The sequence below is a fragment of the Papaver somniferum genome, chromosome 4, assembly GCF_003573695.1.
Source record: "Papaver somniferum cultivar HN1 chromosome 4, ASM357369v1, whole genome shotgun sequence".
Lineage (NCBI taxonomy): Eukaryota > Viridiplantae > Streptophyta > Magnoliopsida > Ranunculales > Papaveraceae > Papaver > Papaver somniferum.
The window spans coordinates 102,075,428-102,147,516 of NC_039361.1; the positions used below are offsets into that span (position 1 = coordinate 102,075,428).

The 72,089-nt window shown below is 38.6% G+C and overlaps 2 protein-coding genes across 4 annotated transcripts; one reads left to right on the forward strand and one right to left on the reverse strand.

Moving 5' to 3' along the window:
• The first annotated feature begins 25,308 nt into the window (after positions 1–25,308).
• Positions 25,309–33,058, forward strand: LOC113276208 (short-chain dehydrogenase TIC 32, chloroplastic-like). Of its 2 annotated transcripts, XM_026525780.1 has the most exons (10): positions 25,309–27,202; positions 28,806–29,541; positions 29,714–29,887; positions 30,277–30,508; positions 30,620–30,699; positions 31,142–31,295; positions 31,382–31,460; positions 31,592–31,679; positions 32,540–32,586; positions 32,695–32,859. In XM_026525780.1, exons 3-10 carry the CDS (start codon positions 29,755–29,757, stop codon positions 32,857–32,859), a joined length of 978 nt encoding a protein of 325 aa, XP_026381565.1. In that variant the 5' UTR covers positions 25,309–27,202; positions 28,806–29,541; positions 29,714–29,754. The 2 variants fall into 2 exon arrangements, with proteins under 2 accessions (XP_026381565.1, XP_026381566.1); XM_026525781.1 differs by lacking the exons at positions 25,309–27,202; positions 28,806–29,541 and having other exon boundaries at positions 29,755–29,887; positions 32,695–33,058.
• Positions 33,059–33,759: 701 nt separating this feature from the next.
• LOC113276209 (kinetochore protein SPC25 homolog) lies at positions 33,760–36,460 on the reverse strand. Of its 2 annotated transcripts, none has more exons than XM_026525783.1 (7): positions 36,217–36,460; positions 35,857–35,922; positions 35,507–35,653; positions 35,072–35,179; positions 34,897–34,986; positions 34,671–34,793; positions 33,760–34,420 (listed from the first exon to the last, which is right to left on the reverse strand). In XM_026525783.1, the coding sequence occupies exons 1-7, from the start codon at positions 36,368–36,370 to the stop codon at positions 34,167–34,169; spliced, it is 942 nt and encodes a 313-aa protein (XP_026381568.1). In that variant the 5' UTR covers positions 36,371–36,460; the 3' UTR covers positions 33,760–34,166. The 2 variants fall into 2 exon arrangements, with proteins under 2 accessions (XP_026381568.1, XP_026381567.1); XM_026525782.1 differs by having other exon boundaries at positions 35,072–35,185.
• Positions 36,461–72,089: the final 35,629 nt, after the last annotated feature.

Here is a 72,089-nt window from a genome sequence, read left to right on the forward strand (position 1 = left end):
GGAATGCACTCTTTGCAAAACGTAGCTATAATGCTCATGAATTGATTCGGGTGAATCAAACCAATTTTGCTTCAATTGTGTTCTTGTGCACTTCAATGAGAATATAGCAATTGAATAACTCTTTAACTGGTTTCATTTGAGTCATTTGAACTAGTTATGGTTAAGATGAATAAGGTTGATATGAGAGTGTTCATATAGCTAACCTTGGTTAACTACTGTTGATCCAACACGGTGTACACGTCTAAATGAAGGTACATTTTATTTGTTTATAAGAGGCTAAGTTTGATCTAACGGTTGAAAGATATTATCTTGAATCTAATCAGGTTTTCATCTAGCGATGGATATTGAATGCTTTGTTACCAAGGTAACTTAGATTGCAAACCCTGATTTGAAAACTATAGAAAGGAGAACTCTAGTAACTGGGAAACCTAATCCGCACACCTCCTGTGTGATACTAATTGTATAAGTTACAATCGATTCTCCTTTAACCTTAGGTTTTTCACAAAACCCTGTGGGTTAACGACTTAAAGACTTCACAACAGACCCAACTATTTTCTCTGTAGTTGCGTTTTCTGATCTTGCTATGTTCTATCATATTGAGTACTATCTTCTCTAAGATTTTCTCGAGATTGATTCTCCGATAGGCAAGATAAAAACTAGTCACAAACATCTTCGTCTCATCGTTTGTGATTCCACAATATCTTGTTTCGCTACCATATGATTAAGATTATTGTGAGGTGATTGATAATACTAGGATGTTCTTCGGGAATATAAGTTTGGTTTATCAATTGGTTCCTGTTCACCTTGATTTATCAAAAGACGGAACAAAACTCGTAGGTATTTCTATGGGAGACAAATTTATCTATTCCAGTAGACTTTTCTGTGTGAGACAGATTTGTTTATCAAGTCTTCGAATTTGGGTCGTAGCAACTCTTGGTTGTGGGTGACATCAGCTATGGGAATCAAGTGCGTAATATCCTGCTGGGATCAGAGTCGTAAGGAGAACGACTGTACCTTGAATCAGTGTGAGGTTAATTAGGGTTCAACTACATCTCAGTCCGAAGTTCATTTGTAGTAGGCTAGTGTCTGTAGCGGCTTAATACATTGGTATTCTAATATGGACTAGGTCCTAGTGTTTTTTTTGCATTTGCGGTTTTCCTCGTTAATAAAATTCTGGTGTCTGTGTTATTTATTTTCCGCAAAGTATTTTTTTATATAATTGAAATATCACAGATTGTGCATTGAATCGATCAATTGGTAAATCCAACCTTTGGTTGTTGATTGAAATTGATTGATCCTTGAATATTGGTCTTTGGTATCGTTCAAGTTACTTCTCTTATATTCAATCGGGCTAGTAAATTCCGATTTGCTGATTGCGGATTGAATTGAGAGAAAGAGATATAAAACTCTTTGATATATTTTTCTCTAGATTGAGTCTGACTGTCTACTTGATTCTCTTGAAAGTATATTGGAGTTTGTCTATTCAGATTGCCAAACAAAATATTGGGTGTGGTTGTTAGATCCCCCGCTTTTTCAATTGGTATCAGAGCAGGCAAACACATTTAAGACCTTATAAGTCTGTGTTTGTAGCGATCTGAATATGGACAAAAGTTCTATCTCCATAAATATACCACCAGTCTTTGATGGCTCAAATTACTTATGGTGGAAAATTTCTATGCGTGCCTTTCTTCAAGCGCGTGATTTTCAATCATGGGTTTATGTTGTTAATGGCTATAATTCTCCAGTTGTTGCAGAAGGCGATGCAACTGGGAAACCTAATCCCCACACCTCCTGTTTGATACTAGTTGTATAATCTAGAGTCGATTCTCCTTTAACCTTAGGTTTTTCACGAAACCCTGTAGGTTGAGGACTCAAAGACTTCATTGGGATTGTGAAGTCAGACCCAACTATTTTCTCTGTAGTTGTTTGTTCTAATCTTGCCATGTTCTATCGAATTGAGTACTATCTTCTCTAAGATTTTCTCGAGATTGATTCTCCGATAATAAAGATAAAAAGTAGTCACAAACATCTTCGCCTCATCGTTTGTGAATTCACAGTATCTTGTTTCGCTACCATACGATTAAGATTATTGTGAGGTGATTGATAATATTAGGATGTTCTTCGGGAATATAAGTTTGGTTTATCAATTGGTTCCTGTTCACCTTGATTTATCAAAAGACGGAACAAAACTCGTAGGTATTTCTGTGGGAGACAGATTTACCTATTTCAATAGACTTTTCTGTGTGAGACAGATTTGTTTATCAAGTCTTCGACCTTGGGTCGTAGCAACTCTTGGTTGTGAGTGAGATCAGCTAAGGGAATCAAGTGCGTAGTATCCTGCTGGGATCAGAGATGTAAGGAGCACGACTGTACCTTGAATCAGTGTGAGATTGATTAGGGTTAAACTAAATTCCAGTCCGAAGTTCATTGGTAGTAGGCTAGTGTTTGTAGAAGCTTAATACATTGTGGTGTTCAAATCTGGACTAGGTCTCGGGATTTTTCTGCATTTGCGGTTTTCCTCGTTAACAAAATTCTGGTGTCTGTGTTATTTCTTTTCCGCATTATATTTTTTTATACAACTGAAATATCACAGGTTGTGCGTTGAATCGATCAATTGGTAAATCCAACCTTTGGTTGTTGATTGAAATTGATTGATCCTTGAATATTGGTCTTTGGTACCGTTCAAGTTACTTCTCTTATATTCAATCGGGCTAGTAAATTCCTATTTGCTGATTGCGGATTGAATTGAGAGAAAGAGATATAAAACTCTTTGATATATTTTTCTCTAGATTGATTCTGACTGTCTACTTGATTCTCTTGAAAGTATATTGGAGTTTGTCTATTCAGATTTCCAAACAAAATATTGGGTGTGGTTGTTAGATCCCCCGCTTTTTCAATTGGTATCAGAGCAGGCAAACACATTTAAGACCTTATAAGTCTGTGTTTGTAGCGATCTGAATATGGACAAAAGTTCTATGTCCATAAACATACCACCAGTCTTTGATGGCTCAAATTACTTATGGTGGAAAATTGCTATGCGTACCTTTCTTCAAGCGCGTGATTTTTAATCATGGGTTTATGTTGTTAATGGCTATAATTCTCCGGTTGTTGCAGAAGGCGATGCAACTGTTCCAAAACATATTGGTGCATACGAATCTGTCGAGATTCTTGTAGCAAAGAAAAATTCTGACGGGTTAAATGTTGTCATCCATGCCATTCTTAATGGGAACAAAGGTCTAGCTGCAACTCTTGATGAAATGTCTGACAACTATGATTTTCTTTCAGAATAAATCTCAACCGGCCTTGAAGAAAAAATGAATCTACATGTTTCTACTTGAAACTCTTTTTCTGGTTTTTCAGGTTCCACTATATGTCTAGTTGCCTACACATATCGGGCGTCTGAATCATCCTCCATGTTGACATGCTCTTACTATTCTCTCAAAGGTCATGTACTTTCTGAAAATGCGGGGGTCTAACAACCACACCCAACAATTCGTTTGGTAATCTGAGAGGACTTACTCCATTACAATTTCTAGAGAATCAACTAGACAGTCAGACTCAATCTAGAGTAAAATATATCAAAGAGTTTAAAATCTCTGTTTCAGAATGTAATCAGCAAATCAAAAATATTGAAATCCGCGAGCTTGATTATTATGTGAAACAACTTGAACGGTACTAAAGACCAATGTTCAAGTGTCAATCAATGTAAATCAACAACCAAAGGTTGGATATTCTAATTGATTGATCTTAACGCACAACCTGTGATATTTCAATTATATAACAAAAGATAATGCAGAAAAGAAATAACACAAACACCAGAATTTTGTTAACGAGGAAACCGCAAATGTAGAAAAACCCCGGGACCTAGTACAGTTTGAACACCACATTGTATTAAGCCGCTACAAACTCTATCCTACTACAAATTAACTTCGGATTGGACTGTAGTTGAACCCTAATGAATATCACACTGATTCAAGGTACAGTTGCGCTCCTAACGTCTCTGATTGCAGCAGGATACTACGCACTTGATTCCCTTAGCTGATCTCAACCACAACCAAGAGTTTCTACGACCCAAATTCGAAAACTTGATAAACAAATCTGTCTCACACAGAAAAGTCTATAAGAATAGATACATCTGTCTCCCACGGAAATACCTACGGGTTTTGTTCCGTATTTTGATAAATCAAGGTAAACAGAAACCAATTGATAAACCGGACTTATATTCCCGAAGAATAGCCTAGTATTATCAATCACCTCGCAATAAATTTAATCGACTAGCGAAACAAGTTATTGTGGAATCACAAACGATGAGACTAAGGTGTTTGTGACTACTTTTCTATCTTGCCTATCGGAGATATAAATCTCAAGCCAATCTTACGATTGCACTCCATCACGATAGAAACAACTAGATAAGATCACACAACTAGAAAAAAATAGTTGGTCTGGCTTCACAATCCCAATAAAGTCTTCAAGTCGTTAACCTACAAGGTCTCGAGAAGAAACCTAAGGTTAAAGGAGAATCGACTCTAGTTATGCAACTAGTAACACACAGGAGGTATGAAAATTAGGTTTCCCAGTTGCTAGAGTTCTCCCTTATATAGTTTTCAAATCATGGTTTCCAATCCAAGTTACCTTGGTAACAAAGTATTCAATAATCACCGTTAGATGAAAAACCTGATTCAACGAAGCTAATTTATTTCAATCGTTAGATCGAACTTAGCTTGTTACACACAAATGAAATGTACCCTCATTTTAAGTTAATGTAACCGTACCCAAACGTGTACACCATGTTGGTTCACAAATAGTTAACCGAGGTTACATATATGATTACTCTCATATCAACCTTATTCATCTTAACCATAACTAGTTCAAATGACTCAAATGAAACTAGTTAACGAGTTGTTCAATTTCCATATTCTCATAGAATTATACAAGAACACAATTGAAGAAAAATCGGTTTGATTCACTCGAATCAATACATGAACATTATAGCCACGGTTTGCAAAGATTGCATTCCTTATTGATAAATTTTTAAGTTCACGTACACTACCGATTTTAGAAAGTAACCACTTACGTACGCGTACTTAAGTAACCGGTTTTAAGTTTGGTTTTCAAACTCATCAGAAATTCATGGACGTGAACTTCTTCCAGTATGCGTACGGGTATACATACTTATCCAGTCTCCTTCAACCATTTTGTATACACACAAGTATGCATACTTTAGGTTCCCGGTTTTGGACTTATACACAAATGTGCGAACACATAATATGCTTATATCCAAAAGAAGGTTACAATATTATAAACTCTTTATTTCAATCATTGAAATATTCTTGTATAATGATAATAGCCGTTTTCACACACTATTAACATCAAAGCAATTTTCAAGATATTGAAATAATAATTATCGAAACATTCCAAGCCTACATCAAATAATTGTATCACACAAACCATGTAAGATATTACTAGGAAATTTTCTCATGATATAAGATGAACTTGGTCGAAGCGAAAGCTTACCAACACATATTTCGACAAATATGTAAGCGAGATATACTCAGCTCGAAATCTCAAACGTGTATATAGTAAACTATATCGTAATACGACTTATGTGCCAATATAAGAGATAGAGTGGAAATAAACTTTCCAAGTGATAGATGAGTTTAAGTCTCCACATACCTTTTTTTCGATGAAGTTCCACAACTATCCTTAGTAGTTTTTTTTTTCGATGAAGTTCCACAGCTCTCCTTAGTAGTTCTTCGTCTTCAAGTGATAAACGCCGTGAAGTCTAAGCTCAACTATACAAACTATATCCTAGTACGAAACATCTATAAATAGGCTAAAAATCAAGACTTATAGTTTTGATCACTAACATTGACAAACATGCTTGAGATAGCAACACATGCGAGTTCGACCGAGAAATGCTCTAACAATCTCCCCCTTTTTCAATTTTAGTGGCAAAACTATCAATATATATGGGTTACAAAATAAATAAAAATTGTAGCTTCTCATCCACATGCTTGATGTCCTTGGCATCTTCTGTTAGAGCATTGATCGGTTGAACCAACCAAGCGTTGGTATGTCAAGTTTGGTTGTCATATTTTAGTGAATCAAAACTCATGTTAAGAGTCGCTTGATTATGTACTAGAGTCAACTTCGTATAGGTTAGCTTGAAAGTATTAGGATGTGAGACATTACAAGTATTGCGAAGTCTTGAAGATGTGAAGAAGCAAGGAGCTACAACGACAAAAATCATCCTTCCACTTGAGGTTTGTGATATTTGACTTGAATTGTTTCGTTCCCTAACTATCTTTCAACTCGTGCATATTGAAAACATAACTCCGAAGCATATTTGAACTCTAGATAGACATAGTATTCAGGAATACAATATGAGGTTTATTGCTTAACCATTAAACTTTGTAGATAAGACATCACCATAATTATTTAAATGCTATTGTGATTATGTATGGGTATGAGGTGAGGATTTCATCCTAGGGAAAAATGTTTACATGTGTTCTAAGGAAGTAAGTTCATAAACTTGTTTGTGGACCGAAAAGGAAATTGCCAGGTGTTATTGGTTTTGTTATTCATTGCATATCTTATGAACAACCAATATATGTGATAGAGTTTAACCGCTCAGAACTTGTTGTGTTCTTGGTAGAACTATTCACAAAGTCCTGACTTATGTATTGGTATAACTTTTATTAGTAAAACCGATCTTAAGTAATCACCTGTGATATGATCGGATTTTGTATGTCTGACCAATTAAAAGGAAAGGGGAACCGATCCTTGTAAGGGGTGTTGTACATCAAGGGGAACCGATCCTTGTATGGGGTGCAACAAGGTTTATAGCACAAAGGGGAACCGATACTATGGACATGTGCAACACGTTTTTAAGCAAAGGGGAACCGATCCTATGGACATGTGCAACACATATAAGTTAGATACCATATATATGTGGGGAACCGATCCTAGTACCTAATCAACCGAATTTTTGGAAAGCTAGTGTGACTAAGCACAATACTCACATGGAGGTAGAACCGAAACTTGTTTTGGTAGAACCGTTAAACCCATGATTGTGATTGAATGTTGGTTTGATCAATGACATAGTTCTTGAAAGTCATATGAACCAATTCTAAACTTGTTTGTAAGTGTAGCAAATCGGTTTCAAGGTTGTAAGTGTGAAAGAGAACTTACAAAGTTAAGATGTCGACAAACTTTGAACACGTGCTGTGAATGTTTATTTTTATAATTGTTCAAAGATATTCGTTAATGGCTAAGGGAAGAGAATCCCAGGATCGAAACATAAGTAAGCTAAGAATCTTTTAATTAAGGTTATTAATTTCATTTTGTAGGGAAATTCCAGAATTAGTAATGTGCATTTACTAATTAGATTTTCCGAGAGATTTCGATCGTTATTTTTGGAAAGAGCATTTCCAGGAATTATGAAAACCGAATATGTGTTTTTATGAATATCTTGAGAATATTTTTGGTTTTGGAAATTCCTTGGTGTCCAAACTTCCTTGTCTATAAATACCCGAAGTTTTCCTTTCTAGCAAACTAATCCTTCGTAACAACAGATATACTCTTTTGTTGTTGTTACTGGTGTAGCCGCCTATTCGGAGAGGAGAGTAACCTAATTAGGCGAAATCTCTTACGTTCGTTCAGTTTAAAGTCTTCTTTGGGGATTGAGAAGCTCTAGCGTGTACCGTTGGTGGGAAACTAGATAATTGCGGTTTATCTTTTGTTTTCGATTGATTTGATTGACTAACGGTGGTTGAAATCTGATTGCACCTAGTTTGTTCATTCTTGAGAATCTTCTCTTCTGATATAAGATTCACTGAAACTAGTTCAGAGTTTCGTCAGGGATCTTTAGACTGTTGTTAGTTCTAAAGACGATCTTGTGATAATCCATTGTTAACAGACTCCGTTCTGTGCGTGATTGATCACAAGAGATTCAAGTGATTGTGTGCAGGTTTTATTGAAGATTTAAGAAGATTTGACGTAGAACGTTCTATGTTTAGGCTTTGTTATTTTTGGTAGTGTTTTATTATTAGAATTACTTATCTTTAAAAGTTATAAAATTCTAGAACATTAATTATTTTAGGGATTTCTTATTTTTCAAGTTTGAGTCTTAGAATTATTTTAGGAATATGAGTTTTATTGTCTTCTCTATAAATAGGAACAAGTCCTTTGTATTAGAACACATTATTATAAACCAATATCGATATTTCTCAACTATTCTCCTACTTTTACTATCAAATTCTTTATTTACGCTTCCGTTTTGCATTAAGTGGCATTTAGAGCTTCGGCTTACGGTCCTCTTATTCTTTTCATCTAAACTCCCTTTACCCTTTCGTCACCTTTACTTATCGAGATCTTCGCATCTCTTCTTCTAAACCCTATTATCCTTTATTTTCGTTTTCTCAAAAAAAAAGAAAAAAAAACAACGCGTTCGTCTGTTTCCTGCCAAATCCCTGGTTTTCCACCACTACGTCTTCTTTCAGCTTCCGGTAAACTTCCGTTCTCGCCTTACATTACTTTTCGTCGACGTCTTTCATATTCCAGCACGTCATCCACAGACTTCACCACCTCTGTCCCACTTTCTCTTTTCTTTTCCATCTTTCTTTGGTACGTACAGTACTCCCACTTCTCTCGTCAATTAGTTAACTGCCATCTGTTCCCTTTTCCTCCTCTCAATCATTATTTAATTCTGTCAACACCTTTTCTTTCCACCACTTCTCAGTGAAGATTCTCCTTTGTTCTTTTCGTGCGTATCGGGTTGGGTGGTTTTTGGGGAGAGCTAATCTACACAGTTTAGACCGTGAGTGCTGCAGATATTTGATGTCTCGTCGGCGTGGCCAGAACACCTCAACATTCTTGTTGTCAAGGGGAACACTCTTCGCTCAACCAACTATACCGGCATTTCTGATTTCCATCTCGCTTCAGATATCTTCACTAATCTGCTTCCCAATGCATCCCCACCATGTACATCCCGCCCGACCGATGTTGTCCGATCCGGAACAGCTTCCCAGGCTAAATCCATCGAGCCGCTGTTCTGACCCGGCCATCATCAGTATCCGACCAGTCGTTTTCTTTTTTGGGGAATAAATGACCTTCCAAGAAGGGATTTACCGCTCCCTTGCTTGCATAGATTTATCCTCGTTTCCACCACTTCTCAATCTCTACTTATTCTCAAGAGACTCCACGTCCTGTTCCATTCTTATTCCTTAATTAAAATCTTTTTCTTCTGTTAGGAAAACCAACTCTATTTCATCATGACCGGCAAAGAGAAAGACGGGAAAGGTAATCGTTCTAGCCTTGATGATATTGTACGTGCTCTTGCAGAATCCCAACGCCAATTTATGGAATCTCAAGTCGAAACTCAACGTCAACTTCAACGACTAGCAACCAATTTAGCTGCTCTTACTGTGAATCATAATGGTGAAAATAATAACCAACAAAACGGTGAAAATAATAACCATCAACATCGCAATGACGACGAAAATAATAACCATCAACATCGCAATGGTGAAGACAATTTGAATGGTCGTATTATTCAACACCAAAGACAGCAAGATAATGATGATGAAGAAGTTTTTCAAGTCCCAAATAATAATCAGGTTAATTACTGAATGGCGAATGCTCTTCTTCAATTTAATGGAAACCGTGATATTGAAGGCTTTCTTGATTGGATAACTGAAGTTGAAAATCTTTTCAAGTTTTACAATATCCCTGAAGATCAACAAGTTATTTGTGTCGCTTCTAAACTCAAAAGTGTTGCTTCTGCATGGTGGGAACATGTGCAATTTACTCGCACTCGTGTTGGAAAGCAACCTATTCGATCTTGGCAAAAGATGCGTCGTTTGTTCAATGCTCACTTCCTTCATGTTGATTACGATCAAGTCTTATTCCGTGAATACCATAATTGCGTATAAGGTAATCGTACTGTCTCGGTTTATGCAACTGAATTTTATCGTTTATATGCTCGTAATGGTTTGCTTGAAAATGACTCCCAACAAGCTGCACGTTTTATCAATGGTTTGAGGAAAAATATCCAAGAACGCTTAGCCTTACAACCTATCCATATTTTGAATGATGTTGTGTGTTTGGAGATAAAAGTGGAGTCTGTTGTGGATAACCACTATGTTTCGATGTCGTCTTCACAAAACATGGAATACACCCCAACTTCCAACTATCAACCCCATACACCTATAAACACTAAATCTCTTCCACCCCTTCTACCTACACCTACATTTACTCCTTCTGTTATTGTGAATTCGTCTCAATCGAGTAATGCTCGTATGTCATCGACACCTATTACTAATCCTCCACTTCAAGTTGGCGCATCCAAGTCAAATCCATATGCTCGTCCGACTACCGGCCGATGTAACAAGTGCAGACAATCAGGTCATCAATCTCATGAATGTCGTGGAAATCAACCTCGTACCCCTGTAATTCAAGCAAGTGATAATTCTTTAACAGAAGACCCCCTGATGTTCCAGAAATCCACACTTATGCTGAACTCGGTGATTATCTTTCCGAATGATTTGATTTTGGTATTACACTCGTGGACGAGTTCTTTTCAAGCTGGCGGGCCTGATGTAGAACATTCTATGTTTAGGCTTTATTATTTTTGGTAGTGTTTTATTATTAGAATTCCTTATCTTTAAAAGTTATAAAATTCTAGAACATTAATTATTTTAGGGATTTCTTATTTTTCAAGTTTGAGTCGTAGAATTATTTTAGGAATATGAGTTTTATTGTCTTCTCTATAAATAGGGGACAAGTCCTTTGTATTAGAACACATTATTATAAACCAATATCGATATTTCTCAAATATTCTCCTACTTTTAATATCAAATTCTTTATTCACGCTCCCGTTTTGCATTAAGATTTGAAGACAAAGAAGATATTGAAGATCTGACTTGGGTTTTATAATCTTTGGTGTGCACAATACTTGTTTCGGTAAAAGAGGATCCAATTAATAATCGGTTTATCCTAGTGGTAGATTTGATTGATTAATTTAGTAGATCGGCATCAACATGATTCTTCGGATTAAAGGTGTTGTTGGCTTAATCTTAAACGATTACCTTTGGGTGATTGAACATAAGATAGATCGAAGGACCTGAAAAAGGAGTTTATGTTAAGATAAACAGAAGATCCTTTGTCTGACTCATATCACTTGGTTGAATAGAGTTGATACCAAACAGATTTGTTGTTCTTTTACTGTTTGGAATACGAACCAAAGGGATTGTTCCAAGTACATGACTTATTTATAAGTCGGAGGCGTGGGAATATAGACGGAACTAGGTGAACTATAGGGTTAGTTACTTGGTCTCAACTATACGAAGTTAGTGTAATTTTGTGTATCATCTTAATCCTGAGAGTATTCAATTCTGTACTAGGTCCCGGGGTTTTTCTTGCGGTTTCCTCGTTAACAAAATCTTGCTGTGTCATTTACTTTTATATTACGCATTATAATTTTTTTATTATAATTAAAGTAAATTACACAAACGTTAATTCATATTTACTTGATAAGCAATCCTATTGTGTTTGGTTAAGTACGAACCTTTGTATCAAGTAAACATACTTCGTTGTTGTATTGTCTCGATCTCGTATCCATAGACGATCATACGAAGTGTGAACCGATTAGTTGTATTGTCTCGACTTAGTCCATAGACAATCACTTTCGGAGAAAGGACTTATAGGTAGGAAAAGTTTTAGCTTGAGGTATATTTGGGTACCCTCTCCTTTTCATCTTCAACATGACTTGAAATCTTCTTCACTTCCAAGTACTCCAATGATTCCAAAGGTTGTAAGTTTTGCACCATCGTTAGTTGAAGATCCGTAGCGATAACAATGAGAAAACAAATTGTCTCAATCATTGTTATACGGTGTCATAGTATTATTACACAACATCAAAGTTCAATTATATCACAACTTTGACAATAACACTATGGTGATATGTATCACTCCCTCTTAGTCGATACTTCATCTCACATGAAAACCACTCCCCTTACATAATGATCCGTAAACCATATGTATTTGTAGTATCACATTATCAATATATATGGATTACAAAATAATAAAAATTGTACCTTCTCATCCACATGATTGATCTCCTTGGCATCTTCAACATGACTCGAAATCTTCGTCACTTCCAATTACTACACATTAATTCTCCTCCTTTTTGTCAATATAAATTGGCAAAGGTACGAAAACTAGTGGGATCCTAATGAAATTTCCATAGAGGTACTTCATGACCAAAAGAGAATACCATATCAACTTATTTAGATGCCATCATAAAGCCGAAGCTAAATGAATTCATCAAGGATTTTATAAAGATAGAAGATAAACCCTATAATATTCCACAGCCGCACTCCCCCCAAAGATTTGGAAATTAAGCACAAGTTCAAAAAGAACTCTCCCCTATAAAATGTCATTCCCGAAAGAACAACAAAGGCGACCTTGCTTTCACAAGAAAAGAAGGATTTCTTTGGACAAGCCAAATCACATGAAAACATGAATTTGTATCCAAAGTATTCAATTGAATTATCCACGAGAGAACCAATGAACAATTCAATCGAAATATACAACTAAATTAATCACAAGAAACCCATGATTAGTTTAATCGGATTACACAACTAAATTAACCACAAGAAAGTGATCAATTCAATTGGTCATGCTCGTCATAGGAGAACTTATAGAGCAACAACTAAATTAACCACATGAGTATGGTCAATTCAATTGGTCATGCTCAAACACAAGAAAACTTATGGAGCAACATAGTATATGCACAAAAATGTGGATCGGAGAAGACCAAATATTGCGAAATAGACAAGGATTCATTCTATTTCTCATCACTATTTGCACAGTGACATATAATAGACTTAATCCTTGTAAACAAAATTTCATCCTTTCTTCCATCAAAAACATGACATAAAAGGATTTAACTTTTCTATGTCAAAAGTTCATTCTATCTTTCATCAACACATTCACATCGACACATAATAGAGAGAACTAGGAAGTGATGAAGATTTCGAGTCATGTTGAAGATGCCAAGGAGATCAAGCATGTGGATGAGAAGCTATAATTTTTATTTATTTTGTAATCCATGCATATTGATAGTTTTGTCACTAAAATTGACAAAGGGGGAGATTATTAGAGCACTGCTCGGTCGAGCTCGCATGTGTTGCTACCTCAAGCATGTTTGTCAATGTTAGTGATCAAAACTATAAATCTTGATTTTTAGCCTACTTATAGATGTCTCGGACTAGGATATAGTTTGTGTAGTTGAGCTTAGACTTCACGGCTTTTATCACTTGAAGACGAAGAACTACTAAGGAGAGCTTGTGGAACTTCATCGACAAAAGGTATGTGGAGACTTGAACTCATCTATCACTTGGAAAGTCTATTTCTACTCTATCTTATATATTGAGACATAAGTCGTATTACGAGTTTTATATAAACACATTTGAGATTTCGAGCTGAGTATATCTCGCTTACATATTTCTCGAAATATGTGTTGGTAAGCTTTCGCTTCTACCAAGTTCATCTTATATCATGAGAAAATTGCTGAGTAACATCTTACATGGTTTGTGTAATACAATCATTTGGTGTAAGACTTGGAATGTTTCGATAATGATTATTTCAATATCTTGAAAATTGCTTTGATGCTATTAGTGTGTGAAAACGGCTATTTTCATTGTAGAAGAATGTTTCAATGATTGAAATAAAGAGTTTAGAATCTTGTAACCTTCTTTGGATATAAGCATATAGTTTGTTCGCACATTTGTGTATAAGTCCAAAACCGGGAACCTAAAGTATGCATACTTGTATGTATACAAAATGGTTGAAGGAGACTGGATAAGTATGCGTACCCATACGCATACATGCGGAAGTTCACGATCGTGAATTTCTGCTGATGTTGGATTTCAAAAACCAACTCATTCAGTTACCTAAGTACTCATACCCGTATGCGTACTGGCGGAAAGTTCACGTCCGTGAATTTCTGCTGAGTTTGAAAACCAAACTCAAAACCAGTTACTTAAGTACGTGTACTTAAGTGGTTACTTTCTAAAATCGGTAGTGTACATGAACTTAAAAAATTATTAATAAGGAATGCAATATTTGCAAACCGTGGCTATAATTTTCATGTATTGGTTCGAGTGAATCAAACCGATTTTTCTTCAATTGTGTTCTTGAGAATATAACAATTGAACAACTCTTTAACTAGTTTCATTTGAGTCATTTGAACTAGTTATGGTTAAGATGAATGGGGTTGATATGAGAGTAATCATATGTCTAATCTCGGTTAACTATTTGTGAACCAACATGGTGTACACGTTTGGGTACGGTTACATAAACCTAAATGAGGATACATTTCATTTGTGTGTAACAAGCTAAGCTCGATCTAACGGTTGAAAGATATTAGCTTGGTTGAATCAGGTTTTTCATCTAATGGTGATTATTGAATGCTTTGTTACCAAGGTAACTTGGATTGCAAACCCAGATTTGAAAACTATATAAGGGAGAACTCTAGCAACTGGGAAACCTAATTTCCATACCTCATGTGTGTTACTAGTTGCATAACTAGAGTCAATTCTCCTTTAACATTAGGTTTCTTCTCGAGACCCTGTAGGTTAACAACTTGAAGACTTTATTGGGATTATGAAGCCAGACCCAACTATTTTCTTTCTAGTTGCATGATCTGATCTTGTTGTTTCTATCATGATGGAGTGCAATCGTAAGATTGGCTTGAGATTTATATCTCCGATAGGCAAGATAGAAAAGTAGCCATAAACACCTTCGTCTCATCTTTTGTGATTCCACAATAAATTTGTTTTGCTAGTCGATTAAGTTTATTGTGAGGTGAATCATAATACTAGGCTATTTTTCGGGAATATAAGTCCGATTTATCAATTGGTTTCTGTTCACCTTGATTTATCAAAAGACGGAATAAAACCCGTAGGTATTTCTGTGGAAAACAGATTTATCTATTCCTATGGACTTTTCTGTGTGAGACAAATTTGTTTATCAAGTCTTCGACTTTGGGTCTTAGCAACTCTTAGTTGTGGGTGAGATCACCTAAGGGAATCAAGTGCGTAGTATCCTGCTGGGATCAGAGACGTAAGGAGCGCAACTGTACCTTGAATCAGTGTGAGACTGATTAGGGTTCAACTACAGTCCAGTCCGAAGTTAATTTGTAGTAGGCTAGAGTTTGTAGCGGCTTAATACAGTGTGGTGTTCAAACTGGACTAGGTCCCGTGGTTTTTCTGCATTTGCGGTTTCCTCGTTAATAAATTTTTGTTTTCTGTGTTATTTCTTTTCCGCATTATATTTTGTTATATAATTGAAATATCATAGGTTGTGCGTTAAGATCAATCAATTAGAATATCCAACTTTTGGTTGTTGATTTACATTGATAGACACTTGAACATTGGTCTATGGTACTGTTCAAGTAACTCCTCTTATGTTCAATCGGGCTCGCAGATTTCTATTTGCTGATTGCGGATTGAACTAAGAGTTAGAGATATTAAATTTTTTGATATACTTTTCTCTAGATTGAGTTTTGACTGTCTAGTTGATTCTCTAGAAAGTATATTGGAGTAAGTCCTCTCAGATTTACAAACGAATTGTTGGGTGTGGTTGTAAGACCCCCGCATTTTCAGCTCCAAAGTTTATTTATTTTGTAATCCATATGTATAGATAGTTTTGTCACTAAAATTGACAAAGGGGGAGATTGTTAGAGCACTGCTCGGTCGAACTCACAAGCGTTGCTATATCAAGATTGTTTGTCAATGTTAGTGTTCAAAACTATAAGTTTTGATCTCTAGTCTACTTATAGTGATGTCTCGGACTAGGATAGATTGTGTATTTGAGCATTAGACTTCACGTCGTTCATCAATTGAAGACGAATAACTACTAAGGAGAGTTGTGGAACTTCATCAACAAAAGGTATGTGGATACTAAAACTCATATATCACTTGGAAAGTATATTTCTACTCTATATCCTATATTGATACAAAAGTTGTGTTACTATATAGTTGTAGATTATGCACATTTGAGATTTCGAGCTGAGTTGAACTCGCTTACATATTTCTCAAAATATGTGTTGGTATGCTTTCCCTTTAACCAAGTTATTCTTATATTCTTGGCGAAAGTCAAAAGATGATCATGTGAAGATATCCGAGTAACATCTTACATGGTTTGTGTGATACAATCATTCGGTGTAGACTTTGAATGTTTTGTTATGATCATTTCAATAACTTGAAAATTGCTTTGATGCTAATAGTGTGTGAAAACGACTATTTTCATCCTCTAAGAAAGTTTCAATGATTGAAATTGAGTTTAGAATACTTAATCATCATTGGATTATAAACATAGTGTGCATTCTTGCATGTATGTGATCCATAACCCGAAATAAATTATGCATACCCGTTTGCGTACTTGTAATTGTGAAATCCCGTGTACCAAGTACACATGCCGGTACGCATACTTGCGTAAGGTATAGGTCCGAGAATTTCTGATGGGTTATGGAAGTGTACTTAAGTATGCGTACCCGTTCGCATACTGGCGAACCTAAACTCAGACCGGCTACTTAGGTATGCGTTCCCGTATGCATACTTGAGTGGTTAAAGTTCTAAAATCGGTTGGCTTATGAACTAATATATTTATATGTTAAGGAATGTATTCTTTGAAAAACGTGGCTATACTGTTCATGAATTGATTTGAGTGAATCAAACCGATTTTGCTTCAATTGTGTTCTTGTATTGAAAAGGAGAGGGTACCCAAATATACCTCAAGCTAAAACTTTTCCACCTATAAGTTTTTTCTCCGAAAGTGATTGTCTATGGACTGAGTCGAAATAATGCAAAAAATCGGTTCACACTTCGTGTGATCGTCTATGGATACGAGATCGAGACAATACAACAACGAAGTATGTTTACTTGATAAGAGGTTCGGACTTAACCAAACACAATAGGATTGTTATCAAATAAATATGAATTACGTTTGTGTAGTTTACTTTAAATTATAATAACAACAATTATAATTGCGGAAAATAAAAGTAAATGACACAACAATATTTTGTTAACGAGGAAACCAAAAATGCATAAAAACCCCGGGACCTTGTCCAGAATTGAATACTCTCAGGATTAAGCCGTTATACAAAATCAAACCAACTTCGTATAGTTGAGACCAAGCAACTAAACTTATAGTTCACCTAGTTCCGTCTGTATTCCCACGCCTCCGACCTGTAATAAGTCACGTACTTGGAACAATTCATTTGGTTCGTAATCCAAACAGTAAAGGAACAACAAATCTGTTTGGTAGCAACTCTCTTCAACCAAGTGATATGAGTTCGACAAAGGCTCTTCTGTTTATCTCAATAAACACCTTCGTCAGGTCCTTAGATCTATCTTATTCTCAACTACCAAAGGTAATTGTTAAGATTTTGCTATCAATACTTTTAATCACAAAGAATTGTATTGATGCCGATCTACACAACTAATCAATCTAATTTACCACAATGATAAACCGATTATAGTTGGATCCTCTTTTACCGAAACAAGTATTGTGCACACCAAAGAATATAAACCCAAATCAGAAATCTTCAATATCTTCTTTGTCTTCAAATATTCTTACATCTTCAATAAACACTTGCACACAACAACTTGAATCTCTTGTGATCAATCACGCAGAGTCTGTTAACAATTTATTATCACAAGATCGTCTTTAGAACTAACAACAGTCTAAAGATCCCTGTCGAAACTTCGATCTAGTTTGAGTGAATTTTATATCAGAAGAGAAGATTCTCAAGCATAAACAAACTAGATGCAATCAAATTTCAACCACCGTTAGTCAATCAAATCAATCCAAAACACAAGATAGACCGCAATAATCTAGTTTCCCACCAACGGTACTAATAGATTTTCTCAATCCCAAAGAAGACTTTAAACTGAGCGGCCGTAAGAGATTTCGGCTAATTAGGTTGCTCTCCTCTTCGAATAGGCGGCTTCACCAATAACAACACAACTGAGGAAGTTTGCTGTCACGAAGGATTAGTTTGCCCGAAATGCAAACTTCAAGTATTTATAGACAAGGAAGTTTGGACACCAAGGAATTTCCAAAGCCGAAAATATTCTCAAGATATGCAATAAGTTCCAAATTCGGTTTCCATAATTCCTGGAAATGCTCTGTCCAAAATATTTACTGAAAGTCTCCTTGGAAAATCTCTAACTAGTAAATGCACATTACTAATTCTCATTTTCCATATATAAAATTAAAAACCTTAAATAAAAGATTCTTAACTTATTTAATTTTGATCCTGGGGTTTTCTTCCTTTAGCTATTAAGGAATAACTTTGAACAATAAAATCTAACCATTATTGCACGTGTTCAAAGTATGTCGACATCCTTACTTTGTAAGTCCTCTTTCATACTTACAACCTTGAAATCGATTTGCCACACTTTCAAACAAGTTTAGAATTGGTTCATCTGACTTTCAAGAACCATGTGCTTGATCAAGAACACTCAATCACAAATCATGGGTTTAACGGTTCTACCAAAACAAGTTTCGATTCTACCCCCATGTGAGTACTGTGCATAGTCACACTAGCTTTCCAAAATTCGGTTGACTAGGTACTAGGATTGGTTCCCCACATATATATAGTATCTAACTCATATGTGTTGCATATGTCTATAAGATCGGTTCCCCTTTGCCTAAAAACATGTTGCACATGTCCATAGGATAGGTTCCCCTTTCTGCTATAAACCTTGCTTCACCTCATACAAGGATCGATTCCCCTTTGTGATGTGTTGCACCTCTTACTAGGATCGGTTCCTCTTTACCCAGATTTGGTCGTACACAAAACCACAAAATCTATCATACCATCTCAGGTGATTACTTAAGATTGGTTTCACTAATAAAAGTCATACTAATACATAAGTCAGGCCTTTGCGAATAGTTTTACCAAGAACAAAAACAAGTCATGAGAGGTTATACTAATCACACATATTGGTTGTTCAAAAGATATGCAATGAATAACAATTCCAATAACGCCTGGCGATTTCCTTTTCGATTCACAAAACAAGTTCATGAACTTACTTTCTTAAAACACATGTAAAACATTGTTTCCTAGGATGAAATCCTCACCTTATACCCATACATAATCACAATAGCATTATGTCGATGTCTTATCTACAAAGTTTAATGGTTATGCAATAAACCTCGTATTGTATTCCTTAATACTATGTCTATCTAGAGTGTTCATGCTTCGCAATTTTGTTTTCAATATGCACGACTTGAAAGATACGTAGGGAATGAAACAGTTCAAGTCAAATATCACTAACCTCAAGTGGAAGGATGACGTTGTCGTTGTAGCTTCTTAGTTCTTCAAGTATTCGCAATAATTATAATGTCTCATATCCTAATACTTTCAAGCTAACATATACGAAGTTGACTCTAGTACATAATCAAACGACTCCTAAATGAGTTTTGGTTCACTAAAATATGACAACCAAACTTGACATACCAACGCTTAGTGGGTTCAACCGAGCTATACTCCAACATGTATACTTCTATGAGAATATAGCAATTGAAAAACTCTTTAACTAGTTTCATTTGAGTCATTTGAAATAGTTATGGTTAAGATGAATAAGGTTGATATGAGAGTGTTCATATAGCAAAACTGGTTAACTATTGTTGAGCCAACATGGTGTACACGTTTAGGTACGGTTAATCAAACCTAAATGAAGTTACATTTCATTTGTGTATAAGAAGCTAAGTTCTATCTAATGGTTGAAAGATATTAGCTTGAATCTAATCGGGTTTTTATCTAACGATGAATATTGAATGCTTTGTTACCAAGGTAACTTAGATTGCAAATCCTGATTTGAAAGATTTTAAAAAGGAGAACTCTAGCAACTAGGAAACCTAATCCCCACACCTCCTTTGTGATACTAGTTGTATAATCTAGAGTGGATTCTCCTTTAACCTTAGGTTTTTCACGAAACCCTGTAGGTTGACGACTCAAAGACTTCATTGGGATTGTGACGCCAGACCTAACTATTTTCTCTGTCGTTGCTTGTTCTAATCTTACCATGTTCTATCGTATTGAGTACTATCTTCTCTAAGATTTGCTCGAGATTGATTCTTCTATATGCAAGATAAAAAGTAGTCACAAACATCTTCACCTCATCGTCTGTGATTCCACAGTATCTTGTTTCGCTACCATACGATTAAGATTATTGTGAGGTGATTGATAATATTAGGCTTTTCTTCGGGAATATAAGTCTGGTTTATCAATTGGTTCCTGTTCACCTTGATTTATCAAAAGACGTAACAAAACTCGTAGGTATTTCTGTGGGAGACAGATTTATCTATTCCAATAGACTTTTCTGTGTGAGACAGATTTGTTTATCAAGTCTACGACCCTGGGTTGTAGCAACTCTTGGTTGTGGGTGAGATCATCTAAGGGAATCAAGTGCGTAGTATCCTGCTGGGATCAGACATGTAAGGAGCACGAATGCACCTTGAATCAGTGTGAGATTGATTAGGGTTCAACTACATTCCAGTCCGAAGTTCATTGGTAGTAGGCTAGTGTCTGTAGCAGCTTCATACAGTGTGGTGTTCAAATGTGGACTAGATCCCGGGATTTTTTTGCATTTGCGATTTTCCTCATTAACAAAATTCTGGTGTCTGTGTTTTTTCTTTTCCGCATTATATTTTTTATATAATTGAAATATCACAGGTTGTGCGTTGAATCGATCAATTGGTAAATCCAACCTTTGGTGTTTGATTGATCCTTGAACATTGGTCTTTGGTACCGTTCAAGTTACTTCTCTTATAATCAATCAGGCTCGCAAATTCCTATTTGCTGATTGCGGATTGCGGATTGAATTGAGAGAAAGAGATATAAAACTCTTTGATATACTTTTATGTTGATTGAGTCTGACTGTCTATTTGATTCTCTTGAAAGTATATTGGAGTTTTTCTATTCAGATTTCCAAACGAAATATTGGGTGTGGTTGTCATACCCCCGCTTTTTCAGTCCTCCATTGGTGTATACTCGGCCACTAGCTCCATCTCATCCAACGGTCATCAATTCATCACCATATAAATACAATATGCAATTTCATTTCAACTCACACAATTTATTCAATCTTCCTTCTTTTACTCCACAAATTCAATATTTCACTCCACAAATTCAATATGTCAGTTCGGGGTCGCAGGTTTAGCTTAGCTGGAGATTAATGAATTTGCAGGAATTATGTCTTCGTTACACAAAATGTGCCCAATGGCGCACAACACCAACAACTTATTGTATGGCAAAACATATTTCAGAGATTTCAAGAAGAAACATTGAACCTCAATAATCAAAATGCAAATTCTTTGTTCCATTGCTTCCAAGTGATCAACAAGGATGTGAACTTGAAGGCAATCGAAACCAGTAAATGATCAAAACGAATTTGATGTGGAGCAAATGTGTCAGGTTGATTTGCATAACAGAGTGGGAAAAGATTTTCAATTTGATATTTGTATCAAATCTTGAGAGTGTTGCCCAAATATAATGCATTTATATTAATAGTTGTATGATGCATTTCATTTTAAAGTTATTGCCATTTCTTAATTAAGTTAAGTTTAATTTTAATATATTATTAAGATATAAACTAGTGCATCTTTCATTAAGTTTGATAATTTGTTTTTCGAATTTTAGTGCGTCATTCATAAATATAGATAATAAGATACAAACTAGACATTCATAACTCACAATAAAAAACTTTAAAATAAAAATCAGGGACAATGTTGTTCATCTTATTTATCTTTTTCGTTTCACCAAAATTTCAAACAATGCGCTCACGAACAGAGTTTCCTTTGTTTATCATCTTCTTTGCCTTCAAATTTTCCTTGCCTTGAACTTTTCTTTGTATTCTTTTAGTTAGAGGTTTGATTTGGTTAATATCAAAAACTTGTAGACTTTTTTGATTTTTACCTATTTCTTTAAAACTGTCACATATCTTACTAAGAACGGCTTCAAGCACCACTCCCGAAAAATCAAGTTGGGTGGCCAAGTCTAGTTGGGATTCAAATTTTGTCATTTGAATTATTTTGGAAGAAAAGATTAAAAATCTTGGTGTAAATTTTTTGTTTGAAATTCACATTTTTATAACGATAGATAATGAGCCATTGGAGGTTCAAATTCCGTCGTTTGGTAGAGACTGAACCACTAGCAGCGCAGTCTCTACCAAACGGTAGAGACTCGATCGGTTAACTATATTTACATTGTGGCTAGGCCAGTTTGCCAGGATACCTGGCATGGATATGAGTGGATAAGCCAATCCCCATAGGAACCTGCGTTACAAGCTTTAAATAGAACTATCCCAATTACAAATAATTTCATTTGCATTCATTCCTTTAAAAGAATCCACATTCACACACCAAAAAGCATTTGCAATTTAATTTGAATGATCAAATGGTCTTTGGTGATCAATTTACCACTGAAGACGATGTCGTTCCTCGTTTTCCAAACACACCACTCTATGGTTGCCGATAATCTGTTCAAAAAGTGTTTACTCGTTGAAGAGAGGCCCCTTTTTCTCCATTGGTGCATTAAAACTTCTATGCAGTTTGGAGAACCCCAATTTGGTTTCCAAGAACAAGTGAAATATTTTCCGGTGATATTGGTTCATTCACAATGCAAATGAGAGTGTATTTACTCTCTTTTTCACATAAATAACAGGCATCTGTTACCCATAACCCCTATTTCGAAAGACAGCTCAAAGTTGGAAATTTATTATGAAATACCAACCATAGGAAGAAGCAAGTTTTGCATGGCCATTTTTTTTTGACCAAATTCTAGTATTTGTAACGGATAGAAGATTATCTTAAGTGACCATCAAATAACAAGAATTAACCGAGAATACACCTGATTTATTAATTTATTATGCATCCAAGTTACTAGATCCTCTCCTTGACCCAAAGAAATGTACTAGATGCAAATTTTTTGCTAGTATGGTTAAGTTTACTATTGTCTCTAAATTTATTAAACTACTGGTTGTACAAATATCTAAAAATATTACTCCCCCATCTCTAACGCTATAGGTCAAGGTTGAAAATATGGGGAGGGTACCAAAATACACCACCAACTTTTTCTTAGGCAACCAAACTCGAATACAATTTTGAGCCTTCAACTTAATGGATCTCAATCAGGAATTATATGAAAAGCTTATACTCATTTCTCTCACAATGTTACAGAGACTTGTCCGTGAACCTGATTATACCGTGAGAGTACTTGGACGATTCCAAATATCAATATCCAAGAATCAATCAAGTCGTATCCAACAAACAAGGATGGATATATCTACTTTGATTGATTTACGTACAACCTGTGATATTTCAATTATAAGATAAACAATATAACGCGAAAAAAGAAATAATACACAAGAAATTTTGTTAACGAGGAAACCGCAGATGCAGAAAAATCCCAGCACCTTGTCCATATTCGAACACGAAACTGTATTAAGCCGCCACGACACTAGCCTACCATCAGAATTTCGGACTTCAATGTAGTTGAGACCGAATTGAACCGTCACAACAATTCAGTTACATTCGCGCTCCTTACGCCTCTTTAATCCTAACAAGACTCCGCGTAATTAATTCCCTTAGATAACGTCCTTTACATCCTAAGAGTTGCTTCAACTCAACTAAAGTTTTTAAACCAATCTGCCTCCCACAGATGAGCATATATATGATTTCCGTTCTGATTAAATATTAAGGTGAGGTTGGAAATCGATTACAATAGACAAAGTCTAGCAAACCTCAAAATATGGTTTTATGACTCCCGAAGAGCTTCCTAAATTATTATTCACCTCACAAGTATAAAGTTGTGGAATCACAAAGTCTAAGAAGAATAAACTTTGTGATTTCTTTCTATCTTTCTTGTTGGAGCAGTTCAACAATCAAACCAAGATCAGGATACACGAACTATCAAGATAGAGATAGTTGGACCTGTCTTCATAAATCCTATGTTAAGTATAATTAGTCGCTAAACCCTATAAGGATTTGAAAGAGAGGACGACTCACAAGAATAGTATCGGGGATTCAAAAATCCCAGTTTTTTGAGGTTCTCCTTATGTAGACTTTCAAGGTCAAGGTTGCTTTAGATTTAAGCTAAGGTAGCTTTTGATCCAAGAGATCAATAATCACCGTTAGATGAAAAACTTGACTTTGAGAATAACATAGCAAAATATACACTCTGGTTAGGATGGACCGTAACCGAACTGTGTACAATGACTTGTTCATGAAAGGTTAGGCCAAACTAACCAATCGAACTATATGCTTAACCATTTTCATATAACACTTTAAAGACTTTTCTTGAGTCATATGTATGATCAAAAATGTCTAGATAGTGTTTTTAGAGATTTGTTCAAATGCCGATTATCTCATAGAAATAATTTTGATGCATCTGAAAATATTTGACAGTGTAAGTACGTGTATTGTACCTGTTCGTGAATGTGTTTGTCATAGTACGTGTACCGGGTATGTGTACCCTTAATACAAAAACGATTTCAGGAATTCACAGATCTTTTATGGTTTGCATACCGGGTATGTGTACCTTTTCGGTTTTAGAACCAACAGATCTTTTCCAGTTTGCATATTAGGTATGCGTACTTTTCATGATTCACGAGTTACAGACTTTTTTTGGGTATGGATACCGGGTATGCGTACCACAAAGTCGCTGCCGGACTATAGCCATATTGATACGTGTACTGGGTACATGTACTGCGGCTCCGGACTTATAACAGTTTTCCCATTATGTGAACTGGTATGCATACTGTCATGTATCCAGATTAACAGTAGTGTTATATCTCTCTAATAATAAATCGAAACATTCCCGAATAACATCAATGACACATGTCACTGTTCCAAAATATTTTCAAATGATTAAATCTTGAAGTCATGAACAATAAATTGTTCTTAACCAAATTCATCAAGTACGAACAAATGTTCTTAAGAATAAATAGTCATATATATTTCGAGAACGATATTCAATATAAACTTGACTAGAAATTTATGTTATGCATGTACTGTCTAATTTAGTCATGCGACAATGTCTCATAGATACAAAGGTGAAAACTTGAGAAATAGGTGGTTCAATCTTCACTTACCTTTTGATGTTGAAGTTCTCCAAAGCTCCTGTTGATCTTCGCCTTCAAACGGTAGAACGCAGTGATATCTGATTCTCAACTATCCTAATTCGAGACCTGACTAAATGTAGATTATAAATCAAGATATAGTTTTGATCAACCAAATTTGATAACAAGCTTGAGATAACAACACTTGTGAGTTCGGCCGAGCAATGCTTTAACAAAGGTCATCCTACGTGGAGGTCTTATTTTTACCTTTTGGTTGTGGGTCATTTACTACATGACAAAAAATAAATAAAGGTAAGACTCTCTACCTAAATTTTATCTCCAATACCCAAGGTCTTATCTAACACTTTTTATTTAAATTAGAGGAGAAAAAATGATGAGGACTTAAGACCCAATTTCTTGAAGAAAGTCTTATTCACACTTTCTCCTTTGCCCGTACTTAGCCGTGACATCTTTTTCTATGACCCTTACCCTTGCATTGGAGATGAGACCTTTGGTGGAAAAGGTCTTAAATCCTAGGTGTCATACTAATTTAAAACCTTGGACTATTTTTCGTTTCCTCCCCTCCCAAGATCGCTAATTAGCGTTTCCTCCCCAAAAGATCGAAATTAGTGTTTCCTCCCCTCATTAGTTTTTCCATCCATTGTTCGGTTAGCTGAGTTATCTTTTGTGCACGCATGACATTGATTGTATGCGTGTAAATTGAAGTACCCGAAGTACCCTCCCATACAAATTTATTCTAATGGTGGTAGATAAAGTGAAATAATGAACGATGGAGATTCAACATCGACAGCACCATCTCCCGTTCTTCCTATTGCTTCTAATCTTCAAAACCTTGTAAAACAAACTCAATCGGAGATAGCTGCAGATCCCCTTCTCTTCTACTCGATTTCAACATCAACAACCATTCACATATCACAGAAGCGAACCAAAATCAAATCTAACTGCCATCTTCGAAATTTCTCTTGTCTGCTCGGTAACAACACACAAGACCCCTTCAATCATCACCAAACCCATTTCAGTTCCGAAATCAAACATAACTCATGTTTCCATATGCCATCACAGTTTCTTTAACCTTCTCAATCGAACCCAATCTCAGTTTATAACAATAATCCCCAAATTCTGCTCAAACCCTAGTTTCTGAAGATTATGATGGAATTGATGGCAGTTTGATAGTTCGAGAAGGGGATTCGGATGGGTCTTTTTAGTTTCATAAGATATGGGTTTTGTTTTGATTTGAAATTGAATAACAAAGAAAAGGACTTGAATCTGCTGCTGCTGAAGTGGTTGCCGTAGCTGTAATGGGAGATATGTCTAGAGGATGTTTTTGCATCGTGAAGATATGGCTCCAGCAGTACAGACAGTGAGATGGTTTGACAACAACAAATTTGGGGGTCTCATATGGGTCGGTTTTGGGGTTTTGATGGGGTACGAAATTGGATTTGAGATGAAAGTTCTTGAAGGGAAATTCTACAGCAAAAATACCAAGAAGAAATTTATCGAGTCAGGGATGATTTGATTATTTTACAGGATGAATTAGATGACTACAATATCAGTAACAATTGTGGGATTTGGGTCGTATTTGACCTGAATTATATGGCGGGAAATTAGATCTGAGTTATCTGTTGTTCAAACGAATTATGAATGGATGGGTTTCAAAGTGGTCGGTTGTGTTAGGATAATTTGCATCTGCTGGTGTAAATGGTGGTGTTGGATAGAAGTTTATGTGATCTGAAATTGGAGGTTGTTGACCGAGATGAACACCCAGCAACACGAGCAGAAATTTTGGGATAACTTTAACTTTAATTCACTGAAAGTGAGCTGAATCGAAGTCATGGATAATCTGTTATCTCTCCTTTTAAAGTCCATTTCCGTCTACAGAGAAAGCTGAACAAGGTGGGGAAAAGGCAGTGGCGTACTGGTGCCGGAGAAGGAGGAGAAGTATCCTTAGAGGGTATTTTCGGAAGATCAAAAAAAACGTCTACAATTTATGCGACGTGTGTATAGATGCTGAATCAGCTAACTCAACAATGGATGGAAAAACTAACGAGGTGAGGAAACAATAATTTCGATCTTTTTGGTGAGGAAACAATAATTAGCGATCTTGGGAGGGGAGGAAACGCAAAATAGCCCTAAAACCTTTACATCTTGCATTGGAGATGCGCTAAATAGATGATCATTTTTAAATTTGCACAATTTTTAAGGCAAGAGGAGAGAAGAGTTTTTTAAAATATTTTTTCCCAATCATAATAAAAAGTAAAATTTTGAAATGATACATCTTTCGAACTATACCACTAATATTTACAAGTATTTTAAAACACATGATTAACAAATACAAACATGATTATCAAATACTAACAAAATTGAATTAAAGGGGTGATTTTAAAAACACACCCTTATCTAATGATATATGTCAACTTTTAGACTGACAAAATTTCAAAATGAGACGGTCATCTAATCAGGGATAGAGAAAGTAATAATTCCGAAGATTTATGAAAATACAGTACAAGGCAACCTGATTATTTGTGTGTTGCGCCTAGCCCAGCTTTTGGAAAGAAAATCACAACACACCGCAGAAAATTAAATTCTCTAGCACATCACCAGGCACACTTTGATGCATATCAGGTGTGTCGTGCCGATACATTTTACACCCTTACAAATCTGTATACCATCATTTCAAAGTTTCATGTCAAAAGAACAAAAACAAAGGGCTGGAGTTTGCTAGGTTTCACATATATGGTTAAACCTTATATATGTTCAATCTTATCTTCTATCTTAAAACTTTCGCTTCGATTTCTGTAGTTCTCGTCCGGGTTATGGACATCGTCATTTTAAGCTTGGACAACAATGATAATGAGTAGTAAAGAGAAAGAAGAGGAAGAAGGAACAGCATTATCATCCTTTGAAAGACAAAGGAAAAAAGAAAAAGTTTATCTTCCCTTGCTTTCACCGCACGTAAATGACATATCTATCCGTGTGCACTACCGCATTTCACGTGCAAAAGATGCCTTTAATTTTGATCAAAACCGGCCCTAATATTAATCAGCAATATTCTTTTCCAAAGAACCATTATAAACTTAGTTGGTTGAAACTCAATTAGGGCAAAATTTTACTTTAATTCGGTAGTAAAAAGCTAAAAAGGAATGAACACTTTGTTGTTGGATTGGATGTGTTTGTTTTCATTTCTTGTGGTCATGCATTGAGAGGATGACTGATGTTGAAGATAAGCAAAGAAAACAGTGAATAGTGAAATGCTTCTTAGCCATTTAACAAGATCATGTATTATGTGTTGAAAGTGGGAGACCAATATGGTCCCTCCACTCAATACCTAATTCAAATCTTAGTGTTTTCAGAATAACAAAAGCTTTTCATCGATTTAGTTTGTCAAACCTCCAACATTACCCATCATTCCATAACAGTATCACACTCCCAAAAGATTTCATAAAGTCATTAATTTCTTCTCTAAGACGCAATGAAACGTGAGAACTACTCTCATCTCTTTATATCTCATCTCATGCATATTATTCTGATAGGCTTAGAAAAGTATTTCTGTCGGGAAACAATTTCTTGCCTATATAGACCTTACGTAGTAGATTCTTTTGGACCCACTGATTGGTGCATGTTTTGGCTCATATGTCTTGGCTCATTTGCAAGGTAAATGAAGAGAAGAAAAGAAAAGAAAAGAGAGAATCTTATCAGTGTGACTGTGAACTTGTTGTTTATAAGAAAGAACAGTATGTTATTAGCGTTCTTTAGTTCATACTCGGCATGCATACAAAATCCACAAAACGTAAGGCCATTCACTATGAGATCGAAAGCAACGGTTCGGGAAGGACTCTTTCCTGGATGTATGGAGCTGTGTTGGATTCTTCCAGGGATCGATGGAATGGTTTTGGAATCAAACAGCATCTATGGAATATATACTACGGTCAAGACAAGTACTGGACGTACACAAAATAAAAGCTTATTCGTGCGTCGTTTAGTTGACTTACTACGGATGCTTTGAAGGCTAGTTGGAAATTGAAACGGATGGTCTGAATATATACATTGGCATTCGGAAAGCCGAACTATCGGTATCGAGAAGGTTCGAGCGAAGAGTGTTCCCCTTGGCAACAAGGGCGCTTAGGCGGTCTGGCCATGCCGGCGGGCCATCTAATGTCTGCAGCACTCACGGTCTAAACGGTGCGATTAGCTCACGCCCAAAACCACCCAACCCGAACAAAGGGAACAAAAGTTTCATTTTCACTGGTCTGAATATATACATTGTTTCACTACCGCAATATAAATAATGTAAGCCTTAGCAGTTAGCTGGGATTGGGTCTTTATTTATCACTGTGACGTGATGTAACAAAATGCAACCTTTAGCTGCAATCGATTACTCCGAGTACTAGTAAGATGTCCTCTTTTTTGACTATTTTCAGGGGAGGATTTTTACCATGAGTCATTCCCTTCATTATTCATGACAGTATTTTACATGCTATATAAGAATGGGACTCCAGTAGATCATTCTATGCTCATCACTGATACTACTTTTCTCTATCTCTTCTCTCTCTAAGTTGCAGTTTTGCAGTAGTAGCAGTACTACCTAGTCATATATCTAGCTATGAAGCAAACAATACGGTACTTGGTAGGACTTGAAGGTCCAAGTGGATTTGGATCAAACTCCACAGCTGAACAAGTTACAAAAGATTGTTATAGCTTTTCAACTCCTCATAATCTAACAGCTATAATCACTGGTAATTAGCTTCTATTCTCTCTATATGTGTGTCTGTTTCACGCGTCTGTCTACGTGTTCATGACCATTATATCGAAAAACAACGATCTTTTTTTTTTTAGTTTTTCTCTTCAAGTTTATAAATTGCAGCCAAACTGTTACTCAATCGACGCAAAATAGTTAAGTATGGTTTTCTTCATTTACTACGTATTCTTGGCTGTCACTAAATCATCACCAGTACGTTTAAACAAAGCAGCAGTATCGACTTAAACTGTTAATCTTTTCATCAAAGAAAAAAAAGAACATTCAGACTATAATAATAAGTACTAAGGATTGAGGTACATACACAGTTTTAAATTTTTTTAGCAGTTAAACAGAATAATATACTTGGCTACTTGGGCCAGTAAACAGGTGCAACCTCCGGAATTGGAGCAGAAACAGCAAGGGTTTTAGCAAAAAGAGGGATTACAATAGTAATTCCGGCAAGGGATGTAGAGAAGGGTACATCAGTGAAAGAGAAGATCCAAAAAGAAAACCCTAAAGCTAAGATTACAGTGTTGAAGATTGATCTTAGTTCATTTGCTTCCATCAAGAGATTTTGCACTGAGTTTCTGTCTCTTGAATTACCACTAAACATTCTCATGTGAGTATTTACTTAAATCATCTTTCTGTGCCGTGCTTTAGTAGATGGACAAAGGTAAATGCTTTCTATGAATGTTTTCAATCTCTGAACGAAAGAATTTTTACTTGGCAGAAACAATGCTGGGAAGTTCTGTCAGAACTTAGAATTTTCAGAAGACAAAATTGAAATGACTTTTGCTACAAATTACTTGGGTATGTTCCGCTTTTCCCTATAAACCACTTATTTTAACTTTCACTTTTTCTTCCACCTCTTTTTGGCTTTTTCTCAGGTGTTCTTTTCTTATTTAATTAGTACTAGTAGTCTAATATTAAAGAAAAAACATAAGAGAGGTGAGGATTGAGGAGACTGAACCAAGTAGACCCATTAGGTACCCATCTACTCGACTGTTCTTACTTCACTCCTCTATTACATTTAAGTTACAGTTAACTGAGATAAGGGTATAAGAGGCCAAAGATACATGTTAAGATCCAAGACACCAACATAATATACATTCTGAAAGATACCTGATGCTCCAGTTGAGACTAGAGAGATGATTGAGTACGACTAGTTTAGTTTATGCCTGACTTCAAATCAGAAGTTTGGATGCACTTGCCCAATCAAGTCCTAATAGATGGTTTCTGGTTTAATTGGCAGGACATCATCTGATGACAGAGTTGCTGCTTGAAAAAATGATAGAAACAGCAACACAGACAGGGGTTGACGGAAGAATCGTCAATGTTTCTTCAGTAATCCACAGTTGGGTTAGAAGAGATAGGTTCAACTTCAACAATATGCTCGGCCCAAAGAAGTAAAATCAAACCCAATTCTCTCCGTTGGTTTCATTTCCCCCAGGAGATTTCTCGCCTAAAAATTAAACTTATTTAACTGATGCAGTTACAATGGAACACGTGCATATGCTCAATCTAAAATGGCGATGATAATGCATGCTAAAGAATTGACGAAGCAGCTCAAGGTAGTACTGAGTCCTTGTTCAGTTTCCTCAATTAATTTAAATTTGCTGGGTAGAAAAAGAATTCATTTAGACACTCGATATTACTTTTATTGAACGACAAGTTAAGTGACATCTTTTTCTTGTTTTGATAGGCAAGGAATGCAAGGGTGATGATCAATGCGGTCCATCCAGGAATTGTGAAGACTGGAATATTCAGAGATCACAAGGGCTTGGTTACAGGTATGCAATTATGAATGGCTTCTCTTAAATGTAGTCCACATTTTTATTAACCATAGCCCAAAATTTTTAAGTTAAAATAAAAAACCAATAATTAAAGTGAGAAACCAACAAGTCTTAATTTTTTGCTAGCAATTAAACTTTTATATCTTTTGCTCAAAATCAAAATAAACCCTAATTTTTTTCTCTTAATTATACTTAAAATTAACTATGATTGTTCTTTTAGTATTCTCACAAGTTGAACAATTTGATATAAACCTCAATTCTTACTTTTCCCCAAAACGAAATACAATCTAGTTCTTATTTTTTTCTAAAATAATTTTTTTTTAATCATGACTACATCAAGATTAATGGTGTATATTCTAATTGTTCCCTTAAAAGAATTCCACAACTTAAATAAGGTTTTATTTCTTTTCCTAAAACCATTCTCCTAGAACTCCATAAACATAATTTACCAAAAGAAAAATCTACAAGATAACCTTTTTTTCTTCTCAATTATGATCGTACTAAAATTGATTGAGGGTGTTGATTATTCTTATAAAAAAAACGTTAATTATATCAAATATCTTAGTTAGATAATCACCTTTTTTTTGTGGATGTTAATCTAGGGTTTTAATGATTATCTTATTATTATGGGCTATATATAATAATTATACATGATTTTGTGGCTATGCCGAATGATTACAAAGGTCCGTTTGGTTAACTTAAGCACTTATTTTAATTGGCTATGGTTAATAAATGTGTGGGCTATATTTAAGAGAAGTCTTATGAATTCGCATGAAAAGAAACTATTAATGCACAAGAATTTCCAAGCCGTGGGTTGACAATGAAATCTGAGAAATGTCAAATATTATTATGTGCAGATTCTCTATTTTTTCTTGCAGCAAAGTTTCTGAAATCAACATCTCAGGTTTGTTTCAGAACCATGTGCACGTGTTGGTTTGTTTGTTCCCAACAGTACAGATATTTGATCTACTGTAGTTTTTTGTGTGTACTATTTCTAATTTCATGATTTTAGGGAGCGTCGACAACATGCTATGTTGCTTTGAGTCAAGAAACAAATGGAGTGAGTGGTAAATACTTTGTAGATTGCAACGAGTCTCATTGCTCAAACCTGGCAAATGATGAATCTGAAGCACGAAAGCTGTGGAAACAAAGTCGTGCACTGATTCAGAGAAGATGACAATGCTGACAGTGTGGACTCTTGAGAATCTCCTCCTGGTAGAAAGAGAGAAATATACATCTGTAAAAATGTACATAGAAGATTTTATGAACAACTAATAAGAAATCAAAATATTCTAAAAGACAAACAATAGCCTTTAAATATCTCAAGTAATGATCTTGCAAAATTGTAGGATAATCAAATAAGTTAGCAAATGGTGGAATAAAATATCAAGAAACGGATACCTAATTGACTTTTTACCCGTTCAATCAGTTCCTCCACTGTAGATGGTTCAGCCATGAAATGACTGAGAAGAGAGACCTACGACGTGGGTCTATATGGTGTACTCACTAAATATTGCAAAAGGAATATAAAGAAGTGAGAATCTGAATATTTCTGTTGAATTTTTCGTCGGCAGAACCTCATGGAAGTTCTTTTGGATTCCATGAGTGGTAAAACATAAAATCAACAGATAAAGGAACCAGCATTTAGAGCAAAGTCTTATGGTGGAAGAGTTCCATCTTCCATCTTCCACGCCACCTCAGCATTTGGAATTGTGGATGGAAGTGCAAGTGTAGTGGTGGAATAGTGAAAACGCTATTCTTAATAGCGCTAAAAAAACGCTATTCAGAATAACGCTTTTTTTCAGCCGTTAGATTTCAACAACTCATTTTAAATCTACGGATAAAAAAAAACGTTATTCTTAATAGCCTTTTTTTGGCGCTATTCTTATTAGCGTTCAGCGCTATTCTTATTGGCGTTCAAATGGATTCCACGGACCCTTCCACCAAACCATGGAACCTTGCTTGGATTTTCTGTGGAAGACCCCAACTTGGAAACCACTAGACTTGACATTCCATGGTTTTTCCACACTTGGAATATGTTGGATTCCACCATAAGACTTGCTCTTATAAGCTAATATCTCTGAATTCATTCACTGCTACAATACATGGATATCCTTATTAGAATGCAAGAAAGTACACACAACAAGTCTTTCAACAAGTTGCAGTCCCCATATCAAGGTGCTCCACTAATTTTGATTAGCTTCCGTCTAATTTTAAGAATACCTTACTCTTGCTTTCTTGCAAGAAAAATGCGCATCCTTTTACCTATCTACTGATATTTTAAAATCCAAATCCAGTACTCTGCCTAACATGTAGCTGACCAAACTCATCTGCATGAAAGATTCTGGTCTCTTTGGGGATGGACAGACAACTGATTGTTTCATGCCTTCATTTGCCAACCCTTAACTGCCACAAAACACTGAAATCTTCAACAAGGAAGTTCACGGGTATCATGAGTTAATGCAAAACACAACCTCAGGATGATCAATTAGTCTTTGCTCTATTGCTAGCAAGTAAACGAGGAGACCGGCGATGAGATGATGCAGATGCAGGAGATAGAGTTTGTGATTTCTCCACACCAACACGTTTAACCTTCTTGTTGTGTATCTCGAGAGCTCCTGGTTGTTGATTTTGCTCGTTTCTGGATTCACTCCCATTTGCTGAAACTGATGAGGTGGGTGCAGATATAGAAACTGTGGCCGACTCAGGATGCACAGAAGTAGCCTGATCAGGATATCCTGTTAGATCATAAATCAAATGGTAAACTTGCGTAGAAGCAAAAGCAATATGAAGAACAAGAAAATAACAATGATGATGCCCTTTCATCAATAATGACCTTCAAAATTGTGAACTAATCCTAACAGGCAGATTATCAAGAGTGAGATTTACATCTGCATGTATTAGGCGACAGTTACCACCTATTACGAGAAGGTCTTTGACAATCATAAATAGGTTTGAAGTATGAACGCTGCACATAAAATGATTTACCGATCGATACAGCCGCTTGAAACTTTTCTCTCATGATTCTGACGAACTTGAACAGACCATTAGTTCTATTCAACTCTTGCACCAATTCTTTGGTGTCTTCCACGAATGGATGGCAATCTAGCACTGAGAAAGAATTAGATGATTGAATGGCCATATGACAGATTATGTTACCCTCATGGTTATTACCACACAAAAAAATACAGCCACAGCAATGTGTATTACTTACAAGTATAGGTATTGTCCTCATGCCGAACAACGAATGAATATTCTTCATGTGGATGTTCTGTGTTAATGTTATTAAATATGAATTTGACTCCTGTAATAAAAGAAGTTTGTTAATAAGATGAATGCTCTTGCAAAATATCATACACATAATTGCAATAAGAGAAGAAAACAGTTACCACGTCCTCCTTCAATTCGAAAGCCAAGAACCTTATTGTACCATGAAATGGCATCTTCCGTGCTCTCTTTGTGATCTGTGTTCTTCTTAACCTTTTCTTCCTGTGCTTCTATAGCTTGAAGATGATAAAAAAAAATCGAGTCTTAAAAATACGGCTCTAGATAACATTGGCAAAATTTATCTGTAAGAGAAAAGTTTATTCATGCACAGAATACAACATGCTAAAAACTCAAGAGTTTAGAGGCTTATGCCCATTGGGCAAAGGCATGCCACACACCTCTGGTCTTTTAAGTTAGGCCATTAAACCTCCACAGTTCAAGCATACGTGTAACAAGAAAATTGGGATGGAACTAAATTTACTACATGTGCCAAAAAAACACATTTGCTTGACTTTAAGCTATCAAAAGAGGTAGTTACTTGAAAGAATAAATCCCACCCATTAACTGTCTTGAAATGATTGCTCCATACTCTTCTTCCTTTGCTGTTTTGATTTGCACAATTCTTTTTAGTTCTTCTATCCTGGCTTTTGCAGCAACTACTGAATCATTCAAGTCCATACGCTTTGCCTCTTTGTCAGTTTTCACTACAGATACAAAGAAAAAACACCAAAAAAAAAATGAAATATCACTAATTATATCACCAAAATAAGTTCAATGATCCGATTAAACATGGACTCACGCAGCAGAAAATCTATGCAATAGTAACGAATCAAACAAGGCTTCACAATAATTAAGTTAAGTCAAAAGTAAGACTACAGACAAGTATCAATATGGTGCATCTCTTTACCTGCTAGAGCTTTAACCAACTCATCTTCCAATTCTCTCGAGCGCGTTTTGAGCTGTCCCAGTTTCTCTGAATTGGATCAAAGACAACATCAAAGAAGTAACCCAAATCAAAATAGCACAGTATCTTTGCTTCACAAAAACCATAGATCTTGAGTTCAAATTATATTCGAAATGACTCAAACTAAAAAGAAAAAAAAAACCTAATTTTTCAACCCTAACATCATGTATTGTTCAAAAACCCTAATTTCTCTACCACATACAACAATTGAACTTAACTACCCAAATTATCAACTCAAAGGTACAAAAAATCATCTTTTCAAAGTAAAGAAGTAAGAATTTGGAGCTAGTAAAGTCTATTCACCTTGATTTTGAGACGTTTTTTCGGATTTGAGCTTAATGAAATCTAATGAATTTCGGAATGAAGTTAGTGCAGAAGTAGCTCGCTGTAGTTGAATCGGAATCTCTGTTTCACATTCTAACCTGAGTTTCTGTATTTTTTGAATCGTTTCTCCCATCCCTTGTAAGTTTTTCGGAGGACAATACTACTCTGGACTCTGGAGAGAGAAAGTAGAGAGAGAGAAATAGTGTTGATTGAAAACACTTTCGCCCGCCATGTCAATTTATTTTCCATTAAGAAGTTATTTTAACACCTGTTATAAAGTGAAAGGCACGGCAATTGGGTCATCCAACATAATTTTTTGAAGGGAGTCCTTCCTATACTGTTATTATCGGGCCTAAAAATGCATTGTTTGCTACGCTTTTTTTTCATTTTTCATCTATCCAATCGAATGGATATCAGTCCTTTTTCTCGAAATTGAGTCAACAATCGGAGAGTTATTGTCCCCGACTATGATTAGGAGCGATGAAAGCGAATGGAAGTCGACCCAATTGACGGCTAATACAGCATGAAAATGGTCAAAAAACTGTCACCTAAACTTATAATCTTAATCTTGATCGTTGATTGCCAACAAAATTCAGCCATCAGATCTAAAATTGTTACAGAAATGTTACAAAATATGTTACACAATTGTTACAATATAAGTGTTACACGAATATAACGCTTATAAATGTTATAAAATCACTGTTACAGATATTGTTGCAAAAGCTGTTACAAATTGCGTCACAAAAAGCAAGCCCCCTACTTTGGTTGTTCCAGCACTACTGAAGCAGCCATCTAGTAGGCAATTGGGGACCTGGTAGCGCGGACACCTTTAAAATGGTCATATGTATGCGCCGGAGTAGCATCAGACTTTTGGATGCGTGCGTTTCCAAACAATGACCTTACATTTATGTGTCATACATTATTTTGATATAAATGTCTAACAAAAATGTCTCAATTTTTTTGTAGATTTATTAGTATGTATGCTTATTCTTAGACTTTTTTTCCGAATAAAATATTATATTAAAATGGAAAAGCCTTTACAAAATACAAAGGTACTCACTCACTCACAAGATCCTTCCCAATTGCTCCATATGAGATTAGGGGTAACAAATTTAAAAGAGTTGGTGTTTCAATACCATAAGACTACAAGCTGTTTTACAAGATCAATAATCTCCCTAATACTTTTTTGACGATCCCCAAACACTCTCCCATTTCTCTCCTTCCACAAAGTCCAACATATAGCATAATGGATAATCTTTCACACCTCTTTACCTCTTTCAAACAACACATTCGTCTATCACGCTTCAAATAAATAAAACAGAGTTTTCGGCATAGGCCGAAATATCTCGAAAGCCTTAATAAAATAATCTCAAATTTCAAAAGAGAATGAACAACGTATAAACATATGATCACGCATCTCTTTTTCGTCATTGAAAAGAACACACAAATCACTTTCGATGCCTATGCCACGCTGAGCTAACATGTCTCTTATCGGAAGTGAATCATGAAAACAAGTCAAAAGAATGATACTAACCTTGTTAGGGATATAAACTTTCAAAAGGTATTTGTCGAAATTACAAGGATCGTAATTACCTGACAAAACTTCGTAACACTTTTGTGCACTGAAATCTTCCATAATAACCAGTTCATCCTCTTCTGCCACCAACACCGGTATATGAGAGGCATCATGTCTAAGAAAATCTCATTCCATCTTCCCATTCGCACTCAAGGCCCTCTTGAATTTAAAACTCCAATTATTATTGACAATCATATCAGCAATAGTCGCGTCTTTCATTTTAGCGGCTTTGTAATGACCGGAAATAAGTCTTATAATGTCCATATATCTAGCCATTTATCCTTCCAGAACCTGATCCCTATGCCGTTTCTTACTACAAACTGGGCCATATCTTGGACGATGAGAACCATACTCACGACATTCTTCCATAGACTTCTACATTTCGTCTTGCTATCGACATCCAACATTATCAACTCCGAATTCCTCCAAAGGATGTTTTTATTCTTCGAGTATCTCCAAATCCACTTTACCAGTAAAGATTGATTAGTAGTTCTCAGAACTTTAACCCCTAACCCTTCATTCTCTATAGGTATGTACATTTTGGTCCAAGCAAACCAAACAAATTTCCTTCTCCCTTCTGTAGCACCCCATAAAAAGTTACGTGTAATTCGCACCATCTTTTTCTCCACACTAACCGGAAGATGAAATAAAGACAAGTAGTAAATCGGTAAACTCGCAAGACAACTCTTGATAAGGATAAGACTACCTGCTTTATTCAATTTGCTTTTCTTCCAAGTCGCCAACTTCTGCTCTGTCCTGGTCAAGACATACTCCCACACCCTTGTATTACGCTAACGTTCACCAATTGACATTCCAAGATAAGTAAAAGACAATTTTTCCGTCTTTCACCCAAGCTCCCTAGATAAAACATCAATCACCGCATAAGAACCAACACTTATCATTGTAATTTTGTCTAAATTCAGTTTCAACCCAGTGATGGTTTCAAAAACGACTAGAATGATCAAAAGTCTTCTCACTTCCTTCACGCTTGCGTCAATAAATATAAGTGTATCACCAGCAAATTGAAGATGAGTAATAATAATACCACTGCATCATCTATCAACTTAGAAAGAAGCTCTACCACCATAAGAAAAAGATATGGAGATAAAGAGTCACCTTGTCGTAACCCTTTGCTTGGTTTAAACTTCTCTGTCGAACTACCATTAACCAAAACAGACAAAAGAAGAAGAAGCAACACACCATCTGATCCATTGAATCCATTTAGAACCAAAATCATGCTTTTGCAAAATCGTAAATAAGGATTGCCAGTTAACATTGTCGAAGGATTTCTCCTTATCAATCTACAAAGAATACCGGGCTTCATACCCTTTAACCTGTTGTCCACGCATTCATTAGCAATAAGAACTCCATTGCTTGTCATGAATAAATGCTCCTTGAAAGTCAGAAATAAGTTCTGCATCACTTTCTTCAACCTTTCCGCAAGCAACTTAGACAAAATCTTATATACACTACCAATAAGACTTAAAGGCCTAAAGTCTTTTGGTGTGCAAGAGTCCTCCTTCTTCAGAATTATAGTAATAAAAGAACAATTGAAACGCCAATCAATAGAACCATACATGTGAAAGTCCCTAACAAGCTTCATAAAATCGTCTTTTATAACACTTCAACAACTCCTGAAAAACTCAGCCGTAAAGCCATCCAGACCCGGTGCCTTATTGCTTCCCATCTTCTTAATAACTTCTGAAACCTCCTCCTCCGTGAACTCACGTTCAAGCCATACCTTATCCGTCTTTCTAATTTTTGGAAAATATAAACTCTTCATACTAGAGTGCACCTCATGCCTTCACTAGTACAAAAGTGGACTTTAGACACGCCAGATATAAATTTCCATGCCACACCTTTTGGTTTTGGTGTGTCTATAGGGTAGACTTCTACCCTATAGACACGCCATGTTCTATGGACGTGTTAATATAAGTGATTTCAACCACGCCAGGGCTAGTAGCGTGTCCAAATATCACCGTTAAGTCACGTAAATTTTAATTTTTTTGGGGCGTGTTTATAGACCAGTCTATGGCCACGTTAACCATTTGTGGTGTGTCCAAAAAAATAGTCACGCCACTTGAGGCGTGGTTAAAAAGTTGGTTTTATTTGACACGCTAGTATGCGTGTCCATAGTGTACAATTTGCAGACACGCTGGTTAATATGCGTGGTTATAAAGTTGGTTTTATTAGACACGCTAGTATCCATAGTGGCCGTTTTATGGACACACTGCTTTTATTGGGTGGCTAAAAAGTTCGGTTTATTGGACACGCTAGTATGCGTGTCCATAGTCTGCGTTTTATAGACACGCTGGTTTATATGCGTGGCTAAAAAGTTGGTTTTATTAGACACGCTAGTATGCGTGTCCATAGTGTGCATTTTATAGACATACCAGTTCTATTTATTACTGGGTACATGAAATGGGTTGTAACTGCGACAACACAGGCCCATCTTTGTTGATGGCCTTTTTCTTCTCCAGCCCAACAGTCATTAACTGACTTTTAAAAAATAAATAAAAAAGCTTCTGCCCAAATTCGAACGCATGATCTCGACTCGAAGGAGGTAGGTAACAAGATGAGTCAATCCACCAAGATTCCCATCTATAGTTTTTTAAGATTAGTTACAATAATTTGTTTCTGCTACTCCATAGGGACCAAAGGATTGTTACAATCTATGGATGAATCATCTGATGCTCCGCAACTCACAAAGAAGAAACTCTTCCTCTTCCTCCTCATGTTCTGCAACTCATTCATCCCTTTTACCCCTAACCTATATTTCCATTTCCTCCTCCTTTACCACTCTTTCACCCCTTTAATCCCAAACACTAGTACTAATGCTTGGACTTGGTTTTTTTGTTGTCTTCTTGTTTGTTGTTGAATCCATTAAAATATTTTAGTGCTTTAATGGATTCAGCAGCAAACAAGAAGACAACAACAAAAACTAGTCCAAGATGTTCTGCCAAGTTAACCTGCGTCTGAATGGCTATAAATAACTCATATGATAGACGTACCTTCTATGAATGCATAAAACCAAACAGTTTAAGGTGACCTAACCATGCACATCTTAATTGGAGTAAAATCTAATGAATTAGGCGACTAGATTTTTTTGGAAATAAGGTTTAGTAGAGTAATGACAGCTTTGAAGAGTGTGTGCATGGTATTGAAAAGGCGTTAATAGAAAACGACAGACACTTGACCAATCTCCATAAAAGACCATTTATAGCTAATCTACTACCATTATTTAAACAAGGCAGGGGGATAAACATATTATTATACCAAAGCAATAAATCATAGAAATAGAGATTAAGAAAACAGATAATGACAGAGAATGCTAGAAGTTCAGCAAATGGAAATCACACCGAGCCACCACCCTATTCAGATGCAATGGTACTTGCAAAGTTGACAATTGTGACTTTATCAAACTCTGAGATTGAAAGGTTGATTCCTTTTCTGAATCAGGAGAAGATAAGGAAGAAATAGCAAGAGAAGCGAGAAGAATTTGAAAGATTAAGGGTTTAAAATGATGAGGATTTTCAGTTGTGGATGAGAAAGTTGGATGCCATAGATGCACGTTGACACAGGCAGAAGCTTCAACGACAAGGAGAGTGGAAGTGTTCATGGGGGAAACTCACAATGCGATAGAAAGTGATAATGAAGATGAAGAAAAGAACTGTGAAGGAGGAAGATGAGGAGAGCAATGATGATTCAATGAAGAGAGATGAGAGAGCAAAAGAAGCATAGAAAAAGAAGAGGAAGAGGCAAGAGTTTGAAGATGTGATGTACAAGTGTTATCTTGTCGAAAAGAAGAAAAACCCTCGTAAGTTTGCTCGAACCATGTCGGAACCCCTGAACGTGGATTCTGACGGAGAGGAGATTCCTGGGTTAGACCTCGATGGAGATCCTGTGTTTGCCGGGGAGATGGTGGTTTGAAGTGAAGCAGAAGATGAAGAAGAAGAAGCCTAAGATGATGATCTCCAGGGTACCTACACATCTTCAGACGATGATGATGGTACTGGTGCATACTATGAAGAGGATGAGTTAAACTACATCAGCAACAATGATGGCGATTCTTGGTGATTGCCTTATGGGTACTGTCAAATCCCTTAGAACTAGAGTAATGTGATATTTTGATTACTATTTCTCTTGTGCATCTTCGTGAAAACTTGTGGGGATATTGATGGTACTTTATGTTGCTGAAGAAGTGTATGGATAATGGGGTTTCAATTTCAGACATTTGGTGGTAGTTTGTTTTTTTGTTTGATAGATAGTGTTGATGAAGAAGATGTAGGTGATTTTGGGGTTCAGTTTGCAGCAGGTGCATTGTTTGGGTAGCAACCAGGAGAGTTGCAGTGGTTATGATGGGTAAACCTTTTATGTCAGGTAGATTAGTAATGTTGCAACTCTGATTTGGTTGTAAATCGAAAGTTATAATGGCGTTGGTAGCTTGTCGGGTGTTTAGAAGTGGTATTCTGTTTGTTTTTTCCTTCTTTAGATGTAATTAAACTAGTTGTGTTCTTCCAGTTGTTTGAATTTTCAATTGTATGAAACTTGTGATGGATGTAGGTTTGAAGGGTTTGAAGAAATTTGTCAGTTTTTCTTGCTCTTTTGATTTCAGCAGTAATGGATTGAATACAGTAGATGTACAAACAAGCAATGTTCTTGGTGAATGATTCTAAAATTCCAATGATTGTTAAGTAGAGATATGTAGGAATGATTGAATTAGTGAATCAATAGGGTATATAAAATGTTGTTTAAGATGGTAGAAACTAGGGTATTAAGATTAATTCAAAGACTATTTTAGGCCCAATTCCAAAAAAATATATATGTGCAAGCCTATTACTATTACTACTAATCCTAACATGAAAGAATATTAATTCAACAATAAGTATAGCCAAAACCCATCTGCATACAAAACCCCACCATGATTTAAAAATCAATTTTTTTCAACAATCCGTACATTCATTCTCTAGTTAACAGGAAAATCCAAACTGCCAACTTAAATTTGAACCAAATTTAATACCATGATGATCATCATTACCAAAATAGTATAGCCCAAAACCAAAAACAAAGGCTAAGAGTATATAATTTACACTAACCAATTCCTTAAACAAAAACCAAAAAATATTCCAACCTAATCATTCATCTATTAGCAAACATAAACAACTACATTCTATCACCTGGCTTGATTACCGCTTATTCCCTTGGAGATGGTTGCTCAGATGCAGTCGTTTGAGAAGCAGGGACTGGTGCTGGTGCTGGCTCAGCCGGTTTCTCTGGTGGTATTTGCACTCGCTGGATTTCGTTGACCATTACCTGCCTCCACAAATGCAGCTATTCTTGATGCTGCTCTGCCAACTGCAGGACATACATAATGAAGCAGGGTATAGGGCATTCCATGAGCGGGTATTGGCTGAGCAGCACGAAGAAGCTCTCTTCTGGCGGTAGCAAGCAAAGTAATAGTATCAAATCCATTTCTCCCCCTCCAGCCACAACATATTTAAGACCAATAAGCACCACCCCCTCGTTAGTCACATACTTACCTTCGGTAGGGTGTTCAGCAGTCACAACCCATCCATCCCGCATGCGCCATGTCCTAATGGGTCCGGGTCCGACAGCCACTACACCACCAACACCCCCGTCAACGAACTCATCATTAACACCATCACCAGGATCAGAATCTACATAAGACATGATTTCTTCGCAGTTCTCAGTAGCCATTGGTTCTTCTTCAACTGCACCACTCCCCCCGCAACCACTACTTTCTCCATGTTCAGTTATACAATCTTGAAATGGAGGATCTTCTCTCCCCCTAGAAGGCATTTGCTGAATCCGAGAAGTGGATGATGCAGTATCCTGATTCGCAGAGATATTATTAACCAATTGGATGCAATTATCATTCCTCAATGGTACATCAGAGATATTGCTCTCTATTTCTCTTGGAGGAATATCCATTTGGTGTTGAATGCTTCTATGATGAATTTTGATTGTAAGGGGTTTATGAGAAATTTTTCTCAAAAATTCAGGATGAATTTTTGTCTCCCTTTTTTAGTATCAAATTTGAAATGGGATTTCTAGTTTGGAATCTAATGGAAGCAATTGGGATAATGATAATGAAGAAAAGAAACATAATTTTAAGCCTTAATTGGTTCGATTACCAATGCATTCTCACCTTTTCGGTGAGAAAAACTACCCCCTCCCGCCGTTTCAATTCTCCATAAATCAAATTATATCTCTTGTGACTTGTCTAATCGACTTTTCTATTTTGAAAGTCATCTGTGTTGCGACAAGTGGAGGATATTCAGAGATCATTTACACACGTTCTATTCATACTAGTTAACATGAATAATTTAGTTTAGTGTTACATGAACATGATATGTACAAACAAGCAATGTTCTTGGTGTATGATTCTAAAATTCCAATGTTTGTTAAGTAGAGATAGGTAGGAATGACTGAATTAGTGAATCAATAGGGTATATAAAAAGATTTTTAAGATGGTAGAAACTAGGGTATTAAGATTAATTCAAAGCCTATTTTAGGCCCAATTCCAAAAAAAAATCTATGTGCAAGCCTATTACTATTACTACTAATCCTAGCATGACAGAATATTAATTCAACAATTAGTATAGCCAAATCCAAACTCATCCAACATTGCTAAAACCCATCTGCATACAAAAACCCACCATGATTTAAGAATCAATTTTTTTTTCAACAATCCATATATTCATTCTCTAGTTAACAGGAAAATCCAAACTGCTAAATTATATTTGAACCAAATTCAGTACCATGATGATCATCAGTAGCAAAATAGTATAACCCAAAACCAAAAACAAAGGCTAAGAGTATATTTACACTAACCAGTTCCTTAAACAAAAACCAAAAAATGTTCCAACCTAATCATTCATCTATTAGAAAACACAAACAACTACATTCTATCACCTGGCTTGACTATCGCTTAGTCCCTTGGAGATGGTTGCTCAGATGCAGTCATTTGAGAAGTAGGGATTGTTGTTGGTGCTGGTGCTTTCCTTGCAGTTCTACCCTTAATATCGGGTCGATAGTAATCATTCTTGGATTTCCTTTGCAGTTCAAGTTTATCTACATGCGGCAATTGATACTTATTCCGAGAAATAACTGTCGTACTGAATTCCTCGTCGACATCATCACCAGCATATTTCCAGTTTTGGGTAGGTGCGCCTAACACAATAGACTTTTTTTTATTTTCCTGGTCTGTCACATAAAATGCCTACTTAGCTGGCTACAATGAAAGGATCATTCTAGAGTCCCAACTTATTAAGCTCAACCGAAATGTAGACAAGTTTGTCTTTTGAGACCCCTGCTTTAGTAACCCGTTTACACTTGAAAAGTGGAAATTTCACGAATGATATGTCAACACCCATATCTCTTGTCAAACACCATAATAATCCGCCTGATTAAGGCTCATCCCCTCTTTTCTAATGTGCCTGTCAGTTGCCTCTACGTAAACCCCGCTCTTCTGGTTAACGGAACCATCACTAGATTTTGTGCGAAACAGGTATCCATTGATGTGATATGCTTCGTGTGTCACTACTTGTGCATTTGGTGGGATTGATAGCCACCTTAAGTCCTTATTGAAGTTTTCCCTGGAGTCTTCCCACTCACTCTCAACCTGAAATACATTATAAGGATTAGCCTTCGTCTCAACGCAAAAGTTACATAACAAGAGTGACATTTTCTGCAAAATCTTACCACTTTTTGTAACCATTTGGCGAACTCTTCATTATGTTTTTGATCTAGCTGTTTATCATTCATACCAAGATATTTATCCTTCAAAAATTTCTGGTGTCGTCTGGAAAGTACAATGATTAATGTTATTATCTTTACAGAAATTCGGACACAGAATCAAAAACTAAATAAAATTTGAGGTTATTTGGTTAGATCTAGTTATACTTACTCAATGTAAGGATCAACTTCATGCGAATTCCGCAATACATAGAAATGCACTTTATCCAACAGATCCTTATCTACAAGAGGAAACTTAGCAGATGACATTGGTTTTCCCCTGAAAGAATAAGAATCTTCGCCAGTGTCAGATATGTTGAGTTTTTCTGGTGGAATTCCAACTGTATCATTCATGATTTGTTGGTGCTCACTAATCATCTTAATTGTCTCTTCCGCAATGTTCCCTTCAACAATGCTTTCTCCAGGTATGTTTCTGTTTCGCACATGCCCTTTAATGACCTTCATGCACCTTTCAAACGGATACATCTATCGAAATAATACAGGACCACAAATTTGCACTTCCCTGGTAAGATGCATAGTTAAATGAACCATGATATCCAAAAAGGATGGAGGAAAGTATTTCCCGAGCAAGCACAACGTCAAAACGAGTTCCAACTGCAATTTTTCTAGCTCTGCCACCTTGATTTCTTTACTAGATATTTCCTTGAAAAAGAAACAAAACCTGATAATAGCATATCTTGTTGGCTGCGGCATAATTGATTTAATCGCAATGGGAAAAAAATGCTGCATTAGCATGTGATAATCATGCGATTTTAGTCCGATAAGCTTTCGATTTTTTCGATTCACCAGGGTTCAAAAGTTTGAACAATACCCTTGTGGAACCTTTATCTCGGATAATGTTGCACAGAACTTGTCCTTTTCCTCCAGGCTTAATGAGTGACATGCTGCCGGTAGTATATATCCCCCTTTGCCATTTTCCCGAGGTTGCAACTCTTCTCTAAAACCCATGTACTTCAGGTCCATTCGAGCAGCAAAGTGGTCTTTCGACTTTAATTCATTGTTCAACAATGTTCTAACGATACTCTCGCATACATTCTTTTCGACGTGCCTAAAATCTATGCAATGGTGGACAACATGATACCGCCAGTACGGGAGGAGCCGGAACCATATATTGAACTTTTTCTAGTAGGGCATGTCGGTCTCCTTCCTCTTCCCCTTTTTTGGGTCGATGGTATTTTCGATTATCTTCATCTTTCCACCTCTTGCAGGGTTATCTTGCACGAATTCCACCATAATGTTCTTCCGTACCTTTCCCTGTTCATTCTTTGTAGACTTTACCTCATTGTACATTTGTGACGGGTGTTGATGGTGGTTTTTATTTTAGGCGAAAATTGTAAAAGTCTATCTACCTGACCCGACATCGGAAGTAATAGACCTTGATATGTCTATATTCCGCAAGGAATTTGAAGAATATATCAAAATCTGATGAGTGCCTATGCCGCTTTTCATATTGTATTGAAACTCAAGATCCTAGATGAATTGTTCACTAGTATAGAGCCTAATGAGTATTTAAGCTCCTAGTTGCATTATTCACTAATGAAATGGAGCCATTTAAAAGTGTTTAGTTCCTAAGACTCTTCGCTCATATATGTATTGAGCAATTCAATATATTTATGTATATAAAATTTACTCAGAATGGTGCATGTAGCAACAATCCCAAATATTCTATTAATTTTATCTTGCACCAGCATTATTCACTAATGCATAGACTTCCTAGTGTTTTCCTATGCTATATTCCCCAGCCGAACTCTCAATATTGGCATGACATGACGATTAATGTTCACTCGCAATGAAGTAGCATGAATCTCCCGAAGTGTCAGTATTAAGACCTGCATGAAAACACCCACATAGGTTACACCACCCTCTGACAAAGAGATCAGCACGTTCGCACAGCTTTTAATTAAAAGTTGGCGCGATCGAACGCGTTTAAATTCCTTAAGGAAAATCTAGATTGTCCATATCAGTCTCAGAAATGATCACGGCCACACAATTTGTCTACGCAATTCAACAAGCCTGGCCAAGCCATGGCGGAAATAGGCAACCATCATGATGACCATCAGCGGGCCCACCAATGCCCCAACTGATTGGACCTTGACTAAACGCATCCCAGCGTTGTCAAACGCCAACCCTTAGTAGGGTGGTCACGCTGTGGAAAGAAGCTCGAACGAGCATAGACTGTCTAAAACAGTCTTAAAAGCGTCACAGCCGTCCAACTTTGCCAACCTGGTTGGACGGCTGGGATTACTCCACGAGTGATTAGGGTAGTGCTAGCACGCACACCGGCGCCCAGTTTTTCCCCACTCGATCGGTCTGTGCACGGCAAGACCATAAGGCAATAAATCGTTTGCGAAACTATGGCAGGCGTGATGCTTCTAAACCCTAATTTGGGTCGCGGAAGTATATTAGCGTATTAAATCGATCACGACCATCCAAACAGGATGGCTTAGATCACGTTTTGGACGATCAGGGAAGTGCACACGAGTTCACCACTGTCCAAACTCTATTCGTGTTCGACCGACTTACCTGTTGGAGTTCAATAAAGCACTGAATTGCTCGATCGAACTGGAGTATCCACGGCTGTCCAAAACCCTAATTTGCGCTTTGCGGCAATATATTTATGTCACAAATTGATCGTGGCCACTCATCTTCGCCGGCTGAATCGAGTAGCCTAGATCTGATTTGGATGGACCAAGAGATGTAGGCATGCACGCCGGCGGCTCGTCTCCATGCATGCCCAACCCGTCCGTTCAAATTAACACCCAGTGCTTGGATTCGAATGGCCAAAGAAGGGACGTCCACACGTCCCTAAACCCTAAAATTATATCAACGGCGGCAAACATCTTCCGCAAACCATCTCGTCCGTCCAACTTCGCCAGCTTGGTTGGACATTTTGGATTAGATATTAGGCGATCAATGAGGTACCTCAATGATCACCGGCCTCCACTCTGTCACGGGGAGCGATCGACCAAATGATGGCTCCCCATGCGGCCTTCAAACGATCACCCGAAGGTGGTCGGACATGCTGCTATTTTAAGACGCTAAATCCACGACTTATTCAATCAAGCTTTAAAACAACGATGCTTCATGCATATTGATTGTCTTGAGCTGCATGCTTAAAAGCGATGCATTACATGCATCGAACACATGCGATATTTTATGAATATCGACTCCATAAACAACTTAGTTGTTTCACCTAATAGCACTGTATTCTATTCTTTGCGCAAGTCCAACGACTTGACCCACTTACTCGAGACATCACACATGTCGCAAACTGGGGGATACTTACTGGGGTATTGGTCTTCCAGTTTACAATGTGTGGCGTGCAATGCGCCCATCACGAGAACGTATCAAGTAACATATGAACGGTTAACAACAATGAGATAAGTGGGTGAAGGAGTGACCACGTGATGATCACCATCTCCTACACAACCCCACTACTCCATCACTTAACCTTCTCCACTTCCTACGAGATCAAGGTTGCGCTCAAATGACTTGTATAAATAGGTTTTCAACCGAGAGATCAAGGTTGCGCTCAAATGACTTGTATAAATAGGTTTTCAACCTATTTCGATAAAGAGAGGACAAGTGTTGTCAACATAGTATCCAGAAAACACCCAGAATGATAGCTTACATTATGCAAGCCAGTTCTGATACAAGTCATAAAATAGCCACACCTTCAAAATTCAATATTTTTGATCTCAACACCTTCTTCGCTTCCCTCCCTAAGATCAACCCTTCTCCTTCACTTTGTGACTGAAGCAAGTCTGGAACGACCATTTCTTGGTTTAGGCCAGAATTGTACAGATTGATCTCTCGAATCTAAAGTACTCCCTTGCAGTGCATTTGTTTAGGGTTTAGATTCGTTTCTCATCAACACACCTAAATTTACAAAAACAGCAGAATTAGTTTTTACCCTCAAACAACTGGCGACCATAGTGGGAGATTGATCTCTCGGTTACAAAAAATCATTTTCCATATCCCGTCTTCAATTTGCTAAATTTTCCAATACAGTTGATCTTAGGAATGGTTCAGAAACCCTCAATCCCAATTTTACTTCTCCCAGCACTAACAATACTTCGCATGTTATTCATGAATCCGTTCTTTCATTCAAAACCCTTGTCGAGGCTATGAAGTCTCAATATATAACAATTATTCATGATTTGATGAAAATCCTGAATGATATTGTCAGGAATCAAGCTATTATTGTCAAGACGCAGGACGGAGTATTTGCGCTCTTGAAAGTCCTCACAGATCAACTATCAAAGGAACCAACACGCATTCATTCTAAAGGAAACGCCAACAACAATCCATTTTGGATAAATACTGATGGTAGTAGCCCTTCTTCCAAGATTCATATTCCTATTCCTGGTAAGGAAGATGAAGCCTATGATCGTGTTGAATGGAAAAGTATCCACCAACCTAACTTGTCTGCTCATGAAGATCGAGAGATGCTTCCTCAAACTCAGAAAGAAGACTCGTGGGATTTAGCACGTTCTCATCAGAGTCCTCGCAATGAAAAGGTGATTTCATTATGTGCGTCCTTCTTGGAAAGTATCAATTCCCATATTGCATAAGAAGCTGCTAAGAGATCCGCTGCTGCTTTACTCAGTTGATCTGAACCTTCCCAGAATGAAGAAACTCGTAAAGATGTTCAGTAAAGCAGGTGTCCTTCCAATAAAAGACCCAACCTCCAATTGATCACTAGTGAGGGTGGAAAGAGAAAGCATCCGGGAACAACTATCAACAATCTAAGCGTACGACTCCCATTTCACATAGGTCAAATGAGACTCCACCATTCCCAGATTTTCCTTTACCAATGGAAGAGGTGATTGAACTCTTGGAGGTCTGGATACAAGATGACATCATCAAGCTACCCCGTGTCAAACGTCCTCCAACTAAACAAGAAATAGAAGATCCCAAGTACTGCCGCTTCCATAGGTTTGTAAACCATCCTACAAGTGACTGCAACAAATTGAAGCACATCTTCCACGAGAAGATCGACTCAGGGGAATTTCAACTAGGCACTGAATGAGTATACAAATACCATCCTCCTATTAGAATATGTTGCATGCTTTATGGGGACTCCGTCTACAAAACTGCGCAGTCAACCATGGAACATGTGTGTGAAATTCTCTCTCTCTCCAAGGCACAACGTCAAGATATTTTTGCCGCTCTAAATTGTGTTGTATCGGGAAAGCGACTATATTCGATCGATGAAGCTGCCCCCAGGCCTAAATATCTTCTGAAAGACATGATTAGCATAAGCAGCTGGGGACTCTTAACCACGGCTTATCTTAGAGATATCGAGTTGGGAAAAGCGTTGATTAACGCAGGGACTACGAAGGTGTTTGAAGGTGAAAACAGTTTCTGCTGATGTTGGTAATTTCGAGTGTGTAGGTGAGAAATGAGTCTAAACCCTAAACAATATACTGCAAGGGAGTAATTTGATTCGAGAGATCAATCTGTACAAATCCGGCCTAAACCAAGAAATGGTCGTTCCAGACTTGCTTGGTCACAAAGTGAAGGAGAAGGGTTGGTCTAGGGAGGGAAGCGAAGAGAGTGTTGAGACCAGAATAGTTGATTCGGGAAGAGTAGTTGTTTGACGACTTGTATCAGAAAGTGGAAATCTAACAGATGGGAAAGCTAACAAGTGATTTCTGAGTGTTGTATTCTCATGACCAAATCTTGTCTTTGGTGGAAATAGGTGAGAACTATTTATACAAGTGGCAACGAAACGTACCCTGATCTCGTAAGAAGTGTAAACGGTTGAGTAAATGGAAGAAAATAGTAAAGGGTAACGCCTGGAATTGATGTTTCCATAATGAAGGAAATGTTTCACCATTACTTCTTTTATTTACCAACCGCCTCACCATTATGACACTTTCCTGTAACGGGCGTAGTGTACGCCGCACGCTGTAAACCACCAGACCAGTACCCTGATGAGCATCCCCCAGTTTGTGACATGTTTTGATGTCTCGAGTGTTTTCGTGGAAAACGTCTAGCATGTTACTACGTGTGGCGTGGCCAAAGGATTTGGCGTTTGTAGCCAAGTTGGTGTCGTGACCAAAGAATAGACGTCGTAGCCAAGTTGGTGCCTTGACCAGAGAGTTAGCATCGCAGCCAAGTTGGTGCCGTGACCAAGAGTTAGCATCGCAGCCAAGACATTGACACGAGTCATTTGGTGGCAGGTTTTTACGGATGAGATCTGCATCTTAGGAGGAAGGGTAGTCGTAGATTGTTTCAACCCTTCGTCTGGCAACCAACGGCATGGTTGTAGCGCTTGCATGCTCTTGGCACGGCCAAATTAGGGTTTTTGCGTCGTGGCCAAGAATGTGCGCCGCGGCCAAGAGATTGCCACAAATCGTTTGGTGGAAAGTTTGTATGGCTGAGATTCGTATCTCAGGAGGAAGGGTGGTCGTTGATTGTTGCAATCCTTCGTGTGAAGCCAGTGGCATGGTTTAGGAACTGCCAAGCTAGGATTTTGGCGTAGTTTAGGCGCGGTCAAAATTAGGGCTTGGCATTGGGCCAAAAGTTGCCATGCGTTCGGTGGCAAGCTTGTACGGTTGAGATTTGCATCTCGGGAGGAAGGGTGGCCGTTGATTGTTGCAACCAGTGGCACGGCTTAGGCGCGGTCGAGCTAGGATTTTGGTGTAGTTTAGGCGCGGCCAAAACTAGGGTTTTGGCATAGTTTAGGCGCGGACAAAATTAGGGCTTGGCATTGGGCCACAGTTGCCATGCGTTCAGTGGCAAGCTTGTACGGCAGAGATTTGCATCACAGGAGGAAGAGTGGTCGTTGATTGTTGCAACTCTTCTTTTGGCAGCCACCGGCATGTGGTAGGGCCGGCATGGCTTTTGGCATATATTAGGCGCGGCCAAAATTAGGGTTTTAGCAAAACCGTGATGTTTTTCCTTGGGCCGGAAGTTTCCATGCATTAGGTGGCGAACTTGGACGGCTGAGATCTGCATCTCAGATGGAAGGGTAGCCGTTGATTGTTGCAACCCTTCGTTTGGCAGCCAACGACATGTGGTAGGGCCGGCATGGCTTTGTCATGTTTTAGGCGCGGCTAATATTAGGGTTTTGGCAAAACCATGATGTTTGGCCTTGGGACGGAAGTTGCCATGTGTTAGGTGGCGAACTTGGACAGCTGAGATCTGCATCTCAGATGGAAGGGTAGTCGTTGATTGTTGCAACCCTTCTTTTGGCAGCCAGCGGCATGTGGTAGGGCCGGCATGGCTTTGGAATATTTTAGGTGCAGCCAAAATTAGGGTTTTGGCAAAACCGTGATGTTTGTCCTTGGGACGGAAGTTTCCATGCATTAGGTGGCGAACTTGGACGGCTGAGATCTGCATCTCAGATGGAAGGGTAGCCGTTGATTGTTGCAACCCTTCTTTTGGCATCCAACGACATGTGGTAGGGCCGGAATGGCTTTGGCATATTTTAGGCGCGGCCAAAATTAGGGTTTTGGAAAAACCGTGATGTTTGGACTTGGGCGGAAGTTCCCATGCGTTAGGTGGCGAACTTGGACGGCTGAGATCTGCATCTCAGATGGAAGGGTAGTCGTTGATTGTTGCAACCCTTCTTTTGGCATCCAGCGGCATGTTGTAGGGCCGGAATGGCTTTGGCATATTTTAGGCGCGGCCAAAATTAGGGTTTTGGAAAAACCGTGATGTTTGGCCTTGGGCGGAAGTTGCCATGCATTAGGTGGCGAACTTGGACGGCTGAGATCTGCATCTCAGATGGAAGGGTAGTCGTTGATTGTTGCAACACTTCATTTGGAAGCCAGCGGCATATGGCATGGCCGGCATGGCTTTGGCACGGAGATGTGGCTGACATAGTATGCCATTGGCACTGTGGCGCGGCTGGCATGGTTGGCATGCCTTGGCGCCGAGATGTGGATGGCATGGTATTCCATTGGCACTGTGGTGCAGCTGGCATGGTTGGCATGCCTTGGCGTGGAGATGTGGCTTGCATGGTATGCTATTGGCATTGTGGTGCGGATGGCATGGTTGGAATGACCTGGGACGGAGATGTTGCCAGTCAGTATTGAGGGTTCTGCCATGGAATATAGCGTATATAAAAAAAAGGTACCCCAGTAATTTTTACGTAGGCATGTTGAATGATTCAACAGATGTGCTAGTGGTCATAGTGACGTCATGTTAGATGTAAGGTTTTACGATTTTAACCCTAAGGTAAAAACCACCATCAACATTAAGTCCCCTACTTAGCTCGGAACAGGAGCCTTTTTGCGAGGTAAGCATAAGATGGTGACATGAAAAGATAAAATCGAAATGGCAAGTCATGAAAAGATGATCAGGAAGATCCGTCTAACCTTTTTTCGGGAGTGTTATGAGAATCCGTGATTCTTGCATTGACGGTCTTGAGTAAATCCTTCCCGTGGTTTTGCTGGCTAGACAGTAAGAATGGTAGGGGCAGTTGCTGGTTGAGATGCAGAATGTTGGCTTGGTATGGCGCTCGCTCGTCATGGCGCAGACTCTTGGCACGGTGCCAGCATGGCATGGAGCGGACTGTTGGGCACCGTGAGGCAAGGCATGGCGCGGACTTTTTGGGCACCATGAGGCAAGGCATGGCGCGGACTGTTGGGCACCGTGAGACTTGTTCTTGCGAGCCCAATTTCCTTTTCCCATTCGTGGCTCAAATAGGGAAACTTTTCCTTATTCAAATCCCAAAAGTGTCACGCCTATAAAAGGGGTTTCTCTCCCTTTTATTTTGTACCCTTGTTCTCACGTCCTTGTGCTAGCGGCAGAGTGGTAGCAATAAAGCGAGCAAGCATTCCAGGTATGTACTCCAGGGTTTCTCCTTCAATCTCTTTCCTCTTTTTTTTTTCTATTTGCGCAAAACCTAGCCATAGGTATATCTTCTATGAACTTGTAGAAATATTTTAGCGTGAACACCGCAATACCGTTAAACACCTCAATTATTATGCAATAGTAGGCCTGCACGGGCAGGTGACTGCCACCAATTACTTTCCCATGAAAACCTAGATTTTAGGGTTTCCTTTTTTCTTGGTGTAGCCGTGTGTATAATTTCCACGGTGGAGCGTGCTTTCTTGGTCGGGCGCGTACTTTCCGCTGCGAGGTACGGCTTTGGCAAGGAGTGTGATTTCCATGGATACGTAGGGTTCGCTAGTTTCCATTTCTTCGGTTATGTGTGTTATGACTTGTGGTTGAAAATAAAGTGGCTTGCAACCGAAATGAATTCTTCATTGCTGATAAAGTAATCTTCGTGCACCCTCCTTCTTGTAGTAATTTTTTTATACCCCTTTCTTTTGTTGTAGTTGAAAGCGTAAGTAGCTTAAGAAGGTTTTGGCAGCTCTAAGCCAAACATGGATGATGAATTTTTCACGATGTCCGCCACAGCTCGGAGAAATCATCCTAAGTTCGTTCCCGTCTTCCTGACCGGTTCAGAGGGTGAAGGAGACACCCATTCGATTCGACCAGGTTGTGTAATACGATTTTGCCTTCAGAGGTAAGAGTATCCTGCTTCTTCCATTGACTTCGGAATCTGTCAGAGTCCGTTGCGCTCTTTTGACAAGTGGATGCAATTCATGATAAGTCAGGACTGCATAAAAGAAAATTTGATCAAAGCGCAAATCCTTGGAGCTGTCACGGATTCTGCGGCACTTCAAATCAGGAAAGATATCCCAAGTTTAGTTGCTTTCGTCTCTCGATGGTGTCCAGACACTCGCACAACCATATGCAGGTGGGGTGAAATAACTGTCTCTTTGGAAAGCGTGGCTGTCTTGCTGAACCTTCCCATAACAGGGAATCTTGATATCACCTTGTCTGAAGATGAAGAACAAATGCACGCTGCTCTCGTTGCGAAGTCAAAAGGTTTTATTCGGAAGGAAAACGAGATGAGGTGTTTCTACAGATGGTGGGTGTCTCAATGGTTCCCAGATGAGTCGCAACCAGATCAAAAGAATAGTATGCTTCATGTCGCGGCATTCTTGGTTCTTTGGTTATCCAGGGATATTTTTGACGACGGCTCTGGTAAGAAGGAAATAAGACAGGGTCTCATTAAGTTTTCCATCAGATTAGCGAAAGGTGTTGTTATCCCCATTGGCGGCTTGTTTGTCGGTTCTTTGTACGCACATTTGGATCATCTGGTTGCGAACATGCGTGCTTCAAACGGCTACATGAAAGTGGACTCGTACATCCATGTTGCTTTTCTTCAAGCGTGGTTGTGGGAGCATTTCGAGAAGTGCGCTCCCAAACCGCTGGCTTTATTTCCTGAGTCTTGGGGTGGTTCTAGGATACTTCGCTGGGTGAACAGGCGCCCAAGATCTGGCTCGAACCTGGTTGACTTCCTTGACAACTCCTACACAATCAACTTTCATCCATGGGCTCCGGTGCACAGCTCCGTAGTTCAAATAGACACTTTTTCCTCTGTTCCGAATACAATTTTGCTTTCTGAAAAGAATACGAGCATTGGCGAGTTTGTGTTCATGCGAAGTTGCATGCCTGGTTATGTACCGTCTTTCTTTAGAGGATCTTTTCAGGCAGTTTCTTACAACATTGACATGGCGGCTCGACATATGGGATTTGACCAAGGGGTCCTTCTCTCTCATCAATCGGCCGTTCCAGAAAACTTGTTGCCTGCAGCTCTTGATGCCAGTGCTCTTGCGCCGGTTATAAGTCTTCCCTTCTTTCTCTCGGCATGAAACCCGACAACAACTTCCAAGTATAACATATTCTGGCAGGACGAGTTCCTTGGCATTCATGGATTCGTGAATGACGTAGTGAATAATGCCTGTGTAAGCCTTCTGCTGCAACTTTAGTAAGACATCCATTGTTAAGGGATCCTTCCTCGCCCAAACGGAAGTCTCTTAACACAGACAGTCCCCAAAAGAAGGAGCAAAGGTCGAAAGATCGCGCGGGTGGTTTTCGTCCAGATTCAACGGCACTTGTGACTTTCAGTTCTTCCAACGTTCGGGTATGTATTCTTTTTCTTGCCCACTCAGTCAGATTGTACAGTTTTTTTGTTACTGAAAATCTTTCCTTATTCCTTTGATACATGTGTATCTTCCTTTCCCTGGGAGCTAGTGATCCTCAAGATGAATTGAGGATAAAATCTTATATTAGAAAGGAATCCTTGTTTAGGATAAATTCCTAGTTTAGGAAGGAGTATTGTTTTGAGCAGTATTCTTAGTTTAGGTAATATACCTAGAAAATGAATTAGTCCTACAAAAGGAAATAGATTCCTAAGAGGTTTGGGAAACCAAACCAAGTCTATAAATAAGGATGTTTAGCTCATAACTAAACACATCTAGTTAGTGTGTTCTTGCTATTGACACACCTGGACACAGATACTAGGCACAAAAAACCTAGGAGAAGCTTGGAACAATACTCGTGCAAGCTAGCAAATAGTTTAAGGTTGATCCACTGTTTAGAGAGATTGTGAGCGTAACAAAGAGAGAATTATAATTGTTTTCTTGTCCATAATCTAGAGAAGATATTTTTATTCGAATTACTACTTGTGTTCTGTTCTCTAAGTTTCTCGTCTATTATTATTCTGAATTCCGCCTTTATAGTAATAGCTACCAAGGTATAGAGATCAATACGTATCAAGTTGGCATCACGAGGAAGGTTAGTTTTTAGAGTAAATCCCTGTGGTTTATGGTTTTCACTAGATCTCTCTATATAAATCTTGGTGAGGTACTCGAGAAGATAGAAGACTTTAAGAAAACAAGGGGATCAAGGATGACAAAGTCAGGTGATGATCCTAAGGAAGGCGAACCAAAAACTATGAAATAAAAGGTGGCTACACTGCAAACAGACATGAAGTCTATTCAAGTTACCCTTCAGGAGCTGAGTAAATGTACTCGTTCTCATACACTCAAGCCGAAGACGATGAAAAACATTACACCCACACCTGAAGCTTCGGAAAAATATGATTCGGAAGAAGACGATTCAGAAGAAGAAGAAGAGGATGAAGATAAGAAGAAAAGTGAGCTTCTTAAAAGTTCTACATCAACTAAACCTCATGGTAAGAATCTGAAAATTGATTTTCGTGTTGATATTCCACTTTACGATGGGAGTGTCGAGGTAGAAAAATTGGATGATTGGATTGAACGTATAGAGACGTATTTTTCTTTATTTGCATATGGTTCAAAGGAAAAGATTGCTTTCGCTGCATTGAAGCTACAAAAGCATGCTCTAACTTGGTGGAAAGCTTATCAAAGAAAAAACCTAGGTAAAGGAGTATTGCCGTGGAAAAGATTCAAGGCAGTTGTAAGGAAACAATTTTATCCGGTTGGCTACCTTGAGGAGAGATGTTTCAAGTGGTACAACTTGAAGCAATCATACAACCAAACCGTACAAGATTATACTTCGGAATTTCAGAATCAAGCTCTGGTTTTGGATTTAGACTTGAAAGATCATGCTATCTATATGAAGTATATTTCCGGGTTCCATGAGTATATAGGGAGGAGTTGAATATGTTTTCGGTGGATACTATCTCCGAAGCAAGTATAAAATCTAATGCAATTGAAGGTAGGCTTAAGACAACTGATGTTGAGGGAAACTTCAAGGGGAAGTCTGGAAGTTTCGTCGCTAAAGGAGATGAAAGGATCAAAGAGAAAGAGAAGACTAACGACCGAGAAGGTTTAGTTTGTAATCATTGCAAACAAACATGGAATGTTGTTGATAAGTGTTGGATGAAGTATCCTAATCTAAAACCAAAAGGGTTACAGAAGAAAGAAGCCATGATGGCAACACTAGTCACACAAGTTCCAAAAGAAGTCCAAGGACTAACATAACCTAATCAAAAGCTCTCTCTAATGGCAGGTGGCATAGAAAAACTTACAAAAGATGATCCTAGGGAACGACTCTTCACGGTTAAGATGCAGGTTAAGACAACACTAATAGATATTTTTATTGACCCGAGAATTCTGAAGAATTTAGTTTCACATTCTTTGGTACATAAATTGGATTTAAAGACTTTCAAATATCCGAAACCCTATCCTTTATGGTGGCTTCAAAAGGAAGGTGGTCTACAGGTTGCATAACAGTGCACGTTCAAGTTTGCTTTTGATGAGACATACATTGATGAGGTTACATGCGACGTGGTTCCATTGGATGTTTGTCAAGTTGTACTTGGTAGTCCTTACTTATGGGATCGAGATGCGGTTTTACATAGGAGGGAGCAGAATTATACCATTGCCAAAAATGGGAGAACTTTTGTAATACGAACTATTGACTCTTCTCTTGAGGGAGCAATTTGATTACAGCCACTCAGGTTAAGCGGTTGGTGAATGCTAGTACAAAATTCATTCTCCTTGTGATCCGTTCTCTTGACGAGAAGTCGAGTAGAGTTAGTTTGGAATACATTACCAAACAACAATAAGAATACCTAAGAAGGTTAAGTATGTTTGAACCACCATTACTAAATGATGATGAAGATGACAAAATGATATTTCCATATGTGGAAAGCTTGTCGGTTGATAGAGAAGAACCACTCGAGGAATATTGCATTACGGAGCGAAGAGTGACTAAGACAAGATAAAAAGATAAGGACGCTTTTCTAATTGGAAGTCAAAGTCAAGTTCCCATCAAGGAGAAATGGTTCAGCATGGTGAAAGGAACTCACGAGTTCCCTAACCTACAAATATAACTTTCACAGGAGTTCAAGTTTTTGAGGGGGGGCGCATGATACATGTGTATCTTTCTTTCCCTGGGAGCTAGTGATCCTCAAGATGAATTGAGGATAAAATCCTATATTAGGAAGGAATCCTTGTTTAGGATAAATTCCTAGTTTAGGAAGGAGTATTTTTTTGAACAATATTCTTAGTTTAGGTAATATACCTAGAAAAGGAATTAGTCCTACAAAAGGAAATAGATTCCTAAGAGGTTTGGGAAACCAAACCAAGTCTATAAATAGGGATGTTTAGATCATAACTAAACACATCTAGTTAGTGTGTTCTTGCTATTGACACAGCTGGACACAGATACTAGGCACAGAAAACCTAGGAGAAGCTTGGAACAATACTTATGCAAGCTAGCAAACAGTTTAAGGTTGATCCACTGTTTAGAGAGATTGTGAGCGTAACAAAGAGAGAATTGTAATTGTTTTCTTGTTCATAATCTAGAGAAGTTTATTTTTCTTCGAATTACTACTTGTGTTTTGTTCTCTAAGTTTCTCGTCTATTATTATTCTGAATTCCGCCTTTATAGTAATAGCTACCAAGGTATAGAGATCAATACATATCATCCTTAACCAGGGCATGAACGCCTTTACCCAGCTTGCATGTAGTCAGAAAACATAGGCTCTCGCAACAGAGGGTGGCAATGCTCAGCGTCAGAGAACGAAGACTCTCACGGCAGAGAGTGACAATGCCAAGCCTTCTTACAGTGAAGAAAAACTCAAAAAGGAGGAAAGCTCGGAATCTAGTGTTGATGAAAATAACTCTTCCAAAAGCAGCGCGGAGTCTTCTTCTAGTCAGTCTGAAAGTGAATCAGTGAGTCTTCCACGTATTCTTCTTCTTCTTCTTCTTCTTCCTTTTTTTTTTTTTTTTTTGAAAATGTCTAAACCACGATATCGCAGGGAGAACCCGCTCCTGAAGATGGCCTCGAGGTGAAAAACCATGGAGATACAGCTTTGTCTCCAACCGTGGCAGTTGCGCCTGGCGGCCCAGAAATGGAGGTCGGTCAAGATGAAGATGTTGTTACGGCTCAAGTAGCGGAGAGTGCTCCAGCGACCGCTGGCGCCATTGTAATTAGGAATCCCTTGTCAGTTGCCAGTTCGGTTGCGGGTGCTGTTTTCACTCCTCCATACTTAGTTCCTTATCCAGATCATGTGTTGATCGGCGGCTTCAGCGTGCCAGCCAAATACGAGACGTTATATACCAAGATATGGGAAATGTACGGACACATCGCCACAACCAAAAAGGTTACTAGTCGGTTTGCGCTGGTCAAGCCTGTGGAGGAAGCTTTATCTTCGATTGACGACATGTGCAAAGTGACTGGCCATACCGTTTCTGAGGACGTGATCTCAAGCTAGAAGTTCCGTCATGATGTGTGCGTAGACCATGGGTTCAACGTTCCCTGGTTTGTTGAAGGTTTCTCTAAGATCGAAAGGTTGCAGACCACGGCGGCTGAAGGCCCTTCCACGGATGAGATCGCACAGTAACAGGAGGAAATCGAAAGGTTGTCCACGGAGCTGAAGCTGAAACGGGCGGCTCTCGAAATCACGAAGGAGGCTTTCTCCAAGAAGAGCAAGCCATTACTAGATGGTTTTCCTTGAATGTACTCCTGTTTTCTGAACTTCTTTATTTAGGCTTTTTTTTGAAAGGCGAGCAGAGCGCCTAGTTTATGGTTTGGTTTTCTGGATTCTTGGGTTGATAGATAATTGTTACCTATGAGGGTTATGGATTATCCTTTTGGAATGAATTGTTTTTAGAATAATGTTGTTTTTGGTCATGACTATATGTGGCATAAATACCCCAGGAGAGTCATGGAGTTGTTTTATCAGTAGAAGGTATGGGACGAAACATGGGGATAATATGGCTGTCGGTTTCTACTATCTATGTGAAAATTCCAGGTAGTAGAACATGCAACTCGTCTGACGAGACTTACTTGCTTGTTAAAATCTCCCAAAAAAATGGATATCCCGGATACAAATCTGAGTTTTTATGGGAGGCGGTGCCGTGACTGTGAAAAGTCCCCAATCATTCCTAAGTCCCCAGTCGTTCCAGAGTCATCTGATAACCGAGGCGGCGGCTAGTCTGCTTCTATCATCTCGATATCTGGGTTGAAAATATGGAATCGGGAATTGATATTGTGACCGATAGATTAATCTCCCACTGTGGTTTCCAATTGTTTGAGGGTGAAAACAATTTCTGCTGATTTTGGTAATTTCGAGTGTGTGGGTGAGAAACGAGTCTAAACCCTAAACAATGTACTGCAAGGGAGTATTTTCATTCGAGAGATCAATCTGTACAAATCCGGCCTAAACAAAGAAATGGTCGTTCTAGACTTGCTTCGGTCACAAAGTGAAGGAGAAGGGTTGGTCTAGGGAGGGAAGCGAAGAGAGTGTTGAGACCAGAATAGTTGATTCGGGAAGAGTAGTTGTTTGACAACTTGTATCAGAAAGTGGAAAGCTAACAGATGGGAAAGCTAAAAGGTGATTTCTGAGTGTTGTATTCTCATAACCAAAACTTGTCTTTGGTGGAAATAGGTGAGACCTATTTATACAAGTGGCAACGAAACGTACCCTGATCTCGTAAGAAGTGTAAACGGTTGAGTAAATGGAAGAAAATGGTAAAGGGTAACGCCTGGAATTGATGTTTCCATAATGAAGGAAACGTTTCACCATTACTTCTTGTATTTACCGACCGCCTCACCCTTATGACACTTTCCTGTAACGGGCATAGTGTACGCCGCATGCTGTAAACCGCCAGACCAATATCCTGATGAGCATCCCCCAGTTTGTGACATGTTTTGATGTCTCGATTGTTTTCGTGGAAAGTTTCTAGCATGTTGCTACGTGTGGCGTGGCCAAAGTATTTAGCGTTTGTAGCCAAGTTGGTGTCGTGACCAAAGAATAGACATCGTAGCCAAGTTGGTGTTGTGACCAAAGAGTTAGCGTCGCAGCCAAGTTGGTGACGTGACCAAGAGTTAGCATCGCAGCCAAGACATTGCCACGAGTCGTTTGGTGGCAGGTTTGTATGGATGAGATCTGCATCTTAGGAGGAAGGGTAGCCGTAGATCGTTGCAACCCTTCGTATGGAAACCAGCGGCATGGTTGCAACCCTTGCATGCTCTTGGCACGACAAAATTAGGGTTTTGGCTTCGTGGCCAAGAATTGGCGCCGCAGCCAAGAGATTGCCACAAATCGTTTGGTGGCAAGTTTGTATGGCTGAGATTCGTATCTCAGAAGGAATAGTGGCCATTGATTGTTGCAACTCTTCGTTTGCATACAGTGGCATGTTTTAGGAGCGGCCGAGCTAGGATTTTGGCGTAGTTTAGGCGCGACCAAAATTAGGGCTTGGCATTGGGCCAAAAGTTGCCATGCGTTCGGTGGAAAGCTTGTACGGCTGAGATTTGCATCTCAGGAGGAAGGGTGGCCGTTGGTTGTTTCAACCCTTCGTTTGCAACCAGTGGCATGGCTTAGGCGCGGCCGAGCTAGGATTTTGGCGAAGTTTAGGCGCAACCAAAACTAGGTTTTGGCATAGTTTAGGCGCGGCCCAAATTAGGGCTTGGCATTGGGCCAAAAGTTACCATACGTTCAGTGGCAAGCTTGGACGGCTGAGATTTGCATCTCAGGAGGAAGGGTGGTCGTTGATTGTTGCAACCCTTCCTTTGGCATCCAGCGGCATGTGGTAGGACCGGCATGGCTTTGGCATATTTTAGGCGCGGCCAAAATTAGGGTTTTGGCAAAACCGTGATGTTTGGCCTTGGGCCGGAAGTTGCCATGCGTTAGGTGGTGAACTTGGACGGCTGAGATCTGCATTTTAGATGGAACGGTAGTCGTTAATTGTTGCAACCCTTTGTTTGGCAGCCAGCGGCATGTGGTAGGGACGGCATGGCTTTGGCATTTTTAGGCGCGGCCAAAATTAGGGTTTTGGCAAAACCGTGATTTTTGGCCTTGGGCCGGAAGTTTCCATGCGTTAGGTGGCAAACTTGGACGGTTGAGATCTGCATCTTAAATGTAAGGGTGGCCGTTAATTTTTGCAACCCTTCTTTTGGCATCCAGCGGCATGTGGTAGGGGCGGCGTGGCTTTGGCATATTTTAGGCGCGGACAAAATTAGGGTTTTGGCAAACCGTGATGTTTGGCCTTGGGCCGGAAGTTTCCATGCATTAGGTGGCGAACTTGGCCGGCTGAGATCTGCATCTCAGATGGAAGGGTAACTGTTGATTGTTGCAACCCTTTGTTTGGCAGCCAGCGTCATGTGGTAGGGACGGCATGGCTTTGGCATATTTTAGGCGCGACCAAAATTAGGGTTTTGGCAAAACCGTGATGTTTGGCCTTGGGCCAGAAGTTACCATGCGTTAGGTGGAAAACTTGGACGACTTAGATCTGCATCTCAGATGGAAGGGTAGCCGTTGATTGTTGCAACCCTTCTTTTTCCAGCCAGCGGCATGTGGTAGGGCCGGAAAGGCTTTGGCATATTTTAGGCGCGGCCAAAATTAGGGTTTTGGCAAAACCGTGATGTTTGGCCTTGAGTCGGAAGTTGCCATGCGTTAGGTGGCGAACTTGGACGGCTGAGATCTGCATCTCAGATGGAAGGGTAGCCGTTGATTTTTGCAACCCTTCTTTTGGCAGCCAGCGACATGTGGTAGGGCTCGCATGGCTTTGGCATATTTTAGGCGCGACCAAAATTAGGGTTTTGGAAAAACTGTGATGTTTGGCCTTGGGCCGGAAGTTGCCATGCGTTAGGTGGCGAACTTGGACGGCTGAGATCTGCATCTCAGATGGAAGGGTAGTCGTTGATTGTTGCAACCCTTCGTTTGGCAGCCAGCAACATGTGGCAGGGCCGGCATGGCTTTGGCGCAGAGATGTGGCTGGCATGGTATGCCATTGGCACTATAGAGCGGCTGGCATGGTTGGAATGCCTTGGCGCGGAGATGTTGCTGGCATGGTATGCCATTGGCACTGTGGTGCGGCTGGCATGGTTGGCATGTCTTGGCGCGAAGATGTGGCCGACATGGTATGCCATTGGCACTTTGGTGCGGCTGGCATGGTTGGCATGCCTTGGCGCGGAGATGTTTCCAGTCAGTATTGAGGGTTCTGCCGTGGAATATAGCTTATATAAAAAAAAGGTACCCCAGTAATTTTTACGTAGGCATGTTGAATGATTCAATAAATGTGCTAGTGGTCGTAGTGACGTCATGTCAGATGTAAGGTTTTACGATTTTAACCCTAAGATAAAAACCACCATCAACAGAAGGGAAGTCCAGAAGCGCCATATCTTATATCCAGAGGCTCAATCGCACGAGTAAGTCTTCTCGAACAACCTCTTTTACAGTCTGTTAATCCTCATCTCAACAAGAACTGGGGACGTGATCCAATCGTCAATCTAACTACGACTAGGCGATGTGAATAGGAAGCTGGTCCCTGTAAACATTTTATCAAATGTTTAGAAGAAGTCTCGATCGAGGATAAGAGGTCCAGAGGTCAAGTAGCAGGAGCCTTACCTAGTTTCTGAAATTAAACAAGGTGACTATTGCAAACTCCTTAGTACTGACAACTGGGATGAGTAGCAATACACACTAGATATCTCCCGTCAGTTCCTGAAGCAGTATATTACCGTTTCCCTAGTATTTCCCTTGTTTTCATAAAATACTTACAATTCATCCAAAATGTTTGCACCAATTTGCATTCATAGTTAAGATTTCAGTGAAACACCATTTCTTTCACAAAACAAAAACCTCTATTCTTCAAGAGCAGCCGCCTACCTGTTCAAAACCAAATCAAACCACAAAGGAGCGTCTCGTCTTTCCAAAACACCTAAAGGGAAAAGTCTTGGGAAGGAAACAAAGGCATTCAAGGGAAATAATTCAGCAACATTTCATCTTTTTTTAGAGAAAACACTTTTTATACCCCGAAGAATAGCCTGCTTCAACTTCAACTCCTGAGACAGTTTCTCAATTTCAGATTTATGATTAATGAGATTCATGGGAGGAATCCTATCCATTTCAGTTTGCAAATTTCGGAGTTTGGAAATCCTTTCACATAACCATGAAACATTAAATTCGAAGTCTACACACATGTCTTGAAGATACTTCCGATATTCGATCACTCATTCAGAAGCAACACGCCTGATCATACTACACATTTGGTTATGGAAATGTGTCCATACTTCTTCAATATTCGGGCGTACAATTCAGCATACTTCGCTGACACGTTGAACCCCCCAATTAACACGTGATTTACATGAGGAGCATCAAATTGAGGGTCGAGGACGCAGTCACGTCCTCAAAATCGTCGGTCGCCTCCATTACCTCTCGGCTCTTCCTATAACGTCATCCCGGATACATATAAATCCAACAAGGGCGTTCATCTTCTCAAAGCATTAAAACTACGAAAGAAGTTGAGAAAGATTAGTATAAAGCTATATAGATAATTCATCCAGTCAACAGAGCAAAACATGTACATACACGTACATCAGAAGAATTGGAGATCACTGTAGCTACTCGAACGCCACCTGCGATCCTCTCTGACAGAACCTATTTCCCATGGGGACTGCCTCCACCTTGCCTAGAGGATACCACTCATATGCCCACCGAACAACTTAAAGTCAAGGCCTCTTGCAATCGAGCACATGAGTTCGGAAAATTTTGAAATATAATGGAGAGGCTGGAGACAAAAATTACACATTCCAGAGAAGATCGATGGTACAACTTCTACACCCTCTGGTCCGGGAAAAAGAATCGTCACGTGATTAAGATGAGTCCTAACAATCGTATAGTACACTTCGAAGAATTCATCATCCATATTGGGCGTGTCTTTGGAATCATTAATTCCCCTTGGCTTAGTAGCGGAAATATCCCCAGATTGCTTTGTTGCTGTTGATACTCGCTCTACCGCTGCTAACAAAGAAATTCAATCACATCGAATTACACATGGATATTGCACTCACGAGATGAACTTACCTTGTTGTTGTTTGGTGTACATGAAGATGGATGGGTCTTGATGTTCGTGCAAAACAGGAAAGAGCATAAGCTCCCTTTACACCGACGAAATCTTAAAGACGGAAAGGGTTTCTTCCTCTTGCTCATACGAACAGAATTCAGAGAATCTAGTTGAGCTCCTAATACTTGACCGGACATGCCGCTTTCTTTTTCCTACCATTGATGAGAAAAAGCGTTAATTTGTTGGTAGCCCCTGATTGAAAGCTGCTTCACTAGTACGACTGCATAGGAAGTTCAAACCAAGCGATATACCTCTGGTAATATCTATCTGCTTCATCTTATTGGTTTTTTTTTCTGTCTGTCACCATCTAGTTCTTACCCCACAACAATGTCATTGTTACGTGCTAAGCAGGGGATTTAATATTCATTGTGGTTTTTAGTTTAGGGAGAAATATGCAAAAGTCTATCTACCTGACCCGACATCGGAAGTAATAGACCTTGATATTTCTATATTCCGCAAGGAATTTGAAGAATATATCAAAATCTGATGAGTGCCTATGCCGCTCTTCATATTGTATTGAAACTCAAGCTCCTAGATGAATTGTTCACTAGTATAGAGCCTAATGAGTATTTAAGCTCCTAGTTGCATTATTCACTAATGAAATGGATCCATTTAAAAGTGCTGAGTGACTAAGCCTCTTCGCTCATATATGTATTGAGAAATTCAATATATTTATGTATATAAAATTTACTCAAAATGGTGCATGTAGCAACAATCCCAAATATTCTATAAATTTTATCTTGCACTAGTATTATTCACTAATGCATAGCCTTCCTAGTATTTTCCCATGCTATATTCCCCATCCAAACTCTCAATATTGGCATGACATGACGATTAATGTTCACTCGCAATGAAGTAGCATGAATCTCCCAAAGTGTCAGTATTGAGACCTTCATGAAAACACCCACATAGGCTACACCACCCTCTGACAAAGAGATCAGCGCGTTCGCACACCTTTTAATTAAAAGTTGGCGCGATCGAACGCGTTTAAATTCCTTAAGGAAAATCTAGACTGTCCATATCAGTCTCAGAAACGATCACGGCCAAAAAACAATTTCCACGCAATTCAACAAGCCTGGCAAAGCCCTGGAGGAAATATGCAACCATCATGATGACCATCGGTGGGCCCACCAATGCCCCAACTGATCGGACCTTTCCTAAACGCATCCCAGCGTTGTCAAACGCCAACCCTTAGTAGGGTGGTCACGCTGTGGAAAGAAGCTCGAACGAGCATAGACTGTCTAAAACAGTCTTAAAAGCGTCACATCCGTCCAACTTTTCCAGACTGGTTGGACGACTTGGATTACTCCACGAGTGATTAGAGAAGTGCTAGCACGCACACCGGAGGCCCAGCTTTCCCCCATTCGATCGGTCTGTCCACGGCAAGACCATAAGGCAATAAATCGTTTGCCCAAACTATGGCAGGAGTGATGCTTCTAAACCCTAATTTGGGTCGCGGAAGTACATTAGCGTCTTAAATCGGTCACGACCATCCAACTTAGCCAGCCTGTTTGGATGGATTAGATCGCGTTTTGGACGATCATAGAAGTGCACACGAGTTCACCACCGGCCCAACTCTATTCGTGTTCGATCGACTTACCTGTGGGAGGTCAATGAAGCATCGAATTGCTCGATCGAACTGGAGTAGCCGCGGCTGTCCAAAACCCTAATTTGCGCTTTGCGGCAATATATTTCTGTCGCAAATTGGTCGTGGCCACTCATCTTCTCCGGCCGAATCGAGTGGCCTAGATCTGATTTGGATGGACCAAGAGATGTAGGCATGCACGTTGGCAGCTCGTCTTCACGCATGCTCAGCCGGTCCATTCGAATTAACACCCAGTGCTTAGATTCGACTGGCCAAAGAAGGGACGTCTGCACGTCCCTAAAACCTAAAATTATATCAACGGCGGCAAACATCTGCAGCAAACCATCTCGTCCGTCCAATTTCGCCAGCTTGGTCGGACAGTTTGGATTAGATATTAGGCGATCAATGAGGTACCTCAATGATCATCGGTCGCCACTCTGTCACGGGAAGCGATCGACCAAATGATGGATCGCCCATGCGGCCTTCAAACGATCATCCGAAGGTGGTCAGACATGCTGCTATTTAAGACGCTCAATCCGCGACTTATTCAATCAAGCTTTAAAACAACGATGCTTCATGCATATCGATTTTCTTGAACTGCTTGCTTAAAAGAGATGTATTACATGCATCGAACACATGCGATATTTTATGAATATCGACTCCATAAACAACTTAGTTGTTTCACCTAATACCACTGTATGTTATTCTTTGCGAAAGTCCAACGACTTGACCCACTTACTCGATACATCACACATGTCGCAAACTGGGGGATACTTACTGGGGTATTGGTCTTCCAGTTTACAATGTGTGGCGTGCAATGCGCCCATCACGAGAACGTATCAAGTAACATATGAACGGTTAACAACAATGAGATAAGTGGGTGAAGGAGTGACCACGTGATGATCACCATATCCTACACAACCCCACTACTCCATCACTTAACCTTCTCCACTTCCTACGAGATCAAGGTTGCGCTCAAATGACTTGTATAAATAGGTTTTCACAAAGAGTGGACAAGTGTTGTCAACATAGTATCCAGAAAACACCCAGAACTGATAGCTTACATTATGCAAGCCAGTTTTACATTCTGATACAAGTCATAAAATATCCACACCTTCAAAATTCAATATTTTTGATCTCAACACCTTCTTCGCTTCCCTCCCTAAGATCAACCCTTCTCCTTCACTTTGTGACCGAAGCAAGTCTGGAACGACCATTTCTTGGTTTAGGCCAGAATTGTACAGATTGATCTCTCGAATCTAAAGTACTCCCGTGCAGTGCATTTGTCTTGGGTTTAGATTCGTTTCTCATCAACACACCCAAATTCACCAAAAACGGCAGAATCAGTTTTTACCCTCAAACAACGGGGTCATAAGTTCCGGAGCCTTTTCTGTTTCATCTTTTCCGTTGAACCCCTTCTGACATCTGAATGTATGATCGTATGGTAGGTATCTTCTACGCCTATATAAACCACTTTTCTACAATGTTTTAGCATGACATAGTAAGTATTTCTCCCACACACCTTACAGGCGTCTCGTCCCTGGTAGGGGCAACCACACAGTGTACCGAGAGTCGGGTAATCATTTATCGTCCATAAAACAACCGCACGTAGAGTAAACATCTCCTGTTTCAGCGCATCAAAATATTCGACTCCATCAAACATTTCATTGAGATCCTCGACAAACAGTTGTAACATAACATCAATGTCCTTACAAGGCCCCCCATCGATAATTAATGACAACATGGTGAACTTTCTCTTCATACACAACCCTGGCGGAAGGTTGTAAATCACTGTCAGAATTTGCCACACATTGTGTGGTTTTTGCATGACTTTGTTTACGTCAACCCCGTCAGCTGAAATGCCTAGCCACAGATTTCGAGGATCATCACGAATTACGGGATATCTTTCATCTATATTTTTCCATGCTGGTGATTCCACCGGAATCCGTAAAACATTCTCTTCTTTCTTTTTGGTGTCGTGCCACAATAAATATTCGACAATTCTCTTTGATTGAAACAGCCGTTTCAATCTTGATTCCCCACATGTGGGAAATACCACAAGAATTTTTCCGGAATTTTTTCATGCACCTCTTGGGTGGTGTCGTCAACTTTCCATCTTGATTCCCCACATGTGGGACACTTGATGTGATCCTTATAATTCTTCCTATAGAGAATGCAGTCATTGATGCATACATGTATCTTTACGTAACCTGAACCCAAATTTCTCATCACCTTCTTAGCTTCATATGTACTTTTCATCATCTCATTTACTGGAGAGAGCATGGATTTTAACAGTGGTAGAAGTTCATTAAATAACTTGTCGGAAGCTCCGTGCTTGCTCTTCAAGTTAAACAATTCACACATTGCAGATATCTTTGTAAAATCAGCACATCCTTCGTATAGGGGTTTCCCAGCATCTTTGAGTATCTGTTGCATCTTCTCAGAATCCTTTGAAAAGTTATCTCCTATAAAGCACCATTTCTATAGTCTCTGCAGCATGTGTTGGTTCATCAGAGTGCGGACCGTTGTTTCCATTACCATCCAGAAGTGTCCACCTTAATGACTCATCTCCTTCCCCGTGCTTAGTCCATACGGTATAATTTTGAATGAATCCAGAAGTATATAAATAAAACCTAACGTTACTTGCCTTGCGCACGTAGAGGTTCAAACATTTCACACATGGACATGGAAACCTAGATTTGCCGTCGTCGCGTGGTTCCCATTTCCCATTCGCAATATCTTGTTCGTATGTATGCATAGCAAACTTTATAAATGCTTTGACTCCGTCTTGATAAAGCGGTTTGGTTCTATCGGTATATATCCGATATTTATCCATTACTCTAGGATCCATTATGAATTCTCAGATACCTGGACGGAGAAAAAACTTGTCAACATCTTGTGAAATGTTATTGTGGTCCGAATAAAACTACGAATTATCATTGCAAAGAGTAATACATACACAAAGAGTAATCAAAAATCACAATGTGAGTTCAGTTATCATATATGAATCATACAAATAATCATAGGTTAGCTACCTATATACAGTTGCATGTGAATACAATATTTACCTGCTATGACCATTAAAGTTACAATCTCAGTTAACAAAGCAGTACTGAAAAGAAATACTTACACGGTCAATCCGATTATTCCGCAAATTGAAGCAAAACTGATAGGGGAATATATGGTTTATCCAGGAGATGAATCAGATGATCAAAGTAAACCACTTGTTTTGTTTTCTAGGGGGAGGTTAGAAGATTTAAGAGTAGAAACATGAAATGATTTAAGACGAGAGAGATGAACACAGAGGGTAAATGGAAATTTGGCAATATTTTTACTAATAAAAAATTTGGCAAAATGTTTAAATGTATATCGTAAATAATTTGGTAAAATAGGAAGGTAAATATCCTTCAATTTGCATGCTGCACATTCTATGTTAAGAATTTTCTCAGTCAAATTTTGTTATCCCGCTGCATAATTTTCTGCTTTGACGGCCCTAAAAGACCGGAGTTAGATGCGATGCAATTAATATTCATTCCATCCTGAAGATTTTTTTTGTTCGTACCCGAATTCAGAAAATAAATCAAAATGATAGATAAAAAGCGGAGTACATGTTGCTGCAGTTGTTATAACAGTACTAAAGTAAAAAACTAACTTTGTAAAAAGTGGAGTACGTGTTGGTGCATTTAAAAAATAAAATCGTAAGAACTGGAAGAGGTTATGTCCCCAATTAGAATTAAGTGAACTAAAAAACATTGCTCTATTTGTGTGTTCTGTCCAATTAAAATTAATATCTAAAACCAAAGCTCGATTCATCCAATGAACATAATAGGTTTGATCATTGATGGATTTTATTAAAGTCTCACAATCTGATTCATAGATAACATGATTAAAGTTCTTAGAGGGTGCTAGAGTAACAACTTCCAGCGTAGCCTTACATTCCAGCTCCTCAGCTTCAACTCCTATCTTCATTCCTCCATTGAAGCATTGTCCTTTCACCGGAATGCAGCTACCTGCACAATTCATCACTATTAGCCCTATTCCACCTTGTAATGAATCTGACTTAAAAGAAGCATCAAAATTTATTTTCAGATAAACATTATCAGGAGGTTTCTATCTTAGCACCTGCACAACCCCATTAGTAGAAGAAACAAGATTAGTTCCAGGAGACACAAGTGTATTAATGCCATCTATTGACATTATCCTATTTGGAGTTATGTTCTGAAAAATCTTTGAACATCAAATAGTCCAAACTGATGCA

What these genes read in the sequence shown, in the direction of transcription:
- LOC113276209 (XM_026525782.1), bottom strand. Translation starts at nt 36,370, where the DNA reads ATGGGAGAAACGATTCAAAAAATACAGAAACTCAGGTTAGAATGTGAA. An exon ending in TCGAATTGAAGGAGGACGTG is followed by an intron (nt 34,987 to 35,071) that starts GTAACTGTTTTC and finishes CTTTTATTACAG; the next exon opens with GAGTCAAATTCATATTTAAT. An exon ending in TCAAGCGGCTGTATCGATCG is followed by an intron (nt 34,421 to 34,670) that starts GTAAATCATTTT and finishes ATGATCTAACAG; the next exon opens with GATATCCTGATCAGGCTACT.
- LOC113276208 (XM_026525780.1), top strand. Translation starts at nt 29,755, where the DNA reads ATGAAGCAAACAATACGGTACTTGGTAGGACTTGAAGGTCCAAGTGGA. An exon ending in TTTTGCTACAAATTACTTGG is followed by an intron (nt 30,700 to 31,141) that starts GTATGTTCCGCT and finishes TTTAATTGGCAG; the next exon opens with GACATCATCTGATGACAGAG. An exon ending in AATTGACGAAGCAGCTCAAG is followed by an intron (nt 31,461 to 31,591) that starts GTAGTACTGAGT and finishes TTGTTTTGATAG; the next exon opens with GCAAGGAATGCAAGGGTGAT.